Source organism: Myotis yumanensis, unplaced genomic scaffold (genome assembly GCF_028538775.1).
Source record: "Myotis yumanensis isolate MYYU_CA2020_CCGP unplaced genomic scaffold, mMyoYum1.0.hap1 SCAF_23, whole genome shotgun sequence".
Lineage (NCBI taxonomy): Eukaryota > Metazoa > Chordata > Mammalia > Chiroptera > Vespertilionidae > Myotis > Myotis yumanensis.
The window spans coordinates 1,259,781-1,322,309 of record NW_027223774.1 but is presented as its reverse complement, the minus strand read 5'-3'; the positions used below and the strand labels follow the sequence as shown (position 1 = coordinate 1,322,309).

The 62,529-nt window shown below is 46.3% G+C and overlaps 4 protein-coding genes across 4 annotated transcripts in view; all 4 read left to right on the top strand.

Moving 5' to 3' along the window:
* Positions 1-4,532: 4,532 nt before the first annotated feature.
* LOC139000089 (zinc finger protein 665-like) lies at positions 4,533-10,849 on the top strand. Its single transcript, XM_070402367.1, has 3 exons — positions 4,533-4,610; positions 7,593-7,716; positions 8,605-10,849. Exons 2-3 carry the CDS (start codon positions 7,596-7,598, stop codon positions 10,758-10,760), a joined length of 2,277 nt encoding a protein of 758 aa, XP_070258468.1. The 5' UTR covers positions 4,533-4,610; positions 7,593-7,595; the 3' UTR covers positions 10,761-10,849.
* Positions 10,850-20,676: 9,827 nt separating this feature from the next.
* On the top strand, positions 20,677-36,282 carry LOC139000229 (zinc finger protein 551-like). The gene is made up of 4 exons (XM_070402489.1): positions 20,677-20,797; positions 21,081-21,124; positions 22,261-23,532; positions 35,836-36,282. Exons 1-4 carry the CDS (start codon positions 20,677-20,679, stop codon positions 36,280-36,282), a joined length of 1,884 nt encoding a protein of 627 aa, XP_070258590.1.
* An 11,501-nt stretch (positions 36,283-47,783) lies between these two features.
* Positions 47,784-50,917, top strand: LOC138999815 (zinc finger protein 551-like). Its single transcript, XM_070402047.1, has 2 exons — positions 47,784-47,904; positions 49,182-50,917. The coding sequence occupies exons 1-2, from the start codon at positions 47,784-47,786 to the stop codon at positions 50,915-50,917; spliced, it is 1,857 nt and encodes a 618-aa protein (XP_070258148.1).
* A 10,990-nt stretch (positions 50,918-61,907) lies between these two features.
* LOC139000228 (zinc finger protein 551-like) overlaps positions 61,908-62,529 on the top strand; it is a 2,880-nt gene continuing 2,258 nt past the window's right edge. Inside the window, exon 1 of the mRNA XM_070402488.1 lies at positions 61,908-62,028. Within this exon, the coding sequence (XP_070258589.1) occupies positions 61,908-62,028 (121 nt within the window). The remainder of the gene's footprint in view (positions 62,029-62,529) is intronic.

The following is a 62,529-nucleotide window of genomic DNA, read 5'->3' as shown; positions in this document are numbered from 1 at the left end:
AAAAAACAAGCTTTCTGGAATGAATTAAGTCGACAACTGAGATTCCACTGGGTATTGGGTAGAAGGCATTACAGTAAATTAGATGGAAGGTGCCACTTCTGAACGTTCATCCGCAAATGTTCTAGGGCCTGTGGCTTCTGTAATCTGGGGGTACCCCATTCTCAGGACCTCCACAACTGTTTCCTGTAGCCGAGGTCATTGGCAGATTTTGTTATTTCCCCCTGCCTCTCTGGCATGTTCACCTCAAGGCTATTGCTCTACAGGCAAGAAAACAAAGCTAGAAAGAAGGATGATCCTGTAGACAGTCAGCATTCCTGTTGATTTTGATGGCAATAGTCTTCATTGCTTGTCAATATTTGCTGCCACTGAGGCCAGGCTGCCCCTCTCAGGTCTTGAGGAGAGAGATGGCAGAGTCCATATAAGCTTGCCAACCTAATTTTCTAAGAAAAGAGGAATAGCTAGGTCTTTAGTGGGAATCACTATTTTCTAAAATATATTTTTACTAGAGGCCTGGTGCACAACATTCGTGCACTGGCGGGGGGTGGGGGGGCGTGGTCCCTCAGCCTGGCCTGTGCCCTTTCAGTCCCAGAGCCCTTAAGGGATGTCCCACTGCCGGCTACGGGGAGCGGCCTAAGCTGCAGTCGGACATCCTTAGCACTGCCGCGGAGGCAGGCCACTGCACTAGTCAGTCATCAGCCTGGCTTGTGAGAGCACACTGACCACCAGGGGGCAGCTCCTGCGTTGAGCATCTGCCCCCTGGTGGTTAGTGTGCGTCATAGCAACCAGTCCTTACTCTGGTCGATTTGCATATACCCTTTTATTGTATAGGGTAAGATTGATTTAAAAGAGGAAGGGAGAGATAGAAACATCAATGATGGGGCATGTAGGAGGCAGCCAATCAATGATTCTCTCTCATCATTGATGTTTCAATCTCTCCCTCTCCCTTCCTTGCTGAAATCAACAAAAATATATTTAAAAGAAAAAGAAAAGTGCCTCTTCTGAATGTTTTCCACAAATGATCAAAGGTCTTGTGTGATCTTCGTGTATGGATGTTCTCAGGACCTCCATCACTATTTCCTGCGACTGAAATAATTTGGCAGAGGAAATTACATAATGGCTTTTCGGATCCCCCTGGCCTCTCTCGGGTGTTCACCTCAAGGTTTGCTCAACAGGCAGGACCTCACAGCTAGAGGAAGGATAATGCTGTAATCAGCCCCAGGATGTGTCTTTTCTAACCAGTCAGCTTTCCTGTTGATTCCAATGGCAATAGTCTTCACTGCTTCACAACATTTTGCTGCCACTGGGGCAAGGCTGGTCCTCCCAGGAAATGAGAACTGACATGCAACAAAGTGCAGTTATTTTTTTAATCCTCACCCGAAGATATTCCTCCATTGATTTTTAGAGATAGGGTGAGGGACAGTGAGAGTTGGAGAGAAACATCAATGTGAGAGAAACACATCGATTGGTTGCCTCCTGCATGCACCTCGACTAGGGCTGGGGATCGAATCTGCAACTGAGGTACATGCCTGTGACCTGGAATGGAACCCATGACCTTTCTGTCCATGGGCCAACACTAACCACTGAGCCAAGCTGGCCAGTGCGAAGGTGTGTATTCAAACAAATACTGGTTTCCTTCATGCTACACAGTTATTTTGAGATTCAACACAAATGCTTATGTGAATAGTTTTTAAAAATTTTTTTATTGCTGAGTAGTAGTATGTTCTATGGATAACCACTGTATCTATTGATCTGTCTGAGATTTCGGTTGTTTCCAGGTTTGGGGTATTATAAATAAATCTGGGAATATTTGTGTTCAGTTCTTTATATAGATACATGTTGTGTAGGTGCATGTTTTACATCTTTTTTTTAAAAATATATTTTATTGATTTTTTACAGAGAGGAAGGGAGAAAGATAGAGAGTCAGAAACATCGATGAGAGAGAAACATCGATCAGCTGCCTCCTGCACATCTCCCACTGGGGATGTGCCCGCAACCCAGGCACATGCCCCTGACCGGAATCGAACCTGGGACCTTTCAGTCCGCAGGCCGACGCTCTATCCACTGAGCCAAACCGGTTTCGGCATGTTTTACATCTTAAGATATGTGGAAATGTGACCCAAAATGGTCATTGCTTTTGCCTTCACACCCACTGAAAGCATATAAAAATTCCAGGTTTTGGGCTGGCCGGTTTGGCTCAGTGGATAGAGTGTTGGCCTGTGGACTGAGAGGTCTCAGGTTCGATTCCGGTCAAGGGCACATGCACTGGTTGTGGGCTCGGTCCCCAGTGGGGGGCGTGCAGGAGGCAGCCGATCCACGATTCTCTCTCATCATTGATGTTTCTATCTCTCTCTCCCTCTCCATTCCTCTCTGAAATCAATAAAAATATATTTTAAAAAAAATTCCAGTTTTTCTATAATGCTGCCAACACATGCAGTGGTTGACTTTTTAAAATACTAGCCCCATAAGTGAGTATAGTGTGAATTCGCTTTCGTTCTAATTCCATGAACCTAAGAATTGTTGATGGTGAGCATTTCTTCATACATTGATTTACACTGTCTTTATCTCCTTCGGTAAAATGTCTGCTCAGAATGTTGCACCAATTTTTGAATGAATTTATTTTAACTGGTAGGACTGCACAGTCTAAGGCACATGTTGGAATTTCCACTCATTTTTCATTGATTCAAGTGATTTATTTGCCATATGGGCCCTAGGTTTTGAATACTGGAAGGAAAATTGTTTTCTCAGTTTTTATCCTATGTACAATTTAAACCAACTTGTACCATATACTTATATATTTTTATTTTAAAATAAAATATTTTTAATATTTTATTTTATTGATTTCAGAGAGGAAGGGGAAGAAACATCAGTGATGACAGAGAATCATTGATTGGCTGCCTTCTGCATGCCCCTTACTGGGGATTGAGCCTGAAACCTGGGCATGTGCCCTTGACCCTAATCCAGTGGTTGGCAAACTCATTAGTCAACAGAGCCAAAATATCAACAGTACAACGATTGAAATTTCTTTTGAGAGCCACATTTTTAAAACTTAAACTATATAGGTAGGTACATTGTTATTAACTTAATTAGGGTACTCCTAAGGCTTAGGAAGAGCCACACTCAAGGGGCCAAAGAGCCGCATGTGGCTCGAGAGCCGCAGTTTGCCGACCACGGCCCTAATCGAACCTGGGACCCTTTAGTCCACTGGCTGATGCTCTATCCATCGAGTCAAACCGATTAGGGCTAAATTATTATTTAAAAAAAAATATTTTTATTGATTTCAGAGAGGAAGAGACAGAAACATTAATGATGAGAGAGGACCACTGACCAGCTGCCTCCTACACAGTCCCCACTGGCAACCGAGCCTGCAACCCAGGTATGTGCCCTTGACCGGAATCGAACCCAGGACCCTTCAGTCCGCAGGCCGACACTCTATCCACTGAGCCAAACCAGCCAGGGCAAAATATATGTATTTTATTTTATTTTTTTAAATGTACTTTTTTATTGATTTCAGAGAGGAAGGAAGAGAGAGAGAGAGAGAGAGACATCAATGATGAGATTCACTGATCAGCTGTCTCCTGCACACCCCCTACTGGGGATTGAGGTGGAAACTCGGGCATGCGCCCTTGACCAGAATCGAACCCAGGACCCTTCAGTCCACAAGCCGACACTCTATCCCAGGGGTGGGCACTTTTTGACTCGAGGGCCACAGTGGGTTCTTAAACTGGACCGGAGGGCCGGAACAAAAGCATGGATGGAGTGTTTGTGTGAACTAATATAAATTCAAAGTAAACATCATTACATAAAAGGGTATGGTCTTTTTTTTTTTAGTTTTATTCATTTTTAAACGGGCCGGATCTGGCCCGTGGGCCGTAGTTTGCCCACGGCTGCTCCACTGAGCCAAACCGGCCAGGGCAAAATATATGTATTTAAAAAAAAACGTTCCCACATTTGTTAGACTCATACTGCACTTCTCCAGAACAGACACCCTGACGTTGAACAACTTTCTGGCTGTTGCAGCTTTTTCACCTTCACCCCAAAGGTGGTGAGGACTTTTTCCACTGAGAACTTCCTGTGAAACCTCACTGCCCCAGTGCGGCTCCTCAGCGTTGAGAGGGGCCTGGAGCTGGAGAAGCCCTGAGGCGCCTGGGAAGACTTTCCTACCCTCCCCGTTGGTGGAAGGCACCCAAGATGAGAAGAAGCTGCACCTGGTCACAAACGAGGCCCAGGGCGGCCGAAAGACTACATTACCCAGAAAGCAATGCGCCCAAGTCAGCGGAGGTGAAGCGCATTTTGGTGGCGGCTCATACCATTAGGGCGGGACTTCCGGCGTCCTCCTCCCCGCGGACGTTTGGATTTTTTTTTTTGTTCCGTTCTGGGACTCGGGCTTCGGCCCATGGGTCTGGAGTAGCAGAAGGCAGCGCCCCCCGCTGTGCAGGGTGGGTCTGGGGCTTTTGGAACCGCAGCCCCTGGGACTGGGGTCCCCCAGGCTCCCCGAGGCTCCCCGACTCCTCTCCGCGGACAGAGGCCCCTCGGCCTCACCCCATCGGACCCTCCAGCCTCGGGGCCGGCGCCGCTCGGGTCCCGCCGCCCAGGGCGCAGCGTCCAGCGCAGTGAGTCCTCGTGGGGCCCCGGGGTGTGAGGGGAGGGAGGGCGCCGGGCTGCGGGGCCGCCGGGGGAGGCCGTGGGGGGCTGAGCCGGGACGGGGGCACCCAGGCCTGGTTTGTGTCTAAAGGCGGCGGAGAGGACGAGCGGCGGGTCCGGGGGGAGGTTCACTTCCTGCTCCGGGCGCCGGGGCCGGGGGTGGTTGTGAGCAAAGAGGGGCCTTGAGCCCCGAGGGCGGCGGGCGTCACCCCCCGGGGCGGGGCCGGGGCCCTGAGCAGCCGGAGCCCCTGGGTCCTGGGGTGGGTGCCCGGCCCTCAGCCCTTTAGTTCCCGCCGGTTCCTGCGGGCGCAGAGCCGCAGGGGGGACGGGGCTGTGGGGCTCCTGTCAGGGCCTCACACTATCCTGGCCTCTGAGGTCGTGGGGTCCTGGGCCGTCGGCCCCTCCTCCCGCCCTGGGACCTGGGGACACTCAGCCCAGAGTCCTGAGGCCACGGCTGGGGCTTTATGACGTGGACCCTGGTTTTGGCAACGAGTGGAATGAGAGGTGGGGGTTCCTCCCAGACACAGGGACCAGGATGTGCAACGGCTCAGAGTGAGGAGTGAGCTGGTTCAGGAACGGGCAGGTGTCCTTTAAAACACACACACACACACAGCTGGTGTTGCCCAGTGGATAGAGCGTTGGCCTGTGGACTGAAGGATCCCAGGTTTGATTCTGCTCAAGGCACATGGCTGGGTTGGGTGCTCAATCCACAGTAGGGGGCGTGCTGGAGACAGTTGATCAATGATTCTCATCATTGATGTTTCTAACTCTCCCTCTACTTTCCTCTCTGAAAGCAATAAAATATATCTTTAAAATGATAAAATTAAAATATATATATATATATATAATTTGGTTAATTTTAGATGGAGAAAGGAAGCAAGAGGCATATGCCTATGGGGGCTGGGGCTGTGGGAGTGCAGTAATTCTTCCATGAGAAAGAAACCAGGTTCAGTTCCCTCCTGCATGACCCCTATGTATATCCGGTCCCAAACCCAGGCAGGGGACTTGACTGGGACTGGTATGTATCTTCGACCTCTTAGTGGTGGGTTGATGCTTAGTCAAGTGACACAATCAGCCAGGACTGTAGATCACTTTACTACAGGGATCCATGGTCAGGATGGTAATGGCAGTGGTAGCTCAGAGGATCAATGTGACCCTGAGGACGGGTTTCCTGCCGGGGCCCCTGTTTGTGGGAGGTGGGTGTCATAACACAACAGAGGGACAGGGTGGTCATGTAGAGTGTTGAGGAGAGATGATGGCTTTGCAGTGGTCAAGGCCTTTAAAAGATGAGTGGACATGAGATGAATTGGAGGCTGAAGAGTAATTCACACAGGATGAGGCTAAGACTGGTACATAGTTACTTCCCTAAACACTCAGCATGATTTTTGCTGGGACCCTTGGTGTGGCCTGGGCTGTTGCAGTCACACTGGTGGATTAGCTTAGAGCAGGGGTGGGCAAACTTTTTGACTCGAGGGCCACAGTGGGTTCTTAAACTGGACCGGAGGGCCGGAACAAAAGCATGGATGGAGTGTTTGTGTGAACTAATATAAATTCAAAGTAAACATCATTACATAAAAGGGTACGGTCTTTTTTTTTTTTTTCTTTAGTTTTATTCATTTCAAACGGGCCGGATCCGGCCCGCGGGCCGTAGTTTGCCCACGGCTGGCTTAGAGGCTTGAGTGGTCATCTGTGAGACTCAACTGGGCTTGGTGCAGAGGGCCATCGGGGCTGGGACTTGAGTGACGGGTAAGGGGAGAGATGTTGGCTGTGACTGCTGCAGGGACATCAAGTGCAGCACCAGGGGAGGTGGGCTCTGGGAATCTGAGATCTGATTGTGTTTCTCAATAATTGAGGTTGAAGGAAAATAGAGTCATGAGACAGGCCTTCAGAGCAGAACTCCAGGCTGCCTCTGAGTATCTGGGCAGGACTTGATCCTGTTTGAATTTGGCAGGCATTCTCTGGACCACACCTGCTGAGTAATGAGTAAGAGGCCAAGGAGATGCCTGTGGGGGCTGGAGCTGTGGGAGTGCAGGTGTGAGAGAGGTGTGGGAGAAGGAGTCATGTGCCCTTGGTGAGGGGGAGAGAATTCATGGCCACAGGGCCCTGATATTGACATAAGAGTGAATGAAGGTGAGTCCATTTCTGCTGGGGTCTGGCTGATACAATAAGGGGGATTTTAGGGAAATTGCCTGAAAAGAGTGGTGTTGTGGTGCTGCGTGCCAGTTCCATACGTTTGCCATTTATCTACCCTCCTGTCTTTTGTTGTTGAGGGCTGACCCACTGATCTATTGGAATGAGAGCATAAATCAGTGTTACCCGCGCTTGCAAATCTCCACTGGCATGGGTGAGAGAGAACGGCAAGAGAAAAATAGATTATGAAGGTGGTGAACTACAATGTTGGAAAAGAAGATGATTAGGAAATAAACTGTGCGCATCACGGAATATTTGTGTTACGTTTGACATTGTACCTGTGGGAAGGAAGCTGTGTGAGAGACGTGTGGTTCAAAGAATATGAGCCGCAGGTAGTGCAAAGTGTTGGCCTCAGCACCCAGGACTGGGTTGTAAAAGTGAAGTGTGATGTCATGTTTTTAGTGTCTTTGAGGACAATCTTGGGAACTACAAGGGTATTGCCTGACAAGACCAGTATCAAATCACTCACACTCTCTTTATGTTCCTGACACCCACTCTATTGACAAGGGGCAGTGTGGCCTACATGGGAGGCCCAGAGCTCAGGTATCTTCTCTCTGCTCAACTACCTTTATTGTTGTGGGAAGACAAAATAAATATCAGTAGGAATTTAAGAAGACAGTGACTTTGATGGTTCAAAGGCCTGCTATCTTCTCTGATGTGTGGAATAGAGAAAGCAATGGATGTGGAGGGTGGGGAGTATGACAGACTTGGAATCTTAGGAGAAGATTTGATCATGGGCTGTGCTGTCTCCATTACAACAGGATATGAACTTTGAGGACGTGGCCATTGCCTTCTCCGAGGGCGAGTGGGGGTTCCTTGATGAGCCTCAGAGACTTCTCTTCTGCGATGTGATGCTGGAAGTGTTTGCACTGGTGTCATCCGTAGGTAAGACCTTCACATTCCCCCAGTGTCCTGAGGTGATGTCCCATAGCCAGACCATACGCCCTGCTAATTCCCCCCACTGTCCTGTCAAATGCGCTGTGGCTGCCAGGGGTGAGCTCTGTGGAGAGCCCAGGAATATCCCTCACACCCGTTGCCTCAAAAAGTACAGGAAGTGTCCGGGAGTCAGGAGTCTCACAGTGACCTTACTGGGTCCCACCTTACACATTCTCTTCCTGGGAGGGTGACTGTCCACATATAGGGCTTCCACTTCTTCCCCCTTCCTCTAGTTCAAGGTTCTGTGTGACGGCCTGTGCCAGGTTATGGTCTTTCCTGACATGAGCCAGGCCTGTTACTGTAAAACCTCCTTAGTTGTTTGTAAAATTCTCTTTCCTGAACACTATTGCAAGAACTGCTACTGCTCGCCTCTTCTTCACCTGTCCCTCTGCTCTGCTGCCTCTGCAGTACTCCTCAGCAGGGACCTGCACATGTGTTAGGAGGTGCACATACATGCTAATGCAGTCCTTGAAACCACCTACTCCTTTATTGAATTTTACTTGGAAAAAGACCTACCCAACCTCCTGCACAGCTTGCCCCTGTCACCAGCAAACAAGCCCTGCTGAGCGCTGTTAGCAGAAGACTGAGCTGGAGATCCTGCTTCTCTTCCACGTGGTCCTTGCCATGTGTTGTGTCATATTTCTGGTGAGGCCTTCCCTGTTTTGTGATCATCAGTGGCCCAGACTTCACAGCGGCCTCTTATTAATCCTTCCTGCTCCTCTCTTATTTTCAGACAATTGCACGGAACCCATGTATTCTGTGCAAAACACTTTTCCATTTGGACTTCCCCTGTCACCACAACCAACATTCATTTACTCAGCATTTCTCTGTTTGCAGGTTGTTGGCATAAAACAGATGATGCGGAGGCCTGTTCTGAGCAGAGTGTATCTGTACAAGGACAGTCACAGGTCACGGTGTCTAAGACAGAGCCAGCAACCCAGAGGACCCCTCTCTGTGGGAGGTGTGTCTCTGTGTTAAAAGACATTCTGCACCTGACTGAGTCACAAGCAGCATACTTTGAGCAGAAAGCCTTCTTCAGTGACGCATGTGTGAGAGACTTCTGTTTCAGTGCAAACCCTCACCAGCAACAGAGGGAAGCCAGTGGAGAGAAGCCCTGGAAAGAAGCTGTGGACAGGGCCTCGTTTGTGACCAGGTGCAGCTTCTACTTATCTTGGGTGCTTTCACCCAATAAGGAGGGTGGGGAAGACTTGCCAGCCATCTCAGAGCTTCCCCAGCCCCAGGCCCCTCTCAACACTGAGGAGCCACACAGTGGCAGTGAGATTTCCCAGAAACGTCTCAGTGGAAAAGGTCATAACCCGTGGGGTCAATGTGAAAATGCTGCCAGCCACAACCAGAAAGTTGTTCAACAGAGCGTCTGCTCTGGAGAAGTGAATTATGAATGTAACAAATATGGAAAAATTTTTAGAGGAATCTCTAGCCTCACTCGACATAGGAAAGTTCACACTGGAGAAAAGCCATATGAGTGTAGTGATTGTGGGAAGGCCTTCAGATGTAAGACTAACCTCAATCAACACCACAGACTTCACATTAGAGAAAAGCCCTATGTGTGTACTGATTGTGGCAAGACTTTCAGTCGTAGGTACAACCTCACTGTACACCAAAGAGTTCACACTGAGGAAAAGCCATATGAGCGTATTGATTGTGGCAAGACTTTAAGTCATAGGTACAACCTCACTGAACACCAGAGAACTCACACTGGAGAAAAACCTTATGAGTGCAGTGAATGTGGGCAGTCCTTCAGACTAAGGTCTGCCCTCACTAAACACCGGAGAGTTCACACTGAAGAAAAACCTTATGAGTGTAGTGAATGTGGGCAGTCCTTCAGACGAAGTTATGCCCTCACTGTACACCAGAGAGTTCACACTGGAGAAAAACCTTATGAGTGTACTGATTGTGGCAAGACTTTCAGTCATAGGTCCAACCTCACTGTACACCAGAGAGTTCACACTGGAGAAAAACCTTATGAGTGTAGTGAATGTGGGCAGTCCTTCAGACGAGGGTATGCCCTCACTAAACACCACAGAGTTCACACAGGAGAAAAACCTTATGAGTGCAGTGAATGTGGGAAATCTTTTAGATGCCATGGTCACCTTTTTACCCACAGGAGAATTCACACTGGAGAAAAACCTTATGAGTGTATTGAATGTGGGCAGTCCTTCAGAGAAAGGAGTATGCTTACTAAGCACCAGAGAGTTCACAATGAGGAAAAACCTTATGAGTGTGCTGATTGTGGCAAGATTTTCAGTCATAGGTCCAACCTCACTGTACACCAGAGAGTTCACACTGGAGAAAAACCTTATGAGTGCAGTGAATGTGGGAAATCTTTTAGATGCTATGGTCACCTTTTTAAGCACAGAAGAATTCACACTGGAGAAAAACCTTATGAGTGTAGTGAATGTGGGCAGTCCTTCAGAGCCAGGAGTACGCTTACTAAGCACCAGAGAGTTCACACTGGAAAAAAACCGTATGAGTGTAGTGAATGTGGGCAGTCCTTCAGAGAAAGGAGTAAGCTTACTAAGCACCAGAGAGTTCACACTGGAGAAAAACCTTATGAGTGCAGTGAATGTGGGCAGTCCTTCAAAGGAAAGTCTGCCCTCACTAAACACCAGAGAGTTCACACTGGAGAAAAACCTTATGAGTGTACTGATTGTGGTAAGACTTTCAGTCGTAGGTACAGCCTCACTGAACACCAGGGAGTTCACACTGGAGAAAAACCTTATGAGTGCAGTGAATGTGGGCAGTCCTTCAGACTAAGGTCTGCCCTCACTAAACACTGGAGAGTTCACACTGGAGAAAAACCTTATGAGTGTACTGATTGTGGCAAGACTTTCAGTCATAGGTGCAACCTCACTCAACACCAGAGAGTTCACACTGGAGAAAAACCATATGAGTGCAGTGAATGTGGGAAATCTTTTAGATGCCATGGTCACCTTTTTAAGCACAGGAGAATTCACACTGGAGAAAAACCTTGAGTGTAGTGAATGTGGGAAATGTTTTAGCCAAAAATCTCACCACCTTAGACACCTGATTGTTCACAATGGAGAAAAGCTTTAAATGGGCACCGAATACTTTCTTTTTCTCATTGACAATAACAACACTGAAGGGGTCTCTTTGATACACAATTAACAGAACATAAACCCCTTTTATCACAACACGCACTCCGCTTAATTCCTCATTAAATTTCAAGTACAAGCGATGCTTTAAATAAGTGCATGGCACTTGCTAATATACTAGGGCTTACTACCTGATTGAAAACAGTGGGACTATTCCTGGCTGAGGCGATTTCACCTCCACCACCTGGCTCACCTGAACAGGGTGCCTCAGTCACAGCCCCTGCGTGGTCAGGGAAAAGGAATTCTGTGTTCTCACCTCCGCCTGAGCAAACTGATTCCTCCAAGCTCCTGGCAGGATCTTCAATCCTTTCTGACTAGGAAATGGAGTTGATTGAGGGTTCATCCAGCGCACCCATCCTCAGCTAAGAAGAGCTACCTCTCTCAGAGACATAGTGGCTCTCACCTTATGCTGTGATGAATTGCTTCAGGTTCCAATCCACCAACCTGCAAACCCATGGAATTTTCTAACACGTCTCTGGTTTATGATCTTTTTGTCCAGGTGTTTTTACTCATGTACCAGTACCTTTCATTTTGTTGGTCCTATTCATTGCCTGGATTGATTTGAAAGCACACTTGGGATCTGTCAGCATGTCCAGGGGAACAGATATTGTGGGAATCCCCAACCTGCTGTGCTCCCGAAGGCAAAGCCTGGAGTCAGAAAATCACTGTCCAGTATTCACTTGTAGTGCAGTGCTGCCCAAGACCTGGAAAGAAAGCCGGCATGACTTGGTGGTTCTCATTTGCAGCCTGGTGCCTCCTATGATTCGGTCTGAGGTCATCCTGAAGGTGGGGGTGGGGGGCTTTGTTGTGCTTCTGTGAACAATGTGAATTATATTCTCCGTTCACAGTGTGTATTACATGCTGTCAAGGTGCCCTGTGCTGTTATGAATGACATTTCATAAGGATGGTGTCGCTTGTATTGAGACTCTGAGGGTTAGGTGGAACTCCAACTGGGTCAGAAACCCTGTGTTCATAATGAATGGGAAAGAGTGCAGTGAATTATGTGAATCTCGCCTCTTCTGAACGTGACCCACAAAGGACCAAGGACGTGTGACTTGTGTGGTCATTGTGGACAGGCGTCCTCAGTTCCTCCATCTCTGTTTCCTGTGGCTAAAGTCATTGTTAGAGAAAATAATCTAAAGGGTCTGTTTCCTCTTCTGGCCTCCCTACGGTGTTCACCTCAAGGTTTGCTCAACAGGCAAGACCTCAAAGCTAGAGGAAGTGTAATCCTGTAGTCAGTGCCAGGATGTGGCATTTGTAACCCAATCAGCATTCCTGTTTATTCTGGTGGCCATAGTCTTCACTGCTTGCCAGTATTTGCTCCACTGAGGCAAGGCTGGTGCTCCCAGGGAATTAGGAGAGAGATGGTAGAGCCCATATAGGGTTGTCATTTTAATGTTCTAACAAGACGGGGATATCTAGGCCTTTATTTGGAAGCACATTTTAAGGTTTTATTTAGGTTTATTTGTACTATTTCGTGAGCTTGGACATAGGGATCAAGCTCTAAAATGGTCACATGTGTCATAAACTTATCTCTCACCCATTTAGAGGTTAAGGCAAATGAAGGCATATAGATGTGAATATGCAAAACACAGAGTTGACTCTCTATTTGTCTAAATAAGTATTTTACATATTTCAAAATATTTTAATGACTTTTCACTAAGAGAGGAAGGGAGAGAGAGAGAGAGAGAGAGAGAGAGAGAGAGAGAGAGAGAGAGAGAGAGAGAGAAAGAGAAATGATATTATTAGAAAGAAACATCAAACAGCTGCCTCCTGCAGGTCACCTACAGGGCATCCAGGCAGGCACGTGCCTTGAGCTGGAATGGAACCAGTGACCTTTTAGGGCAACGGATGGAGCTCAAACACCTGAGGCTCACTGGCAGGGTGGAAATTATTCTTGATTTTTATTATTTTTAAATCATTGTAGTAATTTCCATTCCAACAGCTCTACACCTACTTGTGCCCCAACCTGTAGTTACCTCCTGCCCTTTTGTAATCTCTCCTTCTGCCTTCCCCAGGCCTAAATGCAGTCATTGATTTTCCTTCTTTTATGAGATTAGTTAATATTTTTCTAAGATTAGTTAATATTTTTCATGATATCAGAAGCACTATAAGGGGTATACAAATACTGCTTTCCTTCATGCTACACAGTTATTTTGAGATTCAACACGAATGCTTATGTGAATAGTTAATTGTTAATTATTTTTTATGGCTGAGTCATACTGTGTTCTGTGACACACCAGTTTACCTATTATTGATCTGTCTGTGGTTTTAGTTATTTCTTAGGTATGGGATATTAAAAATAAATCCGCTGGGAATATTGCCTTCAGTTCTTTATATAGAGGTATGTTTTACTTATCAAAGTGATGCAGTGTAGGCGAATGTTTTACCTGTTAGTATATGCAGAACTGTGTTCTAAAATGATCATTCACTTTGGCTTTCCAACCACTTACAGTAATGAAATTTCTAGTTTTTCTACAACCCTGCCAGCACATGTGATGTTTAATCCCTTTAATAATAGTACGAGAAATGAGTATAGTATCAACTTGCTTTTTTAAATTCCATTTTGCTAATAAATTTTTTACAATTTTTTCCCTAATAAATTTTTCATGGTGAACCTTTTCTCAAGCAATTATTTACACTGTCTTTGTCTCCTTGTTGAAATGTCTGGTCAGAATCTTTTGCCAATTTTTAAAATGAAATTATTATTTTAACTATAGGTTAGTGCAGCATCTAAGATATATTTATTTATTTCACTCGATCCTCAATGACTCAACTGAATTCTTTGCAATGTGAAACTATAAATATTTTTTAAGAATATTTTTTATTGATTTTAGATAGGAAGCAAGAGGCATAGAGAGATAGAAACATCAATGATGAGAAAGAATCATTGATTGCTTGCCTCATGCACGCCCCCTTCTGTGGATCAAACCCGCAACCCAGGCATGTGCCCTTGTTTGGAATCGAACCCAGGACTCTTCAGTCTCCAGGCTGATGCTCTATCCACTGAGCTAAACTGGCTAGGTCTCAACCCCTTAATTCTTTTTTTAAAAAAATATTTTTCTTGATTTCAGAGAGGAAGGGAGAGGAAGGGAGAGAGAGAGAGAGTAACATAAACGATGAGAGAGAAACATCTATCAGCTGTCTCTTGCACATCCTCTACTGGGAATCGGGCTCACAACCTGGGCATATGGCCTTGTCCAGAATCGAACCTGCGACTCTTCTGTCCACAGGCTGATGCTCTATCCACTGAGCCAAACAGGCTAGGGCCCCTTAATTCTTTTTAAAATTGTAATCCTCATCTAAGGATATGTTTAGTGCTTTGAAAGAGAGAGGAAGGGAGGGGCACAGAGAAAAAAAGGAACATCCATGTGAGAGGAAACATAGACCGGTTGCCTCCATAATTGCTGGACAGCAGATCAAACCCCCAACCTGGTCTGCGCCCTCACCAGGAGCCGAACATGCCGTTTGATTGAAGTGGGCGAATGAAATGAAGCTGCAAGAGATTGAGCCGCCTGTCCAGGGCAGCACCTGAAATCTTCATGTTTCCTTCAAGACCGTGAGTTAGTATGACTCAGCATTTGGGGGAATGTTTGTTTTGCATGTTTCCTGTTGGTTGTATGTGTGAATTGGCTGTCCCTTCGGGTGTTCCTGATGTGTGTATTGTGTTCTCTTTGTGTCTGTGTTCTATGTCCTTGTATGTCTGCTCTGGTTGTGTGCGCGTGTGTTCATTGTGTGTGTGTGTGCATGTGTGTGTGTGTGTCCTGTGATACTGTCTGTATGACACCGATTTTTTCTATGTGTGTGTCCAGTGTGTCTGTGTCCAGTGTGTGTGTGTGTGTGTGTGTGTGTGTGTGCGTGTCTGTGTGTGTGTGTTCTCATCAAGGTGTTCCCCTAAAGGTGTCCCTGTGTCTGCAGTGTGTGTCTATGTGAGCCTGGCCATAAGCCCTGCACCTGAGTGCCCAGCTGTGGCTGGGGGTGTCCTGTACCTGCGTGTTTCTGTGCTTGTGGTGTCGGTATGTTTCCCTGTGAGTCTGTGCACTCCAGACACAGGCAGCTGCCTAGGCAGTCTCTGGAGGGGTCAGGAAGGGGACCCTTCTGCCCTTGCTCACCCAGCCTCTGCTTTCCCGTCGGGGCTCCCCTCTCAGGCCTCAGGGATGGAGGAAGTGAAAGGTCAGTTCATAGAACCCCAGGCTGTGGGAAGGGGAGGAATTAGGGAAGATTCTGATGGCAGACTGGAGTTAGAGAGTGTGCATGGGGAGTGTTTGTGAAGGACACTAGGCTTCCTGGATGAGCTGGGGATCTAGGTACCTTGGGGAGGAATGAGTGGGTGGGTGCATGTGGGGGGACCTGAGGGGAAAGACTTTGAGGCTCCTAACCCCCACTAGGAATGAGGAAGTGGACATCCCTGGAGTGGGGTGTCCCTTGCCCACATGAGAGCCAGGGTGACCCCAACGGGAGTAAGGTTCCCGGGGCTCCATGGAGCATCATTCCGGGACTTCTGGGCTCTGGTCATCTACTGGGTGTGCATGGCCACCCGGGTCACGGGGGCCCAGAGGGAGAATTGGGCCCAGCAATCTATTCACCGTGGATTGGGAGAACTGTGGAGGGACTGCATTTAGCACAGGTTTCTGCACAGAAACCACAGGGTCACCACTGATGTTATCGGCACCATTTTCACCATCAGCCCCACCTGCTGGGGCCCTCACCTGGGCAACGCAAATGATTCAGAGCCTTGGAGGCAGGGAGGGCCTGATGTTCATGGAAAAGCTCGTGGATGCTGGAGGCTTCCAGCCTGTGCCCGTCCCAGTCAACACCCTTAACTTGTGAGTCTTCACCTCCACCTGAGTGTGGGACCCGAGGCACCCAGGGGTTTACCCAGGTCACACTCAGAAGTGGGTTCTGAGTTTGCTGCCAATGCCATCTGCCCAAACTCCTTTTCTGAGGTTCACTGCTTTGGAACTTCGCAGTGATGGTTTAGGGCAGCGGTTCTCAACGTGTGGGTCGCGACCCCTTCGGCGGTCGAAAGATCCCTTTCACAGGGGTCGCCTAACACCATCCTGCACATCAGATATTTACATTACGATTCATAACAGTAGCGACATTACAGTTATGACGTAGCAACAAAAATAATGTTATGGTTGGGTCACAACATGAGGAACTGTATTTAAAGGGCCAGAAGGTTGAGAACCAGTGGTTTAGGGCAACCAGGGGACAAAGTCAACATGGATGTGGAGATGGGGACCCATCCTGATGGACTTCCACTGTCATTTACTCGCCATCCTCACTCCTCTCCTTGGCCCTGCACAGTCCCCGACAGGAGGCGGGCAACACGTGGGCATGTTAATGGGGCCCATCGAATAAGTATGTCAGGTTCTCCTCCTGACCACCTGAGTGTGACTTCAGCCTGTGATGTGCCTTGAGCAATAAAATGTGCTGTGTGTGAAGCCTGTCACCTCTAACAGAAGAGTCTGGAAACACGGAAACTGGCCGCTCCCTATGTCCATCTCCAATAACACCCAGCAGCACCTACATGGATGGCCTCTCCTTTATCCAGGTCTCAGGAGAACAAGGGTGCACATGGGGTATGAACAAGAAAGACACCTTCTTTAATAAAAGCCACTAAGACTTTGGGACTGTTTATTACCCATAACACCCAGCTTGTCCTAATAGGAATGCATCTCCTATTCTGCCCTCTAGGAGGCAGCAGAGCTTATAATTAGAAGCCAGAGCTCTGTTATTACAAACACATGGGATTGACTGCCAGCCCTGACTTTATTAACTCTACAATCAGGCAATTTACCTTGTGTCTGAGTGTGGATTTCATTTCGATAAAATAGATCCTGAAATGATCTCAAGTTGTGGAGAGAATTGAGTGAAATAATAATAATGCAGGTAAAGCATTGAATCCAGGGCCTGGCACATGTAGTGAACATTCAGTAACTGTTAGCTCCATAGCTGCACAATGTGTGCTGCCTGCAGACATGCAGACAATGTAGGAAATGCTGACTTGTTGGCCTCTGTGTCCATTCAAATATTGCTTTTAAGCGAATAGGATAGAATTATGTATATATTCTCACAGCCTTATTTTTCTCTTAATAATGTGCTATTTCTGTGTTAAAAACAAAAACTCTGGCCCTAACCAGTTTGGCTCAGTGGATAGAGCATCGGCCTGCGGACTGAAGGGTCCCAGGTTTGATTCCGGTCAAGGGCATGCACCTTGGTTTCGGGCATATCCCCAATAGTGGGTGTGCAGGTGCCAGTTGATAGATGTTTCACTCTCATCGATGTTTATAACTCTCTATCCTTCTCTCTTCCTCCCTGTAAAAAATCTATAAAATATATTTTATAAAATGATAATGAAAAAAAAATCTGAGGGCTAGAGTGGTTCCATTGTTTGAGAGTCCTCCCATGTACACAAAGGTTGCAATTCCTGGTGAAGCCACAAGACAGGTTCCTGGCTGGATGCCCAGAAGGTGCGTAAGGGAGGGGAGGAGGCACCCCACCTGTGTTTTTCTCTCTCCCTCTCATTTTCTCTCTCAAAATAAAATTTTTTAAAAAAGTAACTATCTACATATCCATTTAGATTTCTGGTCTTCAGGAATAATTGACATAATTTTTATCTCAGGAAGCATTCTGAGCTTCATGGAGTCTGAAATAATATCTCCAATGAGGGCTCAGTTGCAGACAACACTCCCCATAACCCTGCCACCAGCCACCAAAACCTAAGGTTGTCATTCCCACCGCCATTCGGGCGCCCAACACCAATATTCTCAATGGCCAGTGACTGGGATCCTAACGCCACCTGTGCGGCCTGGAAAGTACCTTACCCAAAGGGCAATGCGCCTAATGATGGCTGCGTTTAGCCAATGAAAGCCCAGGAGAGGCGCCTGAGCCTGGCGCTCATTGGTTTGGGCGTGACTCTCAGATTAGTCCTCCAGGTGGTCATTTTCACCTCCTCGTTCTATCGACTTAGAGGGCCCAGCGGGCAGCATCAGGACTAGGACAAGCCGTCAGAGGCAGCGTCCCCGCTGTGCAGGGGGTGTCTGAGGCTTGTTGACCTGCATCAGGCGGGATTGCGGTCTCCTGGTTTCCCAGACTCCTCTCTGCTCATTGAGGTCAACTCAGCCTCACCCCATTTACCTCCACCTACCACGCTGTCAGGCCCTGCAGCTCGCGTCCCAGCACCCAGAACAGTGAGTCGCTTGTAGGTGACACAGCACGTGATGGGGTGAAAGAGGGTGACGGGCTGCAATGCCGCTCAGTCAGGCTGTGGGGCTGGGGATGAGCTGTGAGGACTTTGGAAATCCAGGTCTGTTTTGTGTTTAAAGGCAACAAAGAAGATGAGGCAAAGTTTTGTGTGAGGAGTTTTACTTTCATCCTCAGGACGCTTGGGCCATGGGTGGTTGTGAACAGCAGAAGGACATTGTCTGAAGTAGGGTTCTACACATTTCCACAAACAGCTGATGAGAACACATTAGAGGGAGAGGATAGTTGTGAGGGACCGGATGAAGAAGTCGTTTGAAATTTAAGGAACTTGGCAAGACTGTGCACTGAGGACTGAGCCCTGAGGGATGCGGGCATCACCCCACCCAGGGGCTGGGCCAGCGCCGAGAGCGGCATGAGCCCATGGATCCTGGCAGTGGGTGCCAGGCCCTCAACAGACCTTTAGTTCCCTCTGGTTCCTGCAAATGCAGAGCCACTTAGGGGAACTGGTTTGTGGAGCTGATTTCAGGGCCTCACACTCTTGTGGCCTCTGAGTTAGTGGGGTCCTGGGTCTTTCCAGCCTCTCTTCCTGCCCTGTGACCTGCAGACACTCAGCCCAGAATCCTAAGTCCATGACTAGGGTTGTGTGAAGTGGTCCATGTTTTTCTGACAAACAGTGGAATGAGATGTGGGAGGTCCTTCCAGGCACAGGTTCCCGATGTGGCAGAGGCTCGGAGTGAAGACAGCGGGTTCAGGAGCCTGTACGAATGCTTCTCTCTTTAATGGGAACCGGTGAGAATGGGAGCGGAGTCAGGTGTAGAGGAGCTTTGTGATGACATGGTTGTCTGTTCTGCAGGTGATGGTGGGAAAGGGAGATTTGGAGCAGCAGAGGCAGGTGATCTGACTCAGGTCTCATCAGAAGCCCTGTGGCTGCAGCATGGAGAGCAATATGGGTGAGAGGGAGGTGGTGTGATCATCTGGCAGAATGTGATGATACCTGGCCCCTGATGGTGGCCCTGGAGATAAAAGACACAGTTGGATCAGGGATTGGTATTTTAGATGTGGCTACCTGGATTTTCTTATTTTGAAGTTGAGAGAAGGAAAGAGAGATGTAAGAGTCAGAGATGAGATGAAAGTTTGTATTTACACAAATATGTTAATTGGAAGCACCATTATCTGGCATGAAGACATTCATAGTGGGAAGGTTCATGTTCATTGCAGATAAACACAAACACTTATTTTGGCCTGTTAGGGTATGCGAAATTTCAGAGAGCAGTTAAAGAGTATCTGGAACTTGGAGTTGTTCAAGATGAAGACTACTCAAAAGGAGTGAAGACCGCTTGGACCGGAGAGCGGTTGAAGATCATCATTTTATTTTAATTGGAGGCCCTAGGACAGTGATGGTGAACCTTTTGAGCTGGGTGTGTCAGCATTTTGAAAAACCCTCATTTAACTCTGGTGCCGTGTCACATATAGAAATTTTTTGATATTTGCAACCATAGTAAGACAAAGATTTATATTTTTGATATTTATTTTATATATTTAAACGCCATCTAACAAAGAAAAATCAACCAAAAAAATGAGTTTACGTATCACCCCTGACACGCCTGTCATAGGTTCGCCATCACTGCCCTAGGTCAATGGAAACAAGGTGAGATTGGGGCTGGTGCATATTTACTTATTAAACACTCACCAGGAATATTCTGTAAGCCTATTTTTGGTGCTTACTGGATGATATGATATGACATGATATGAGGAATTTTAGTGTAATTGTCAGAAAATAGGGGTGTTATGGTGAGACCTGCCAGGTGCAAAGCTGAGGTGAGACATAGATGCACACCTTCCTATGGTTGTCGAGGGCTGACACATTGATCTATGGGAACGAGATAGCATATATTGGTGTCAGCTGGGCTTGCACCTTTGCAATGGAATGGGGAAGGGAGATAGAAAGAGAGAGAAACACATTACAGAGGATGTGAATTAGACATTTGGAGGAGAAGGTGAGTAGGAAATATAGTGTTCTCGCCACGTCAAATTTGTGTTGCCTTTGAAGATGTGCCCGTGGAAATGAAGCTGTGTGAGAGAAGTGTGGTTCAAAGAATTATGTTGAGCAGGTAGTGCAAGGTGATGGCCTCAACACCATGGTATCAGAGTCAGAAGGGTGAAGCATGAGGCCATGTTTTTTCATGTCTGTGAGGGAGAATCCGGGCAATAACAAGAGTATTGCCTGACAAAAGCAGTGATAAGTCATTCACATTTTCTTTATGGCCAACATCTCTCTCTTCCCTACGTGGGTGACACCCTCTGTATTGACAAGAGGCAGTGTGGCTTACACGTGATGCCCAGAACTCAGGTACCTGCTCTCTGCTAAACTGCCTTTATCATTGTGGGAAGACACAGTATCGGTAGGAATAAAAGGAGAAAGTGACTTTGACGGGCCCAAGGCCTGGTGTCCTGTCTGATGAAGGGTAGAGGAAGCAGCTGGATATGGAGGGTGGGAAGTATGAAGAACTTGAAATCCTAAGAGAGAAGCTAATTATGGCTTGAACTGTCCCCATTTTGACAGAATATGAACTTTGAGGACGTGGCCGTTGTCTTCTCTGAGGAGGAGTGGGGGCTCCTTGATGAGGCTCAGAGACTTCTCTACTGCAATGTGATGCTGGAAGTGTTTGCACTTGTCTCATCTGCAGGTAAGTCCTTCACGTTTGTCCCAATGTCCTGAGGTGATGTCCACTCTTCCTTTATTCTTCAAACATAGCTCTCACAGCCACACCATGGGCTCTACTAATATCCCCCATTATCCTTTCAAATGGGCTGTGGCTGCCAGGGGCGTGCTGTGTGGCGAGTCCTGAGCTCTGGACTCACCGATCATCCATACACCCACTGCCTCAGAAAATGTAAAAAGTGTCTGGCAGTCAGGAGTCCTGCAATGAGCTTAAGGCGACCCACTTTGAACTTTTTCTTTCTGGGAAGGTGACTATGTCCTCATGGCTTCCACTACTGCACCATTCATCCAGGTAAGGCTCTTTGTGACGGCCTGTGCCAGATGATGGTATTTACTTACATGAACCCTGGCTGTACTTTTAACATCCTACCTCAATTGTTGTTTGTAATATTTCCTTCCCTGAATACTATTGCATTCCGAATTCCTCTGGGTTAGTGCTGGCTGCTCACCTCCCTTGTATTCCATTCATTCTCTGAATATTTCGTTTGTATGTATTTATAGAGTAGAAGGTGCATTGAGAACCCTGTGTTCTCTCTCAGGGTGAACTGGCAAGATGGTCTCTGATGAGGCCTGATCCTACTGAGTGGAAACTGGGGGAAGGTATCACATGAGGGCTTCTTTCAGATCACACCAGGAACCAGATTGTGTTTGACCATATTTAGGTGCAGATGCGTTTCTCCACACCTTATTTCTACATTTTCTTTACCATTATTGACATTTTGATGGCTGATCATTTCATATGTAACTTCATCGCTTTTGGCTACCTTCACCTTTGTCACCTTTTTGCATCACATGTCCCTGGGCACTGCTCCCTGTGCAGTATTCTCCTACATGGACCTGCACATGTGTTATGAGGTGCACATACATGCTTAAGTAGTCCTAGAACCTCTGCTCTTGAGTTTACTTGGAATAAGACACAAGCAACCTCTGCACAGCTTGCCCATCTGACTAGCAGACAAGCCCTGCTAAGCACTGATAGTAGAAGAAGGAGCTGATGATCCTGTTTCGATTCCATGTGGTGCTTGCCATCTTTGTGTCATATTTCTGGTGAAGCTTTCCTTGTTTTGTGATATTCAGAGTTCCAGAACTTCACAGGAGCCTTTTACCAATCCTGCCAGCACATCTCTTATTTTCAGACAATTGCATGGAACACATGTATGATGTGCAACCTATTTTTGTAATGGAACTTCCCTCATCACTGTAGTCAACATCCAATTCCTCCTCATTTCTCTGTTTTCAGGTTGTTGTCATAAAACGGATGATGAGGAGACCTGTTCTGAGCAGAGTGTATCTGTACAAGGAGAGTCACAGGGCAGGGCGTCTAAGACAGAGCCAGCAACCCAGAGGACTCATCTGTGTAAGCGGTGTTTCTCTCTATTAAAAGACATTCTGCACCTGACTGAGTCACAGGCAGCATACCTTGAGCAGAAAGCCTTCTTCAATGACACACGTGTGAGAGACTTCTGTTTCAGTGCAAACCCTCGCCAGCAACAGAGGGAAGCCAGTGGAGAGAAGCCCTGGAAAGAAGCTGTGGACAGGGCCTCGTTTGTGACCAGGTGCAGCTTCTACTTATCAGGGCTGCCTTCATCCAGTGGGGAGGTTGGGGAAGACCTGCCGGCCATCTCAGAGCTTCTCCAGCACCAGGCCCCTCTCGACACTGAGGAGCCACACAGTGGCAGTGAGAGTTCCCAGAAAATTCTCAGTGGAAAACGTCATAACCAGTGGGGTCAATGTGAAAATGCTGCCAGCCACAACCAGAAAGTTGTTCAACAGAGCGTCTGCAAGGAAGATGTGAATTATGCATGGAAGAAATCTGGAAATATTTTTAGAGGCATCTCTAGTCTCATTCGACATAGGAAAGTTCACACTGGAGAAAAGCCATATGAGTGTAGTGATTGTGGGAAGGCCTTTGGATATAAGACTAACCTCAATCAACACCACAGACTTCACATTGGAGAAAAGCCCTATGTGTGTAGTGACTGTGGGAAGTCATTTGAGTATATCTCAGTTTTTAATCGGCACCAGAGAGTTCACACTGGGGAAAAGCCATATGAGTGTACCGATTGTGGCAAGACTTTCAGTCTTAGGTCCAACCTCACTGTACACCAGAGAGTTCACACTGGAGAAAAACCTTATGAGTGCAGTGAATGTGGGCAGTCCTTTAAACGAAGGTGTACCCTCACTGAACACCAGAGATTTCACAATGGAGAAAAACCTTATAAGTGCAGTTATTGTGGGAAATCTTTTAGACGCCGTGGTCACCTGTTTAAGCACAGGAGAATTCACACTGGAGAAAAACCTTATGAGTGTACTGAATGTGGGCAGTCCTTCAGACAACGGTGTACCCTTACTAAGCACCAGAGAGTTCACACTGGAGAGAAACCTTATGAGTGCAGTGAATGTGGAAAGTTCTTTAGAGGAAGGAGTAACCTCACTGAACACCAGAGAGTTCACACTGAAGAAAAACCGTATGAGTGTAGTGAATGTGGGAAGTCCTTCGGACGAAGGCATGCCCTCAGTGAACACCAGAGAATTCACACTGGAGAAAAACCTTATGAATGCAGTGAATGTGGGAAATCTTTTAGATGCTATAGTAACCTTTTTAAGCACAAGAGAGTTCACACAGGAGAAAAACCTTATGAGTGTAGCGAATGTGGGAAAGCTTTTAGCCGAAAATCTCACCTCCTTAGACACCTGATTGTTCACAATGGAGAACAGCTTTAAATGTGCATCCAATACTTTCTTTTTCTCATTGACAATTACAACATTGAAGGGGTCTCTTTGATACACATTTAACGGAACATAAACCCTTTTATCACAACATACACTCTGCTAGAGTCCTCATAAATTTCAAGTACAAGTGATGCTTTAAATAACTGAATGGCACTTGCTAAGCTGCTCGGGCCTACTACCCGATTGAAATCAGTGGAAGTATTCCTGGCTGAGGCGATTTCACCTCCACCACCTGGCTCACCTGAACAGGGTGCCTCAGTCACAGCCCCTGCGTGGTCAGGGAAAAGGAATTCTGTGTTCTCACCTCAGCCTGAGCAAACTGTGATTACTCCAAGCTCCTGGCAGGATCTTCATTCCTTTCTGACTAGGAAATGGAGTTGATTGAGGGTTCATCCAGCGCACCCACCTCAGCTAAGAAGAGCTCCCTCTCTCAGAGACATAGTGGCTCTCAACTTATGCTGTGATGAATTGCTTCAGGTTCCAATTCACCAACCTGCAACCCCATGGAATTTTCTAACACGTGTCTGGTTTATGATCTTTTTGTCCAGGTGCTTTTACTCACGTACTAGTACCTTTCATTTTGTTGGTCCGATTCATTGCCTGGTTTGATCTGAAAGCACACTTGGGATCTGTCCGCATGTCCAGGGGAACAGATATTGTGGGAATCCTCAACCTGCTGTGCTTCCGAAGGCAAAGCGTGGAGTCAGAAAATCACTGTCCAGTATTCACTTGTAATGCAGTGCTGCCCAAGACCTGGAAAGAAAGCCGGCATGACTTGGTGGTTCTCATTTTCAACCTGGTGCCTCCTATGATTGCGGACTGAGGTCATCCTGAAGATGGGGTGGGGGGGGGGGGAGCTTTGTTGTGCTTCTGTGAACAATGGGAAATATATTTTCTCTTCACAGTGTGTATTACTGTCAAGTTGCCCTGTGCGTTATGAATGACATTTCGTAGGCTGGTGTCGCTTGTTTTGAGACTCTGAGGGTTAGGTTGAACTACAACTGAGTCAGAAACCCTGTATTCATAGTGAATGGGAAAGAGTGCAGTGAATTAAGTGAATAGCACCTCTTCTGAACATTTTTTATTATCTTTAAATTATTGTAGTAATTTCCAGCCAACAGCTCAACACCTACTTGTGCCACACCCTGTGGTTACCTCCTGCCCTTTTGTAATCTCTCCTTCTGCCTTCCCCAGCCCTAAATGCAGTCATTGATTTTCCTTCCTTTACAAGATTAGTTAATATTTTTTTAAGATTCGTTAATATTTTTCATAATTTCATAAGCACTATAAGGGGTATACAAATATTGCTTTCCTTCTTGCTACAGAGTTATTTTGAGATTCAACACAAATGCTTATGTGAATAGTTAATTATTTTTTATGACTGAGTCATACTGTGTTCTGTGAATAACCATTTTTCCTATTGGTCTGTCTATGGTTTTAGTTATTTTCAGGTTTGTGATATTAAAAATAAATCTGCTGGGAATATTGCCTGCAATTCTTTATATAGATATATGTACTGCTTATCAAACTGATGCAGTGTAGGTGAATATTTTACCTGTTAGTATATGCAGAACTGTGGTCAAAAATGGTCATTCCCTCTGCCTTGCCACCCACCCACAGTAATGAAAATTCTAGTTTTTCCACAAACCTGCCAGCACATGGGATGTTTAATCTTTTTACTAATAGGCCGAATAATGAGTATAGTTTTAACTTGCTCCGTTTTAATTCCATTTCTCTAATAAATTTTTATGTTGAATGTTTTTTCAAGCAAATCTTTACACTGTCTTTGTCTCCTTTGTTGAAATGTCTGGTCAGAATCTTTTGCCAATTTTTAAAATGATTTTATTATTTAACTAGTAGGTTAGTGCAGCATCAAAGATATATTTATTCATTTCACTCAATCCTCAATGACTCAACTGACTTCTTTGCAATGTGAAACTATATTTATATATATTTATAAAATATTGTATTATTGATTTTAGAGAGGAAGGGAAAGGGATATAGAGATAGAAACATCAATGATGAGAGAGAATCTTTGATCAGCTGCCTCTTGCACGTCCCATACTGGGTATTGAGCCCACAACCTGTGCATGTGCCCTTGACCGGAATCGAACCTGGGACCCCTCAGTCCACATGCTGATGCTCTATCCACTGAGCCAAACTAGCTAGGGCCCCTTAATTCTTCTTTAAAAGTGTAATCCTCACCAGAGGGTATTGCTTTGAGAGAGAGAAGAAGGGTGGGCACAGACAAAAAAAAAAGGAACATCCATGTGAGAGGAAACATGGACCTGTTGCCTTCAATAAATGCTGGAGAGTAGATCAACCCACAACCTAGGTCTTCACCCTCACCAGGAACCCAACATGCCCTTTGACTGAAGTGGGGGAATGAAATGAAGCTGCAAGAGATTGAGCCGCCTGTCCAGGGCAGCACCTGAAATCTTCACGTTTCCTTCAAGACCATGAGTTAGTATGACTCAAAATTTGGGGGCATGTTTTGCATGTTGCCTGTTGGTTGTATGTGTGAATTGGCTGTCCCTTTGGGTGTTCCTGATGTGTGTATTGTGTTCTCTTTGTGTCTGTGTTCTATGTCCGTGTATGTCTGCTCTGGTGTGTGCGCGGGTGTTTGCATTGTGTGTGTGAGTCTGTGTGTGTGTGTGTGTGTGTGTGTGTGTGTGTGTTCTCTTCAAGGTGTTCCCTGTGTCTGCAGTGTGTGTCTGTGTGAGCCTGGCCAGAAGCCCTGCACCTGAGTGCCTAGGTGTGGCTGGGGGTGTCCACTACCTGCATGTTTCTGTGCTTGTGGTGTCGGTATGTTTCCCTGTGAGTCTGTGCACTCCAGACACAGGCAGATGCCTAGGCAGTCTCTGGAGGGGTCAGGAAGGGGCCCCTTCGATCTTTGCTCTTACAGCCTCTTCTGTCCTTCAAGGGGGCCCCTCACAGGCCTCAGGGATCGATGGAGTGAAAGGTCAGTTCATAGAATCCCAGGCTTTGGGAAGGGGAGGAATTAGGGAATATTCTGATGGCAGACTGGAGTTAGAGGGTGTGCATGGTGAATGTTTGTGAAGGACACTAGGCATCGTGGAGGAGCTGGGGATCCAGGTCCCTTGGGAAGGAATGAGTGGGTGGGTGCATGTGGGGAGACCTGAGGGGAAAGACTTCCAGGCTCCTAACCCTCCACTAGGAGTGAGGAAGTGAACATCCCTGGTGAGGGGTGTCCCTCGCCCATGTGAAAGCTAGGCTGACCCCTCAGGGAGGAAGGTGCCTGGGTCTACCAGAGCATCACTCCTAGACCACTGGGACCTGGTCAACTGGGAGTTCCTGGCCACATAGGACACTGGGGCCAGAAGGGAGAATTAGGCCCATAGATCTCTTCACTGTGGATGGGGAGAACTATGGAGGAACCGCATTCAGCACAGGTTCCTGCACAGAACGAGTGGAAACCACAGGGTCACCATTGATGTTACCGGCAGCATTTTCACTATCAGCCCCACCTAATGGAGCCCTTCCCTGGGCGATGCAAATGATACTGAGCATTGGAGGCAGGGTAGCAACTGATGTTAATATAAAAGAACGTGGATGCTGGTTGCTTGCAGCCTGAACTCTTCCCAATCAATACTATTAACTTGTGAGTCTTAACTTCCTCCACAGTGTGGGAAACCAGGCAGCGAGGGATTAACCCGGGGTCACACTCAGAAGTGGGTTCTGAGTTTGCTGCCAATGTCATCTGCCCGAACTCCTTTTCTGAAGTTCACTGCTTTGGAACTTGCCAGTGATGGTTTAGGGCTGCGGTTCTCAACCTGTGTGTCGAGACCCCTATGACGGTCAAACGACCCTTTCACAGGGGTCGCCTAAGACCATCCTGCATATCAGATATTTACATGACGATTCATAACAGTAGCAACATTACAGTTATGACGTAGCAATGAAAATAATGTTGTGGTTGGGTCACAACATGAGGAACTGTATTTAAAGGGCCAGAAGGTTGAGAACCAGTGGTTTAGGGCAACCAGGGGACAAAGTCCACCTGGATAAGGAGGCAGGGACCCATCCTGACGGACTTCCACTGTCATTTCCTACCCATCCCCACCCCTCTCCTTGGCCCTGCACAGTCCCCGACAAGACGCGGGCACCACGTGGGCATGTTAATGGGGCCCATCGAGGAAGTATGTCAGGTTCTCCTCCTGACCACCTGAGTGTGACTTCAGCCTGTGATGTGCTCTGACCAATGAAATGTGCTGGAAGTGAAGCCTGTCACCTCTAACAGAAGAGTCTGGACATACGGAGACTGGCCACTCCCTATGTCCATCTCTAATAACACCCAGCAGCACCTACATGGGTGGTCTCTCCTTTATCCTGGTCTCTGGAGAACAAGGGTGCACATGGTGTATGAACAAGAAAGATACCTTCTTTAATGAAAGCCACTAAAACTTTGGGACTGTTTATTACCCATAACACCCAGCTTGTCCTAATAGGAATGCATCTCCTATTCTGCCCTCTAGGAGGCAGCAGAGCTTATAATTAGAAGCCAGAGCTCTGTTATTACAAACACATGGGATTGACTGCCAGCCCTGACTTTATTAACTCTACAATCAGGCAATTTACCTTGTGTCTCTAAGTCTGGATTTCATTTCAATAAAATAGATCCTGAAATGATCTCAAGTTGTGGAGAGAATTGAGTGAAATAATAATAATGCAGGGAAAGCATTGAATCCACGGCCTGGCACATGTAGTGAACATTCAGTAACTGTTAGCTCCATAGTTGCACAATGTGTGCTGACTCCAGAAATACAGACAAAATAGGAAATGTTGACTTGTGGGCCTCTGTGTCTTTTCAAATATTGCTTTTAAGTAAATAGGATAGAATTATGTATATATTCTCATAGCTTAATTTTTCTCTCAATAATGTGCTATTTCTATGTTAAAAATAAAAACTCTGTCCCTATCCAGTTTTGCTCAGTGGGTAGAGCATTGGCCTGCAGACTGAAAGTTCCCGAGTTTGATTTCGGTCAAGGGCATGCACCTTGGTTGCGGGCACATCGCCAGTAGGGGTTTGCAGGTGGCATCTGTTAGAGGTTTCTCTCTCATCGATGTTTCGAACTCTCTATCTCTCTCCCTTCCTCTCTGTAAAAAATCAATGAAATATATTTTATAAAATGGTAATAATAAAAAAAACTCTGAGGCCTTGAGTGGTTCCGTTGTTTGAGAGTCCTCCCACGTACACAAAGGTTGCAATTCCTGGTGAAGCCACAAGACGGTAGGTAAGGGAGTGGAAGAGGCACCCTACCTGTGTTTTTCTCTCTCCCTCTCATTTTCTCTTTTAAATAAAATTTTTAAAAAGTAACTATCTACATATCCATTTTGATTTGTGGTCAGCAGGAATAATTGACATAATTTTTACCTCAGGGAGCATTCTGAGCTTCATGGAATCTGAAATAATATCTCCAAATAAGGGCTCCGTTGCAGACAACACTCCCCATAACCCTGCCACCAACCAAGAGGCGGGCACCACCTAAGGATGTCATTTCCCACCGCCATTCGGGCGCCACAACACCAATATTCTCAATGGCCAGCCAGTGACTGGGATCCTAATGCCATGCGCGGCCTGGAAAGTTCCTTACCCAAAGGGCAATGCGCCTAAAGATGGCTGCGTTTAGCCAATGAAAGCCCAGCAGAGGCGCCTGAGCCTGGCGCTCATTGGTTTGGGCGTGACTCCCAGATTAGTCCTCCAGGTGGTCATTTTCACCTCATCGTTCTATCGACTTAGAGTGCCCAGCGGGCAGCATCAGGACTAGGACAAGCCGACAGAGGCAGCGTCCCCGCTGTGCAGGGGGTGTCTGAGGCTTGTTGACCTGCAGCAGGCGGGATTGAGGTCTCCATGCTTCCCAGACTCCTCTCTGCTTACTGAGGTCAACTCAGCCTCACCCCATTTACCCTCCATCCTACCACGCCGTCAGGCCCTGCAGCTCGCCTCCCAGCACCCGGAAGAGTGAGTAGCTTGTAGGTGACACAGCATGTGATGGGGTGAAAGAGGGTGACGGGCTGCAATACCGCTCAGTCAGGCCGTGGGGCTGTGGCTGAGCTGTGAGGACTCAGGAAACCCAGGTCTTTTTTGTGTTTAAAGGCAACAAAGAAGATGAGGCAAAGTTTTGTGTGAGGAGTTTTACTTTCATCCTCAGGACGCTGGGGCCATGGGTGGTTGTGAACAGCAGAGGGACGCCGTCTGAGGTAGGGTTCTACACATTTCCCCAAACTGCTGATAAGAATCACACCTTAAAAGGGAGAGGAGAGCAGTTAGGGGTGGGAAGGAGGAGTCCTTTGAAAGATAAGGAACTTGACAAGAGTGTGCACTGAGGACCGAGCCCTGGAGAAATGTAGGCATCACCCAGCACCAGGGCTGGGCCAGGGCCCTGAGCAGCCTGAGCCCCTGGGTCCTGGGTTGGGTGCCAGGCCGTCAACAGACTAGTTCTCACAGGCTTATGCAGGTACTGAACCACTAAGGGGTCTGGGTTATGGAGCTGTTTTCAGGGCCTCACACTCTCGTGGCCTCTGAGGTTGTGGTGTCCTGGGGCTGTCCGCCCCTCCTCCTGTCCTGGGACCTGCAGATACTCAGTCCAGAATCCTAAGTCCATGACTAAGGTTGTATGAACTGGTCCATGTTTTTCTGGCAAACAGTGGAATGAGATGTGCAAGGTCCTTCCAGGCACAGGTTTCACATGTGGCAGAGGCTCAGAGTGAAGACAGCTGGTTCAGGAACCTGCAGGAATGCTTTTCTCTTTGACGGGAACAGGTAAGAATGGGAGAGGAGTCAGGTCTAGAGGAGCTTTGTGACAATTCGGTTGTCTGTTCTGCAGGTGATGGGGGCAATGGGAGATTTGGAGCAGCGGAGGCAGGTGATCTGACTCAGGTCTCATTAGACGCCCTGTGGCTGCTGCATGGAGAGCAATATGTGTGAGAGGGAGGTGGTGTGATCATCTGGGACAGTGGTTGGCAAACTCATTAGTCAACAGAGCCAAATATCAAGAGTACAACGATTGAAATTTCTTTTGAAAGCCAAATATTTTAAACTTAAACTATATAGGTAGGTACATTGTTATTAACTTAATGAGGGTACTCCTAAACTGGCCTATGCTAAACACGTCCTCAATCTGACTGAGGTACATTCACTGAGGTCAACCCCTTCCAACTCTCCCATCCTCACCTCGTTCATGAACCATGCGCCTCCCCCGTGCTGCATATCCCTTGGCCCCCGTGCCTGCACTGTGTCTCCCATCACCCATCCATCTGACACCCTCCACTTTTTCTAACACCACTTCTTCAAAATAGACTCACCCAGGCCATAAACCATCTTCTGTGCATGGGCCACGAAGTTTCAATCACACTGTACGTGCGTGCAGGCATGTGGTATTTTGTGGAAGAGCCACACTCAATGGGCCAAAGAGCTGCATGTGTCCCTCGAGTGGCAGTTTGCTGACCACTGGTCTGGGAGAATGTGATGGTACCTGTCCCTGATGGTGGCAATGGAGATGAAAGACACAGTTGGATCCGGGATTGGTATTTTAGGTGTGGCCACCTGGATTTTCTAATTTTGAAGTTGAGAGAGAGAGAGAGAGACAGAGAGAGGTAAGAGTCAGAGATGAGATGAAGGTTTGTATTTAGCATCTGGGGTATGGAAGCACCATCATCTGGCATAAAGACATTCATAGTGGGAAGGTTTATGTTCATTGCAGATAAAAACAAACAAACACTTATTTTGGCCTTTAGGGTATGAGATATTTCAGAGACCAGTTAAAGAGCATCTGAAACTTGGAGGAGTTGTGCAAGACGAAGACTACTCAAAAGGAGTGAAGACTGCCTCGAACTGAGAGGAGTTATAGATCATCATTTTATTTTAATTTGAGGCCCTAGGTCCATGGAAACAAGGCGAGATTGGGGCTGGTGCATATTTACTTACTCAACACTCACCAGGAAAACTCTCTGAATCTTGGTGTGGTCTGGGCTGTTGCACTCAGTCTGGCTGATTTGCTTAGGGGCATGAATGGCCATCCGTGAGACTCACTGTGTATGGGATGAAGCATTGTAATCCCTCATTTGGAAAACTGCTGTTTGAACTACTCTGTGATGCTTAGACAATCTCTTATTCTGTAGGTCAACTCTGTTATTTTTAGACTGTAAAATAAGTTTGCTTGTTGCTTGAATAGAAAAGATAAACTTAATTGCCTGACCTTGCAAGCTAGCCATCTAACTGATATGCTGATATTGATGGCAGGTGCCTGAATAGATATGATACTCAAGGTTACAGGTGTCTGTATAAATATGACAGGTGTTTGATAGATATGATATGTACTCAAGGTTACAAGCGGTCTACAAAAATAACTGACACAAGGGCCTAAGAAAGATATAAAAAGAGAATTATTCCTCCTTTGGGTGTTCAGAAATTGACAGAGGTAATCTGCTCTGAACCTGCACCAAATAGATATAACTCCTAACAGGCTCATTAAGGCATCTTGTCCAGCTCGCTGATTATTGATATAACAGGGGTAGAGGGCCATTGGCCATGTGACCTGAGTGGTGAGGGCTGTGACTGGGGATGGGAGATCATGTGCAGCACTGGTGGAGGAGGGCTCTGGATATCTAAGACATGATGTGGTTCTCAGTAGGTGAGGTTGAAGGAAAACACAGTCAGGGAGTGAGGCCTTTATAGCAGGGCTCAAGGCTGCCTCCATGAGTGTGGACTCTCAGAGTTGGTGTAGAACTTATTCCTGTTTGAATTTGCCAAGCAGTCACTACACCACAGCTGCTGAGTAATGAGTAGGAAGTCAAGGAGATGACTATGGGGGCTGTGGATGTGGGAGTGCAGGTGAGAGAGATGTATGGGAGAAGGAGTTTTGTACCCTTGGAGAGGGAGTGTGAATTCATGGCCACAGGACACTGGATGTTGCAATAAGGGTACTGAATTCTACTGAAGATAGTCTATGATGAGGCCCAATTCTAAGGAGTGAGTCCATTTTTGGTTGTTACTGGCTGATATGATATATGATATATGATAGGATATGGTGAATTTTAGTGTAATTGTTTGAAAATAGGGGTGTTTTGGTGAGACCTGACAGGTGCAGAGCTGAAGTGTCACATAGATGCACACCTCCTATGGTTGTTGAGGGCTGACATTGACCAATGAGAAGGAGATAGCATATATTGGTGTCACCTGCGCTTGCATGTTTGCAGTGGAAAGGGGATTGGTGATAGAGAGAGAAACACATTACACAGGCTGTGAATTAGACCTTTGGAAGAGAAGATGAGGAGGAAATAAAGTGTTCTCGAGACAGCAAATTTGTGTTGCTCTGAGGATGTGCCCCTGGAAATGAAGCTGTGTGAGAGAAGTGTGTTTCAAAGAATTATGTTGAGCAAGTAGTACAAGGTGCTGGCCTCAACACCATGGTATCAGAGTTAGAAGGATGAAGCACAATGCCATATTTTTTCATGTTTCTGAGGGAGATTACAAGAGTATTGCCTGACAAATGCAGTGATGAATCATTCACATTTTCTTTATAGCCAACATCTCTCTGTTCCCTCTGTGGGTCACACCCACTGTATCGACAAGAGGCAGTGTGGGCTACATGTGAGGCCCAGAACTCAGGTATCTTCTATCTGCTCAACTGCCTTTATTGTTGTGGGAAGACACAGTAACAGTAGGAATATAAGGAGAGAGTGACTTTGATGGGCCCAAGGTGTGGTGTCTTGTCAGATGAATTGTAGAGAGAGGAAATGGATGTGGAGGGTGGGAATTATGAAGAACTTGCAATCCTAGGAGAGAAGCTAATCATGGCTTGAACTGTCCCCATTATGACAGAATATGAACTTTGAGGACGTGGCCATTGACTTCTCTGAGGAGGAGTGGGGGCTCCTTGATGAGGCTCAGAGACTTCTGTACTGCAATGTGATGCTGGAAGTGTTTGCACTTGTCTCATCTGCAGGTAAGACCTTCACGTTCCTCCCAATATCCTGAGGTGATGTCTACTCTTCCTTTATTCTCCAAACATAGGTCTCACAGCCACACCATGGGCTCTACTAATATCCCCCACTGTCCTTTCAAATGGGCTCTGGCTGCCAGGGACGAGCTGTGTGGGGAGTCCTGATCTCTGGGCTCCCCAAGCATCCCTTACACCCACTGCTTCAGAAAATGTAAAAAGTGTCTGGCAGTCAGGAGTCTTGCAATGAGCTTTATGGGACCCACTTTGAACTTTGTCTTCCTGGGAAGGTAACTCTGTCCTCATGGCTGCCACTTCTACACCATTCATCCAGGTAAGGCTCTGTGACAGCCTGTGCCAGGTTATGGTCTTTACTTACATGAACCGTAGCTGCACTTATAACATCCTCTCTCAATTTTTGTTTGTAATATTTTCTTCCCTGAATACTATTGCAATCCGAATTGCTCTGACTTTGTGCTGGCTGCTCACCTCCCTTGTGTTTCATTAATACTCTGAATATTTAGGTTGTATGTTTTTATAGAGTAGAAGGTGCATGGAGAAGCCTGTGTTCTCTCTCAGGGTGAACTGGGAAGATAGTCTATGATTCTACTGAGTGGAAACTGGGGGTAGGTGTCACATGAGGGCGTTTCTCAGATAATACCAGGATCCCGCTTGTGTCCAACCATATTTAGGTGCGGATGGGTTTGTCCATACCTTATATATACATTTTCTTTACCATTATTGACATTTTGATGACTGATCATTTCATCTGTTACATCATGGCTTTTGGTTAACTTCACGTTTTTCACCTTTTTGCATCACCTGATCCTCGGCACTCCTCCCTGTGCAGTATTCTCCTACTTGGACCTGCACATGTGTTATGAGGTGCACATACATGCTTAAGTAGCCCTCAAACCCCTGCTACTGAATTTTACTTGTAATAAGACATAACCACCCTTCTGCACAGCTTGCCCATGTCACCAGGAGATGAGCCCTGCTGAACACTGTTAGCAGAAGAGGAGCTGATGATCCTGTTTCAATTCCATGCTGTGCTTGCCATCTTTGTGTCATATATCTGGTGAGGCTTTCCTTGTTTTGTGATATTCAGAGTTCCAGAACTTCACAGGAGCCTTTTCCAAATCCTTCCAGCACATCTCATATTTTCAGGCAATTGCGTGGAATGCATGTATGATGTGCAACATATTTTTGTAATGGAACTTCCCTCATCACAGTAGTCAACATCCAGTTCCTCCTCATTTCTCTGTTTTCAGGTTGTTTGCATAAAATGGATGATGAGGAGGCCTATTCTGAGCAGAGTGTATCTGTACAAGGAGCGTCACAGGTCACGGTGTCTAAGACAGAGCCAGCAACCCAGAGGACCCATGTGTGTAAGCGGTGTTTCTCTGTGTTCAAAGACAGTCTGCACCTGACTGAGTCACAGGCAGCATACCTTGAGCAGAAAGCCTTCTTCAAGGACACACGTGTGAGAGACTTCTGTTTCAGTGCAAACCCTCGCCAGCAAAAAAGGGAAGCCACTGGAGAGAAGCCCTGGAAAGAATCTGTGGACAGGGCCTCGTTTGTGACCAGGTGCAGCTTCTACTTATCAGGGCTGCCTTCATCCAGTAGGGAGGGTGGGGAAGACTTGCCAGCCATCTCAGAGCTTCCCCAGCCCCAGGCCCCTCTCTACACTGAGGAGCCACACAGTGGCAGTGAGATTTCCCAGAAATTTCTCAGTGGAAAAGGTCATAACCAGTGCGGTCAATGTGAAAATGCTGCCAGCCACAACCAGAAAGTTGTTCAACAGAGCCTCTGCAAGGGAGCTGTGAATGATGCTTGGAAGAAATCTGGAGAAAATTTTAGAGGAATCTCTAGCCTCATTCAATATAGGAAAGCTCACAGTGTAGAAAAGCCATATGAGTGTAGTGATAGTGGGAAGGCCTTTGGATATAAGAGTAACCTCAATCAACACCACAGACTTCACACTCGAGAAAAGCCCTATGTGTGTAGTGAGTGTGGAAAGTCATTCAGGTATAACTCTGTTCTTAATCAGCACCAGAGAGTTCACACTGGGGAAAAACCTTATAAGTGCAGTGAATGTGGGAAGTCCTTTAGACAGAGGTATAACCTCACCGACCACCAGAGTGTACACAGTGGAGAAAAACCTTATGAGTGTAGTGAATGTGGGCAGTCCTTCAGACAAAGAAGTACCCTTACTAATCACCAGAGAATTCACAGTGGAGATAAACCTTATGAGTGCAGTGAATGTGGGAAATCTTTTAGAAGTCATAGTAAACTTTTTACCCACAAGAGAATTCACACTGGAGAAAAACCTTATGAGTGCAGTGAATGTGCGAAGTCCTTTAGACAAAGGTATGTTCTCAGGGAACACCAGAGAATTCACACTGGAGAAAAACCTTATGAGTGTAGTGAATGTGGGAAGTCCTTTAGACAAAGGTATGCCCTCAGGGAACACCAGAGAATTCACACTGGAGAAAAACCTTATGAGTGTAGTGAATGTGGGCAGTCCTTCACAAAAAGTTGTAACCTTACTAATCACCAGAGAGTTCACTCTGGCGAAAAACCTTATGAATGCAGTGAATGTGGGAAATCATTTAGATGCCTTGGTCACCTTCTTATGCACAAGAGAGTTCACACAGGAGAAAGGCCTCATGAGTGTAGTGAATGTGGGAAATCTTTTAGCAGAAAATCTCACCTCATTAGACACCTGATTGTTCACAATGGAGAAAAGCTTTAAATGTGCACCCAATACTTAATTTTTCTCATTGACAATAACAACTTTGATACACATTTAATGGACTATAATCACCTTTTATCACAACATGCACTCCCCTAGATTCCTCATAAAATTTCAAGTACAAGTGATGCTTTAAATAACTGCATGGCACTTGCTAAGCTGCTGGGGCCTACCACCCGATTGAAATCCCTGGGAGTGTTTCTGGCTGAGGCGATTTCACCTGCACCACCTGGCTCACCTGATCAGGGTGCATCAGTCACAGCCCCTGCGTCGTCAGGAAAAAGAAGTCTGTGTTCTCAGCTCGGCCTGAGCAAACTGTGATTACTCCAAGCTCATGGCAGGATCTTCATTCCTTTCTGACTAGGAAATGGAGTTATTGAGGGTTCATCAAGCGCACCCATCCTCATCTAAGTGCTACATCTCTCTGGGACATCACCTTATGCTGTGATGAATTGTTTCCTTTTCCAGTTCACCAACTAGCAAACCCATTGAATTTTCTAACACATCTCTGTTTTCTGATATTTTTGTCCAAGTGCTTTTGCTCACGTACTAGTACCTTTCATTTTGTTGGTCCTATTCATTGCCTGGATTGATCTGAAAGCACACTTGGGATCTGTAAGCATGAACAGGAGAACAGATATTGTGGGAATCCCCAACCAGCTGTGCTTCCGAAGGCAAACGTGGAGTCAGAAAGTCACTGTGTCCAGTATTCACTTGTAGTGCAGTGCTGCCCAAGACCTGGAAGGAAAGGCAGCATGACTTGGTGGTTCTCATTTTCAGCCTGGTGCCTCCTATGATTGAGATCTGAGGTCATCCTGAAGATGGGGGTGAGAGGGCTTTGTTGTGCTTCTGTGAACAATGTGAATTATATTCTCCGTTCACAGTGTGTATTACATACTGTCAAGGTGCCCTGTGCCGTTATGAATGACATTTTGTAGGCTGGTGTCGCTTGTATTGAGACTCTGAGGGTTAGGTTGAACTACAATTGGGTCAGAAACTCTGTGTTCATAGTGAGTGGGAAAGAGTGCAGTGAATTATGTGAATCGCACCTCTTCTGAACGTTACCCACAAAGGACTAAGGACGTGTGACTTGTGTGGTCATTGTGGACAGTTGTCCTCAGTTCCTCCATCACTGTTTCCTGTGGCTAAAGTCATTTTTAGAGAAAATAATCTAAAGGGCCTGTTTCCTCTTCTGGCCTCTCTAAGGTGTTCACCTCAAGGTTTGCTCAACAGGCAAGACCTCAGAGCTAGAGGAAGGATAATCCTGTAGTGAGTCCCAGGATGTGGCATTTGTGACCCAGTCAGCATTCCTGTTGATTCTGATGGCCATAGTCTTCTCTGCTTGCCAGTATTTGCTCCCACTGAGGCAAGGCTTTTGCTCCCAGGAAATTAGGAGAGAGATGGTAGAGCCCATATAGGGTTGTCATTTTAATTTTTTAACAAGACACGGATATCTGGGCCTTTATTTGAAAGCACATTTTAAGGTTTTATTTAGGTATATTAGTACTATTTGGTGAGTTTGGACATAGGGATCAAGCTCTGATACGGTCACATGTGACAGAAACTTACCTCTCACGCGTATACAGGTTCGGGCAAAACCTGTATCTTCAGGCATAGAGACGTGAATATGCAAAACACAGAGTTGACTCTCTATTTTTCTAAATAAGTATTTTACATATCTAACAATATTTTTAACGACTTTTTACAAAGAAAGGAAGGTAGACAAAGTGAGAGCGAGAGAGAGAGTAATTGTGATATTAGAAAGAAACATCAAACAGCTCCCTCCTGCACGTCACCTACAGGGCATCCAGGCAGGCGTGTGCCTTGAGCTGGAATGGAACCAGTGACCTTTTAGGGCAATGGATGGTGCTCAAACACCTGAGGCTCACTGGCCAGGGAAGAGTTTATTCTTGTTTTTTATTATTTTTAAATTATTGTAGTAATTTCCAGCCAACAGCTCTACACCTACCTGTGCCACACCCTGTAGTTACCTCCTGCCCGTTTGTAATCTCTCCTTCTGCCTTCCCCAGCCCTAAATGCAGTCATTGATTTTCCTTGTTTTACAAGACTAGTTAATATTTTTTAAGATTAGTTAATATTTTTCATAATTTCAAGCACACTATAAGGGATATACAAATATTGCTTTCCTTCATGCTAAACAGTATTTTGAGATTCAACGTGAATGCTTATGTGAACAGTTAATTATTTTTTATGGCTGAGTCATACTGTTTTCTCTGAATAGCCAGTTTACCTATTGATCTGTCTATGGTTTTAGTTATTTCCAGGTTTGGGATATTAAAAATAAATCTGCTGGGAATATTGCCTTCAGTTCTTTATATAGAGGTATGTTTTACTTATCAAAGGGATGCAGTGTAGGCGAATGTTTTACCTGTTAGTATATGCAGAACTGTGTTCTAAAATGGTCATTCCTTTGGCTTTCTCATCACCCATAGTAATGAAATTTCTAATTTTTCCACAACCCTGCCAACACATGTGATGTTTAATCTTTTTAATAATAGGCTGAGAAATGAGTATAGTGTTAACTTGCTTTGTTTTAATTCCATTTCCCTAATAAATTTTTATGGTGTACGTTTTCTCAAGCAATTCTTCACCCTGTTTTTGTCTTCTTTCTTGAAATTCTGGTCAGAATCTTTTGCCAAATTTTAAAATGAATTTATTATTTTAACTGGTAGGTTAGTGCAGCATCTAAGATGTATTTATTCATTTCACTCAATCCTCAGTGACAAAACAGACTTCTTTGCAATGTGAAACTATATATACATATTTTTAAAAATATTGTTTTTATTGATTTGAGAGAGGAAAGGAAAGGGATAGAGAGATAGAAACATCAACGATGAGAGAGAATCATTGATCAGCTACCTCTGCACGCCCCCTACCGGGGATCAAACCCGCAAGCAAGGCATGTGGCCTTGCTTGGAATGGAACCCAGGACCCTTCAGTCCCCAGGCCAACACTCTATCCACTGAGCCAAACCAGCTAGGGCTCAACCCCTTAATTCTTTAAAAAAACCATATATATATATATATATATATATATGTATATATAATTGATTTTTACAGAGTGGAAGGGAGTGGGATAGAGAGATAGATACATCGATGAGAGAGAAACATCAATTAGCTGCCTCCTGCACACCTCCTAATGGGGATGTGTCCACAACGAAGGTGCATGCCTTTGACCAGAATTGAACCTGGGACATTTCAGTCCTCAGGCCGACGCTCTATCCACTGAGCCATACCGGTTAGGGCTAAATATATTTTTATTGATTTCAGAGAGGAATGGAGAGGGACAGAGAGAGAGACAGAAACATCAATGATGATAGATAATCATTGATCAGCTGCCTCTTGCACCTCCCCTACTGGGTATTGAGCCCACAACCTGTGCATGTGCCCTTGACTGGAATCAAACGGGGAACCATTCAGTCCACAGGCTGATGCTCTATCCAGTGAGCCAAATCAGCTAGGACCCCTTAATTCTTTTTGAAAATTGTAATCCTCATCTGAGGATATGTTTATTGCTTTGAGAGAGAGGAAGGGAGGGGCACAGAGAAAAAAAAGGAACATCCATGTGAGAGGAAACATGGACTGGTTGCCTCCATAAATGCCGGACAGCGGATCAAACCCACAACCTGGTCTGCACCCTCACCAGGAACCGAACATGCCCTTTGATTGAAATGGAAGAATGAAATGAAGCTGCAAGAGATTGAGCCGCCTGGCCAGGGCAGCACCTGAAATCTTCATGTTTCCTTCAGGACCATGAGTTGGTATGACTCAGCATTTGGGGGAGTGTTTGTTTTGCATGTTGCCTGTTGGTTGTATGTGTGAATTGGCTGTCCCTTTGGGTGTTCCTGATGTGTGTATTTTGTTCTCTTTGTGTCTGTGTTCTATGTCCGTGTATGTCTGCTCTGGTGTGGCATGTGTCCATCGTGTGTGTGTGTGTGTGTGTGTGTTCCCCTCAAGGTGTTCCCTGTGTCTGCAGTGTGTGTCTGTGTGAGCCTGGCCAGAAGCCCTGCACCTGAGTGCCCAGCTGAGCCTGGGGGTGTCCTGTACCTTCATGTTTCTGTACTTGTGGTGTCGGTATGTTTCCCTGTGAGTCTGTGCACCCCAGACACAGGCAGCTGCCTAGGCAGTCTCTGGAGGGATAAGGAAGGGGCCCCTTCTGTTCCTGCTCTTCCAGCCTCTGCTGTCCACCCGGGGGTCCCCTCTCTGGCCTCAGGGATGGATGAAGTTTAAAGAACCCCAGGCTGTGGGAAGGGGAGGAATTAGGGAAGATTCTGATGGCAGACTGGAGTTAGAGTGTGTGCATGGGGAATGTTTGTGAAGGACACTAGGCTTCGTGGAGGGGCTGGGGATCCAGGTGCCTTGGGAAGGAATGAGTGGGTGGGTGCATGTGGGGGGACCATAGTGGAAAGACTTTAGGCTCCTAACCCCCAACTAGGAATGAGGAAGTGGCCATCCCTGGAGATGGTGTCCCTTACCCGTGTGAAAGCAAGCTGATCCCTCAAGGAAGAAGGTGGCCGGGTCTACTCAGAGCATCACTCCTAGACCGCTGGGTCCCGGTCCATTGGGAGTGCGTGTCCACACAGGACACTGGGACCAGGAGGGAGAATTAGGCCCAGAGATCTCTTCACTGAATGGGGAGAACTGTGGCGGAACTGCATTTAGCACAGGTTCCTGCACAGAAACCACAGGGTTACCAATGATGTTACTGGCAGCATTTTCTCCATCAGCCCCACCTGCTGGGGCCCTCACCTGGGCAACGCAAATGATCCTGAGACTTGGAGGCAGGGAGGGCCTGATGTCCATGTAAAAGCTCGTGGATGCTGGAGGCTTCCAGCCTGTGCCCTTCCCAGTCAACACCCTTAACTTGTGAGTCTTCACCTCCACCCGAGTGTGGGACCCGAGGCAGCCAGGGGTTTACCCAGGTCACACTCAGAAGTGGGTTCTGAGTTCGCGGCCAATGCCATCTGCCCAAACTCCTTTTCTGAGTTTCACTGCTTTGGAACTTCCCAGTGATGCTTTGCTGGGGTTCAGACCCAGCGGGCCAGGCTTCTCCAAGGTGTGGACGTAGTTGGCAAAGAATAATTTACACGGAGACAGCGTTCATAGCTCTCTAGCTCTCTTTAGTGTCCATGGATCTTCCTGTGCCTGGCTGAGGCCATAGACAAAGATCCCGACGCAAAGTGAGCCTTGATTTTATAGTCAGAGGTAAACAAGGTAGTGGTGACCAAAGTTACAGTGTTCTTGTGAGTTTCACTTGTTTTGGTTCTTGTTCCTGCTACACTTCCCTCAGCCCATTAGCTTCCCGGGTAAGATCTAGGGAGCATTATAAGGTCAAGCCTAATTATGCTAAGAGGCCTGTGCCCTCTAAGCTGGGACTAGTTTGTGACTTTGCCAACAGGTCAATCCGCCCTATATTGGCTCCCTACAATGGTTTTGGGCAGCGGTTCTCAACCTGTGGGTCACGACCCCTCTGGCGGTTGAATGACCCTTTCACAGGGGTCGACTAAGACCATCCTGCACATCAGATATTTACATTAGGATTCATAAGAGTAGCAACATGACAGTTATGAAGTAGCAACGAAAGTAATGCTATGGTTGGGTCACAACATAAGGAACTGTATTAAAAAGATCAAAGTTTGAGAAGCAGTGGTTTAGGGCAACCAGGGGACAAAGTCCACCTGGATGAGGAGACAGGGACCCATCCTGACGGACTTCCACTGTCATTTCCTACCCATCCCCACCCCTCTTTTTGGCCCTGCACTGTCCCCACAAGAGGCTGCCACCACCTGGGCATGTTCATGGGGCCCATCGAGTATGTCAGGTTCTCCTCCTGACCACCTGAGTTTGACTTCAGCCTGTGATGTGCTCTGACCAATGAAATGTGCTGGTGTGAAGCCTGTCACCTCTAACAAAAGAGTCTGGAAACACAGAGACTGGACACTCCCTATGTCCATCTCTGATAACACCCAGCAGTACCTACAAGGGTGGATTCCCCTTTATCCTGGTCTCAGGATAACAAGGGTGCACATGGGGTATGAACAAGAAAGATACTTTTTAAAAATAAAAGCCACTAAAACTTTGTGGCTATTTATTACCCATAATAGCATCTAGCTGGTCCTAATGGATATGCATCTCCTATTCTACCCTCTAGGCGGCAGCAGAGCTTACCATTAGAAGGTAGAGCTCTGTTATTAGAAACACATGGTTTTGACTGCAAGCCCTGCCTTTATTCACTCTACAATCAGGCAATTTACCTTGAGTCTCTGAGTCTCCATGAAATAGATGCTAAAATGATCTCAAGTTGTGGAGAGAATTGAGTGAAATAATAATAATGCAGGTAAAGCATTGAATCCAGGGCCTGGCACATGTAGTGAACATTCAGTAACTGTTATCTCCATAGCTGCACAATGTGTGCTGACTGCAGACATGCAGACAACGTAGGAAATGCCAACTTGTTGGCCTCTGTGTCCATTCAAATATGGCTTTTAAGCGAATAAGGCAGAATTATTTATATATTCTCATAGCCTTATTTTTCTCTTAATAATGTGCTATTTCTGTGATAAAAATAAAAACTCTGGCCTTATCCAGTTTGGCTCAGTGGATAGAGCATTGACCTGTGGACTGAAAGGTCCAGAGTTCGTTTCCTGTCAAGGGCATGCACCTTGGTTGCAGGCACATCCCCAGTAGGGAGTGTGCAGGTGCCAGCTGATAGATGTCACTCTCTCATCAATGTTTCTAACTCTCAATCCATCTCCCTTCCTCTCTGTAAAAAATCGATAAAATATATTTTATAAGATTATAGTAAAAAAATAAAAACTCTGAGGGCTGGAGTGGTTCCGTTGTTTGAGTGTCCTCCCACGGACACAAAGGTTGCAATTCCTGGTGAAGCCACAAGACAGGTTCCTGGCTGGATGCCCAGACCTTGGGTAAGGGAGGGGAGGAGGCACCCCACCTGTGTTTTTCTCTCTCCCTCTCATTTTCTCTCTCAAAATAAAATTACAAAATGTAACTATCTACATATAGTAGATAGTTGTATAGTAGTAGGAATAATTGACAGAATTATCACCTCAGAAAGCATTCACAGCTTCATGGAGTCTGAAATAATATCTCCAAATAAGGGCTCAGTTGCAGACAACACTCCCCATAACCCTGCGACCAGCCACCAAAACCTAAGGTTGTCATTTCCCACCGCCATTCGGGCGCCCCAACACCAATATTCTCAATGGCCAGCCAGTGACTGGGATCCTAATGCCACCTGGGCGGCCTGGAAAGTACCTTACCCAAAGGGCAATGCGCCTAATGATGGCTGCGTTTAGCCAATGAAAGCACAGGAGAGGCGCATGAGCCTGGCGCTCATTGGTTTGGGCGTGACTCCCAGATTAGTCCTCCAGGTGGTCATTTTCACCTCCTCGTTCTATCGACTTAGAGGCCCCAGCGGGCAGCATCAGAACTAGGACAAGCCGGCAGAGGCAGCGTCCCCGCTGTGCAGGGAGTGTCTGAGGCTTGTTGACCTGCAGCAGGCGGGATTGAGGTCTCCATGCTTCCCGGACTCCTCTCTGCTCACTGAGGTCAACTCAGCGTTACCCCCATTTACCCTCCATCCTAGGTGCTGGCGTCCCTCAGGCCCTAGAGCTCACGTTCCAACACCCAGAACAGTGAGTAGCTTGTAGGTGACACAACATGTGACCGGGTGAAAGAGGGTGACGGGCTGCAATGCCGCTCAGTCAGGCCGTGGGGCTGTGGCTGAGCTGTGAGGACTCGGGAAACCCAGGTCTGTTTTGTGTTTAAAGGCAACAAAGAAGATGAGGCAAAGTTTTGTGTGAGGAGTTTTACTTTCGTCCTCAGGACGCTGGGGCCACGGGTGGTTGTGAACAGCAGAGGGATGTTGTCTGAGGTCGGGTTCTAAACATTTCTCCAAACTGCTGATAACAATCTCACCTTAAAAGGGAGAGGAGAGCAGTTAGGGGTGGGAAGGAGGAGTCCTTTGAAAGATAAGGAACTTGACAAGAGTGTGCACTGAGGACCGAGCCCTGGAGGAATGCAGGCATCACCCAGCACCAGGGCTGGGCGAGGGCCCTGAGCAGCCTGAGCCCCTGGGTCCTGGGGTGGGTGCCATGCCGTCAACAGACTATTTCTCATAGGTTTATGCAGGTGCCGAGCCACTTAGGGGTCCGGGTTGTGGAGCTGTTTTCAGGGCCTCAAACTCTCGTGGCCTCCGATGTCTTGGTGTCCTGTGTCTATCTGACCCTCCTCCTGCCCTGGGACCTGCAGATACTCAGTCCAGAATCCTAAGTCCATGACTAAGGTTGTATGAACTGGTCCATGTTTTTCTGGCAAACAGTGGAATGAGATGTGCGAGGTCCTTTCAGGCACAGGTTTCACATGTGGCAGAGGCTCAGAGTGAAGATAGCTGGTTCAGGAACCTGCAGGAATGCTTTTCTCTTTGATGGGAACAGGTAAGAATGGGAGAGGAGTCAGGTGTAGAGGAGCTTTGTGATGACATGGTTGTCTGTTCTGCAGGTGATGGGGGCAATGGGAGATTTGGAGCAGCGGAGGCAGGTGATCTGACTCAGGTTTCATTAGACGCCCTGTGGCTGCAGCATGGAGAGCGATATGGGTGATAGGGAGGTGGTGTGATCATCTGGGACAGTGGTTGGCAAACTGATCAGTCAACAGAGCCAAATGTCAACGGTACAATGACTGAAATTTATTTTGAAAGCCAAATTTTTTAAACTTAAACTATATAGGTAGGTACATTGTTATTAACTTAATGAGGGTACTCCTAAACTGGCCTTTGCTAAAAATGTCCTCAGTCTCACTGAGTTACATTGGCTGAGGTCAACCCCTTCCAACTCTCCCATCCTCAACTCGTGCATGAATCATGCGCCTCTCCTGTGCTGCATTTCCCTTGGCCCCATGCCTGCACTGTGTCTCCAATCACCCATCTGACTGACATCCCCCACTTTTTCTAACACCACTTCTTCAAAATAGACTCACCCTGGCCGAAAACTATATACTGTTCATGGGCCGTGAAGTTTCAATCACACTGTACCTGCACGCCGGCATGTGGTATTTTGTAGAAGAGCCACACTCAATGGGCCAAAGAGCCGCATGTGTCTCGCAAGCTGCGGTTTTCTGACCACTGGTTTTGGGAGTGCGTGATGGTAACTGTCCTCTGATGGTGGCGATTGACATGGAAGACACAGTTGGATCCGGGATTGGTACTTTAGGTGTGACCACTTGGATCTTCTAATTTTGAAATTGAGAGAGAGAGAGAGAGAGAGAGAGAGATGTAAGAGTCAGAGATGAGATGAAGGTTTGTATTTAGCATCTGGAGATATGGAAGCACCATCATCTGGCATAAAGACATTCATAGTGCAAAGGTTCATGTTCATTGCAGATAAAAACAAACAAACACTTATTTTGGCCTTTTCGGGTATGAGATATTTCAGAGAGCAGTTAAAGAGCATCTGGAACTCAGAACAGTTGTTCAAGACAAGACTACTCAAAAGGAGTGAAGACTGCCTGGACAAGAGAGGAGATGTAGATCATCATTTCATATTAATTTGAGGCCCTAGGTCCATGGAAACAAGGTGAGATTGTGACTGGTGCATATTTACTTTGTAAGCACTCACCAGGAATATTCTGTGAGCCTTGGTGGGGTGTTGCACTCAGTCTGGTTGATTTGCTTGGGGCATGAGTGCCCACCTGTGAGACTGACTGGGCATGAGGTGAAGCATAGTAATCCCTCCTTTGGAAAACTGCTGTTTGAACTAGTCTGTGATGCTTAGACAATCTCTTATTCTGTAGGTCAACTCTTTTATTTTTAGACTGTAAAATAACTTTGCTTTTAACTTGAATAGAAAAGGTAAACTTTATTGCCTGACCTTGCCTGCTAGCCATCTCAGTGATACTCTGATATTGATGCCAGGTGCCTGTATAGATATGATACTCAAGGTTACAGGTGTCTTTATAGATATGACAGGTGTTTGCTAGATATGACATGTACTCCAGGTTACAAGCTGTCTAGAAAAATAACTGACACAAGGGCCTAAGAAAGATATAAAAAGAGAATTATTCCTCCTTTTGGTGTCCCGATTTTGACAGAGGTAATCTGCTCTGAACCTGCACTCAATAGAGATGACTCTTAACAGGCTCATTAAGGCATCTTGTCCAACTCGCTGATTTTTGATACAACAGGGATAGAGGGCCATCGGCCATGAGACTTGAGTGGTGTGGGCAATGACTGGGGATGGAGATCATGTGCAGCACTGGTGGAGGTGGGCTCTGGATATCTAAGATGTGATGTAGTTCTCAAAAGGTGAGGTTGAAGGAATACACCATCAGGGAGTGAAGCCTTTATACCAGGGCTCAAGGCTGCCTCCATGAGTGTGGACTCTCAGAGTTGGTGTAGAACTTATTCCTGTTTGAATTTGCCAAGCAGTCACTACACCACACCTGCTGAGTAATGAGTAGGAAGTCAATGAGATGACTGTGGGGGCTGTGGGTGTGGGAGTGCAGATGAGAGAGAGGTGTGGGAGAAGGAGTGATGTACCCTTGGAGAGGGAGTGTGAATTCATGGCCACAGGACACTGGAATTTGCAACAAGGGTGTATAAGGAGTGAGTACATTTTTGGTGCCTACTGGCTGATATGATATGTGATATGATATGAGGAATTTTAGTGTAATTGTCTGAAAATACGGGTGTTGTGGTGAGACCTGTCAGGTGCAGAGCTGAGGTGTCACATAGATGCACACCTTCCTAGGGTTGTCGAGGGCTGACACATTGATTAATGGGAAGGAGATAGCATATATTGGTGTCACCTGGGCTTGCATATTTGCAGTGGAATGGGCAAGGGAGATAGAAAGAGAAACATATTACAGAAGCTGTGAATTAGACATTTGGAAGGGAAGGTGAGTAGGAAATAAAGTGTCCTCGCCACGACAAATTTGTGTTGGCTTTGAAAATGTGCCCTGGGAAATGAAGCTGTGTGAGAGAACTGTGGTTCAAAGAATTTTGTTGAGCAGATAGTGCAAGGTGATGGCCTCAACACCATGGTATCAGAGCGAGAAGGATGAAGCATGAGGCCATGTTTTTTCATGTCTCTGAGGGAGATTACGGGCAATAACAAGAGTATTGCCTGAGAAAATAAGTGATAAATCATTCACATTTTCTTTATGGCCAACATCTATCGCTTCATTATGTGGGTGACACCCACTGTATTAACAAGGGCCCTGTGGCCTATGTGGGAGGCCCAGAGCTCAGGTATCTTCTATCTGCTCAACTGCTTCTATTGTTGTGGGAAGACGCAGTATCAGTAGGAATAAAAGGAGAGAGTGATTTAATGGGCCCAAGGTCTGGTGTCTTGGCAGATGAATTGTAGAGGGAGCACATGGATATAAAGGGTGGGAAGTATGAAGAAATTGAAATCCTAAGAGAGAAGCTAATCATAGCTTGAACTGTCCCTCTTAGGACAGAATATGAACTTTGAGGATGTGGCCATTGTCTTCTCTGAGGAGGAGTGGGGGCTCCTTGATGAGGCTCAGAGACTTCTCTACTGCAATGTGATGCTGGAAGTGTTTGCACTTGTCTCATCTACAGGTAAGACCTTCATGTTTGTCCCAGTGTCCTGAGGTGATGTCTACCCTTCCTTTTTTCTCCAAACGTAGCTCTCACAGCCACACCATGGGCTCTACTTATTACCCCCACGTTTCTTTCAAATGGGCTGTGGCTGCCAGGGGTGAACAGTGTGGGGAGTCCTGAGCTCTGGACTCCCCAAGCATCCCTTACACCCACTGCATCAGAAAATGCAAGAAGTGTCTGGCAGTCAGGAGTCTTGCAATGAGCTTAATGGGACCCACTTTGAACTTTCTCTTCCTGGGAAGGTGACTATGTCCTTATGGCTTCCACTTCTGCACCATTTATCCGGGTAAGACTCTTTGTGACGCCTGTACGGGGTTATGGTCTTTACTTACAGGAACTGTAGCTGTCCTTGTAACATCCTACCTCAATTGTTGTTTGTAATATTTCCTTCCCTGAATACTATTGCATTCCGAATTGCTCTGGGTTGGTACTGGCTGCTCACCTCGCATGTATTTCATTCATTCTCTGAGTATATATCTTGTATGTATTTATAGAGTAGAAGGTGCATTGAGAACCCTGTATTTTTTCTCAGGGTGAACTGGGAAGATGGTCTCTGATGAGGCCTGAACCTACTGATTGGAAACTGGGGGAAGGTATCACATGAGGGCTTCTTTCAGATCACACTAGGAACCAGATTGTGTTTGATCATATTTAGGTGCAGATGCGTTTGTCCACACCTTATTTCTACATTTTCTTTACCTTTATTGACATTTTGATGACAGATCATTTCATCTGTTACTTCATGGCTTTTGTTTAACTTCACCTTTGTCACCTTTTTGCATCCCCTGTCCCTCTGCACTGCTCCCTGTGCAGTATTCTCCTACATGGACCTGCACATGTGTTATGAGGTGTACATACATGGTTAAGTAGTCCTAGAACCACTGCTCTTGAATTTAACTTGGAATAAGACATAAGCAACCTTCTGCACACCTTGCCCATGTCACCAGCAGACAAGCCCTGCTGAACACTGATAGCAGAAGAAGGAGCTGATGATCATGCTTCGAATCTATGTGGTGCTTGCCATCTTTGTGTTATATTTCTGGTGAGGCTTTCCTTGTTTTGTGATATTCAGAGTTCCAGAACTTCACAGGAGCCTTTTACCAATCCTGCCAGAACATCTCTTAGTTTCAGACAATTGCATGGAACACATGTATGATGTGCAACCTATTTTTGTAATGGAACTTCCCTCATCACTGTAGTCAACATCCAGTTCCTCCTCATTTCTCTGTTTTCAGGTTGTTGGCATAAAACGGATGATGAGGAAGCCTGTTCTGAGCAGAGTGTATCTGTACAAGGACAGTCACAGATCAGGGCGTCTAAGACAGAGCCAGCAACCCAGAGGACCCATGTGTGTAAGCGGTGTTTCTCTGTTTTCAAAGACATTGTGCACCTGACTGAGTCACAGGCAGCGTACCTTGAGCAGAAAGCCTTCATCAATGACACAAGTTTGAGAGACTTCTGTTTCAGTGCAAACCTTCACCAGCAACAGAGGGAATCCAGTGGAGAGAAGCCCTGGAAAGAAGCTGTGGACAGGGCCTCGTTTGTGCCCAGGTGCATCTTCTACTTATCAGGGCTGCCCTTATACAGTAGGGATGTTGTAGAAGACTTGCCAGCCATCTCAGAGCTTCTCCAGCCCCAGGCCCCTCTGGACACTGAGGAGCCACACAGTGGCAGTGAGATTTCCCAGAAATTTCTCAGTGGAAAAGGTCATAACCAGTGGGGTCAATGTGAAAATGCTGCCAGCCACAACCAGAAAGTTGTTCAACAGAGCGTCTGCTCTGGAGAAGTGAATTATGCATGTAACAAATCTGGAAAAATTTTTAGAGGAATCTCTAGCCTCATTCGACATAGGAAAGTTAACACTGGAGAAAAGCCATATGAGTGTAGGGACTATGGAAAGGCCTTCAGATATAAGACTAACCTCAATCAACACCACAGAGTTCACACTGGAGAAAAGCCCTATGTGTTTAGTGACTGTGGGAAGTCATTCAGGTATATCTCTGTTCTTAATCAGCACCAGAGAGTTCACACTGAGGAAAATCCATATGAGTGTACTGATTGTGGCAAGGCTTTCAGTCATAGGTACAAGCTCACTGAACACCAGAGAGTTCACACTGGAGAAAAACCTTATGAGTGTAGTGAATGTGGGAAATCTTTTAGATGTCATGGTCACCTTTTTACCCACAGGAGAATTCACACTGGAGTAAAACCTTATGAGTGTAGTGAATGTGGGCAGTCCTTCAGAGAAAGGAGTACGCTTACTAAGCACCAGCGAGTTCACACTGGAGAAAAACCTTATGAGTGTAGTGAATGTGGGCAGTCCTTCCGAGAAAGCAGTACGCTTACTAAGCACCAGAGAGTTCACACTGGAGAAAAACCTTATGAGTGTAGTGAATGTGGGAAGTCCTTCCGAGAAAGGTCTACACTTACTAAGCACCAGAGAGTTCACACTGGAGAAAAACCTTATGAATGCAGTGAATGTGGGAAATCTTTTAGATGCCATGGTCACCTTATTACCCATAGGAGAATTCACACTGGAGAAAAACCTTATGAGTGTAATGAATGTGGGCAGTCCTTCAGAGAAAGGTGTACGCTTACTAAGCACCAGAGAGTTCACACTGGAGAAAAACCTTATGAGTGCTGTGAATGTGGGAAATCTTTTAGATGCCATGGTCACCTTATTACCCATAGGAGAATTCACACTGGAGAAAAACCTTATGAGTGTAGTGAATGTGGAAAGTCCTTCAGAGAAAGGGGTACCCTGACTAATCACCAGAGAGTTCACACAGGAGAAAAACCTTATGAATGCAGTGAATGTGGGAAATCTTTTAGATGCTATAGTAACCTTTTTAAGCACAAGAGAGTTCACACAGGAGAAAGGCCTCATGAGTGTAGTGAATGTGGGAAAGCTTTTAGCCGAAAATCTCACCTCCTTAGACACCTGATTGTTCACAATGGAGAACAGCTTTAAATGTGCACCGAATACTTTCTTTTTCTCATTGACAATTACAACATTGAAGGGGTCTCTTTGATACACATTTAACGGAACATAAACCCTTTTGTCACAACATACACTCTGCTAGAGTCCTCATAAATTTCAAGTACAAGTGATGCTTTAAATAACTGAATGGCACTTGCTAAGCTGCTCGGGCCTACTACCCGATTGAAATCACTGGGAGTATTTCTGGCTGAGGCGATTTCACCTCCACCACCTGGCTCACCTGAACAGGGTGCCTCAGTCACAGCCCCTGCGTGGTCAGGGAAAAGGAATTCTGTGTTCTCACCTCTGCCTGAGCAAACTGTGATTACTCCAAGCTCCTGGCAGGATCTTCATTCCTTTCTGACTAGGAAATGGAGTTGATTGAGGGTTCATCCAGTGCACCCATCCTCAGCTAAGAAGAGATACCTCTCTCAGGACATCACCTTATGCTGTGATGAATTGTTTCAGGTTCCAGTTCACCAACCTGCAAAGCGATTGAATTTTCTAACACGTCTCTGGTTTATAACCTTTTTTCCAGGTGCTTTTGCTCATGTACTAGTACCTTTCAGTTTGTTGGTCCTATGCATTGCCTGGCTTGATCTGAAAGCACACTTGGGATCAGTCCGCATGTCCAGGGGAACAGATATTGTGGGAATCCCCAACCTGCTGTGCTCCCGAAGGCAAAGCGTGGAGTCAGAAAATCACTGTGTCCAGTATTCACTTGTAATGCAGTGCTGCCCAAGACCTCGAAAGAAAGCCGGCATGACTTTGGTTCTCATTTGCAGCCTGGTGCCTCCTATGATTGAGGTCTGAGGTCATCCTGAAGATGGGGGTGAGAGGGCTTTGTTGTGCTTCTGTGAACAATGGGAATTATATTCTCTGTTCACAGTGTGTATTACATGCTGTCTAGGTGCCCTGTGCCGTTATGAATGACATTTCATAGGCTGGTGTCGCTTGTATTGAGACTCTGAGGGTTAGGTTGAACCACAACTGGGTCAGAAACCCTGTATTCATAGTGAGTGGGAAAGAGTGCAGAGAATTAGGTGAATCGCGCCTCTTCTGAACGTTACCCACAAAGGACCAAGGTCGTGTGACTTGTGTGGTCATTGCGGACAGGCGTCCTCAGTTCCTCCATCACTGTTTCCTGTGGCTAAAGTCATTTTTAGGGAATATAAACTAAAACGGTCTGTTTCCTCTTCTGGCCTCTCTAAGGTGTTCACCTCAAGGTTTGCTCAACAGGCAAGACCTCAAAGCTAGAGGAATTGTAATCCTGTAGTCAGTCCCAGGATGTGGCTTTTGTTACCCAGTCAGCATTCCTGTTGATTCTGATGGCCTTAGTCTTCTCTGCTTGCCAGTATTTGCTCCCACTGAGTCAAGGCTGGTGCTCCCAGGGAATTAGGAGAGATATGGTTGAGCCCATATAGCGTTGTCATTTTAATTTTCTAACAAGACAGAGATATCTGGGCCTTTATTTGGAAGCACATTTTAAGGTTTTATTTATGTATATTTGTACTATTTGGTGAACTTGGACATAGGGATCAAACTCTAAAAAGGTCACATGTGACATAAACTTATCTCTCACCCATATACAGGTTCGGGCAAAACTAGGCATATAGATGTGAATATGCAAAACACAGAGTTGACTCTCTATTTTTCTAAATAAGTATTTTACATATTTAAAAATCTTTTTAACATCTTTTCACAAAGAGAGGACGAGAGAGAGAGAGAGAGAAAGAAAGAGAGAGAGAGAGAGAGAGAGAGAGAGAGAGAGAGAAATTCTGAGATTAGAAAGAAACATCAAACAGCTGCCTCCTGCACGTCACCTACAGGGCATCCAGGCAGGCATGTGCCTTGAGCTGGAATGGAACTAGTGACCTTTTAGGGCAACGGATGGTGCTCAAACACCTGACGCTCACTGTCCAGGGAAGAGTTTATTCTTGTATTTTATTATTTTTAAATTATTGTAGTAATTTCCAGCCAAAAGCTCTACACCTACTTGTGCCACACCCTGTAGTTACCTCCTGCCTGTTTGTAATCTCTCCTTCTGCCTTCCCCTGGCCTAAATGCAGTCATTGATTTTCCTTCCTTTACAAGACTAGTTAATTTTTTTAAGATTACTTCATATTTTTCATAATTTCATAAGCACTATGAGGGGTATAAAAATATTGCTTTCCTTCATGCTACACAGTTATTTTGAGATTTGACACGAATGCTTCTGTGAATAGTTATTTTATATGGCTGAGTCATACTGTGTTCTGTGAATAACTAGTTTACCTATTATTGATCTGTCTATGGTTTTAGTTATTTCCAGGTTTGGGATATTAAAAATTAATCTGCTGGGAATATTGCCTTCAATTCTATCTATAGATGTATGTACTACTTATCAAAGTGATGCAGTATAGGCGAATGTTTTACCTGTTAGTATATGCAGAACTGTGTTCTAAAATGGTCATTCCCTTTGGCTTTCCACCCACCCAAAGAAATGAAAATTCTAGTTTTTCCATAACCCTGCCAGCACATGTGATGTTTAATCTTTTTAATAATAGGCCAAGAAATGAGTATAGTGTTAACTTGCATTGTTTTAATTCCATTTCCCTAATAAATTAAAAAAAATTTTTTCCCTAATAAATTTTTATGGTGAACGTTTTTTTAAGCAATTATTTATACTGTCTTTGTCTCTTTCGTTGCAATGTCTGGTCAGAATCTTTTGCCAATTTTTAAAATGAAATTATTATTTTAACTATAGGTTATTGCAGATATGTTTATTTATTTCACTCAATCCTCAATGACTCAACTGAATTCTTTGCAATGTGAAACTATAAATTTTTTAAAAAATATTTTTTCATTGATTTTAGAGAGAAGGGAGACGGATAGAGAGATAGAAACATCAATGATGAGAGAGAATCATTGATTGCCTGCCTCATGCATGCCCCCTTCTGGGGATCAAACCCACAACCCATGCATGTGCCCTTGCTTAGAATCAAACCCAGGATCCTTCAGTCCCCTGGCCGTCGCTCTATCCACTGATCCAAACAGGCTAGGAATAAATCCCTTAATTCTTTTTTTTAAAAAAATATTTTCATTGATTTGAGAGAGGAAGGGAAAGGGAGAGAGAGAGAGATAGAAACATACATGATGAGAGAGAAACATCTATCAGCTGCCTCTTGCACATCCCCTACTGGGAATCGCGCCGACAACCTGGGTTATTCCCTTGTACAGAATCGAACCTGGGACCCTTCAATCCACAGGCTGATACTCCAATCAGTGAGCCAAACCAGCTAGGGCACCTTAATTGTTTTTTAAAATTGTAATCCTCATCTGAGGATATGTTTATTGCTTTGAGAGAGAGAGGAAGGGAGGGGCACAGAGAAAAAAAAAAGGAACATCCATGTGAGAGGAAACATGGACCGGTTGCCTCCATAAATGCCGGGCAGCAGATCAACCCACAACCTGGTCTGTGCCCTCACCAGGAGCCGAACATGCCCTTTGATTGAAGTGAGCGAATGAAATGAAGCTGCAAGAGATTTAGCGCCTGGCCAGGGCAGCACCTGAAATCTTCATGTTTCCTTCAAGACCGTGAGTTAGTATGACTCAGCATTTGGGGGAGTGTTTGTTTTGCATGTTGCCTGTTGGTTGTATGTGTGAATTGGCTGTCCCTTTGGATGTTCCTGATGTGGGTATTGTGTTCTCTTTGTGTCTGTGTTCTATGCTTGTGTATGTCTGCTCTAGTGTGCGGGTGTGTGTGTCCATCATGTGTGTGTGTGTGTGTCCTGTGATACTGTGTGTATGACACCGATTGTTTCTATGTGTGTGTCCAGTGTGTGTGTGTGTGTGTGTGTGTGTGTTCGTTACCCTCAAGGTGTTCCCTGTGTCTGCAGTCTGTATCTGTGTGAGCCTGACCATGAGCCCTGCAGTTGAGTGCCCAGCTGTGGCAGGGGGCGTCCTGTACCTGCATGTTTCTGTGCTTGTGTCGGTATGTTTCTCTGTGAGTCTGTGCACCCCAATCACAGGCAACTGCATAGGCAGTCTCTGGAGGGGTCAGGAAGGGGCCCCTTATGCCCTGCTCACCCAGGTTCTGCTGCCCCCCAGGGGGTCCCCTCTCTGGCCTCAGGGACGGATGAAGGGAAAGGTCAGTTCATAGAATCCCAGGCTGTGGTAAGGGGAGGAATTAGGGAAGATTCTGATGTCAGACTGGAGTTAGAGAGTGTGCATGGGGAATGTGTGTGAAGGACACTAGGCTTCGTGGAGGAGCTGGGGATCCAGGTGCCTTGGGAAGGAATGAGTGGGGGGGTGCATGTGGGGGGACCTGAGGGGAAAGACTTTGAGGCTCCTAACCCCCACTAGGAATAAGAAAGTGGACATCCCTTGAGTGGGGTGTCCCTTGCCCACATGAGAGCCAGGGTGACCCCAACGGGAGTAAGGTTCCCCGGGCTCCATGGAGCATCATTCCGGGACTTCTGGGCTCTGGTCATCTCCTGGGAGTGTGTGGCCAACCAGGACCCTGGGGCCAGGAGGGAGAATTGGGCCCTGAAATTTCTTCACTGTGGACGGGTGAACTGTGGAGGGAGTGCATTTAGCACAGTTTCCTGCACAGAAACTGCAGGGTCATCACTGATGTTACCGGCAGCATTTTACCATCAGCCCCACCTGCTGGGGCCCTCACCTGGGCAACGCAAATTATACAGAGCCTTGGAGGCAGGGAGGGACTGATGTTCATGTAAAAGCACATGGATGCTGGAGGCTTCCAGCCTGTGCCCTTCCCAGTCAACACTCTTAACTTGTGAGTCTTCACCTCCACCCGAGTGTGGGACCCGAGGCAGCCAGGGGTTTACCCAGGTCACACTCAGAAGTGGGTTCTGAGTTCGCTGCCAATGCCATCTGCCCGAACTGCTTTTCTGAGGTTCACTGCTTTGGAACTTGCCAGTGATGGTTTAGGGCAGCGGTTCTCAACCTGTGGGTCTCGACCCCTTTGGTGGTCTAACGACACTTTCACGAGGGTCGCCTAAGACCATCCTGCATATCAGATATTTACATGACGATTCGTAACAGTAGCAACATTCCAGTTATGAAGTAGCAACAAAAATAATGTTATGGTTGGGTCACAACAGGAGGAACTGTATTTAAAGGGCCAGAAGGCTGAGAACCAGTGGTTTAGGGCAACCAGGAGACAAAGTCCACCTGGATGAGAGACAGGGACCCATCCTGACGGACTTCTGCTGTCATTTCCAGCCCATCCCCACCCCTCTCCTTGGCCCTGCACAGTCCCCAAGAAGAGGCGGACACCACGTGGTCATGTTAATGGGGCCCATCGAGTAAGTATGTCAGGTTCTCCTCCTGACCACCTGAGTTTGACTTCAGCCTGTGACGTGCTCTGACCAATGAAATGTGCTGGGAGTGAAGCCTGTCACCTCTAATAGAAGAGTCTGGAAACATGGAAACTGGCCACCGCCTGTGTCCATCTCTAATAACATCCAGCAGTACCTACATCGGTGTCTCTCCTTTATCCTGGTCTCAGGATAACAAGGGTGCACATGGGGTATGAGCAAGAAAGATACCTTCTTTAATAAAAGTCACTAAAGCTTTGGGACTGTTTATTACCCATAAGATCTAGCTGGTCCTAATGGGAATGCATCTCCCATTCTACCCTCTAGGCGGCAGCAGAGCTTAACTATAGAAAGCAGAGCTCTGTTATTAGAAACACATGGTTTTGACTGCAAGCCTTGCCTTTATTAACTCTATAATCAGGCAATTTACCTTGAGTCTCTGAGTCTCCATTAAAATAGATGCTAAAACGATCTCAAGTTGTGGAGAGGATTGAGTGAAATAATAATAATGCAGGTAAAGCATTGAATCCAGGGCCTGGCACCTGTAGTGAACATTCAGTAACTGTTATCTCCATAGCTGCACAATGTGTGCTGCCTGCAGACATGCAGACAACGTAGGAAATGCCAACTTGTTGGCCTCTGTGTCCATTCAAATATGGCTTTTAAGCGAATAAGGTAGAATTATGTATATATTCTCATAGCCTTATTTTTCTCTTCATAATGTGCTATTTCTGTGATAAAAATAAAAACTCTGGCCTTATCCAGTTTGGCCCAGTGGGTAGAGCATCGGCCTGCAGACGGAAAGGGCCAGAGTTCGTTTCCGGTCAAGGGCATGTATCTTGGTTGCAGGCACATCCCCAGTAGGGAGTGTGCAGGTGCCAGCTGATAGATGTTACTCTCTCATCAATGTTTCTAACTCTCAATCCATCTCCCTTCCTTTCTGTAAAAAATCGTTAAAATACATTTTATAAAATGATAATAAAAAAATAAAAACTCTGAGACATGGAGTGGTTCCGTTGTTTGAGTGTCCTCCCACGGACACAAAGGTTGCAGTTCCTGGTGAAGCCACAAGACAGGTTCCTGGCTGGATGCCCCAGACGGTGGGTAAGTGAGGGGAGGAGGCACCCCACCTGTGTTTTTCTCTCTCCCTCTCATTTTCTCTCTCAAAATAAAATTACAAAATGTAACTATCTACATATCCATTTAGATTTGTGGTCTTCAGAATAATTGACAGAATTATCACCTCAGGGAGCGTTCTGAGCTTCATGGAATCTGAAATAATATCTCCAAATAAGGCCCTACTAGCAGACAACACTCCCCATAACCCTGCCACCAGCCACCAAAACCTAAGGTTGTCATTTCCCACCGCCATTCGGGCGCCCCAACACCAATATTCTCAGTGGCCAGTGACTACGATCCTAATGCCACCTGCGCGGCCTGGAAAGTTCCTTACCCAAAGGGCAATGCGCCTAATGATGGCTGCGTTTAGCCAATGAAAGCCCAGGAGAGGCGCCTGAGCCTGGCGATCATTGGTTTGGGCGTGGCTTCCAGATTAGTCCTCCTGGTGGTCATTTTCACCTCTTTGTTCTATCAACTCAGTTAGAACTCCCAGTGGGAGGTATCAGGACTACAACAAGCCGTCAGAGGCAACGTCCCCGCTGTGCAGGGGGTGTCTGAGGCTTGTTGACCTGCAGCAGGCGGGATTGCGGATTCCATGCTTCCCGGACTCCTCTCTGCTTACTGAGGTCAACTCAGCCTCACCCCATTTACCCTCCACCTACCACGCTGTCAGGCCCTGCAGCTCGCGTCCCAGCATCCAGAACAGTGAGTAGCTTGTAGGTGACACAGCATGTGATGGGGTGAAAGAGGGTGACGGGCTGCAATGCCGCTCAGTCAGGCCGTGGGGCTGTGTCTGAGCTGTGAGGACTCGGGAAACCCAGGTCTGTTTTGTGTTTAAAGGCAACAAAGAAGCTGAGGCAAAGTTTTGTGTGAGGAGTTTTACTTTCATCCTCAGGACGCTGGGGCCATGGGTGGTTGTGAACAGCGGAGGGACGCTGTCTGAGGTAGGGTTCTAAACATTTCCCCAAACTGCTGATAAGAATCTCACCTTAAAAGGGAGAGGAGAGCAGTTAGGGGTGGGAAGGAGGAGTCCTTTGAAATATAAGAAACTTGACAAGAGTGTGCACTGAGGACCGAGCCCTGGAGGAATGCAGGCATCACCCAGCACCATGCCTGGGCGAGGGCCCTGAGCAGCCTGAGCCCCTGGGTCCTGGGTTGGGTGCCAAGCCCTCAGCAGACCTTTAGTTCCCACAGGTTCCTGCAGGTGCAGAGCCACTTAGGGGTCTGGGCTGTGGGGCTGATTTCAGGGCCTCAAACTCTCATGTCCTCTGAGTTAGTGGGGTCCTGTGTCTGTCAGCAACTCTTCCTGCCCTGGGACTTGCAGACACTCAGTCAAGCACCCTAAGTCCATGACTAAGGTTGTATGAAGGGGTCCATGTTTTTCTGGAAAACAGTGGAATGAGATGTAGGAGGTCCTTCAAGGCACAGGTTTCACATGTGGTAGAGGTTCAGAGTGAAGACAGCTGGTTCAGGAACCTGCAGGAATGCTTTTCTCTTTGATGGGAACAGGTAAGAATGGGAGCAGAATCAGGTGTAGAGGAGCTTTGTGACAACACGGTTGTCTGTTCTGCAGGTGATGGGGGCAATGGGAGATTTGGAGCAGCGGAGGCAGGTGATCTGACTCAGGTCTCATTAGATACCCCATGGCTGCAGCATGGAGAGCAATATGGGTGAGAGGGAGGTGGTGTGATCATCTGGGACAGTGGTTGACAAACTCATTAGTCAACAGAGCCAAATATCAACAGTACAACGATTGAAATTTTTTCTGAGAGCCACATTTTTTAAACTTAAACTATATAGGTAGGTACATTGTTATTAACTTAATGAGGGTACTTCTAAGCTGGCCTTTGCTAAAAACGTCCTCAATATGACTGAGGTACATTCGCTGAGTTCAACCCCTTCCAACTCTCCCATCCTCACCTCGAGCATGAACCATGCGCCTCCCCTGTGCTGCATATCCTTTGGCCCCTCTGCCTGCGCTGTGTCTCCCATCACCCATCCGACACCCTCCACTTTTTCTAACACCACTTCTTCAAAATAGACTCACCCAGGTCATAAACCATCTTCTGTGCATGGGCCACGAAGTTTCAATCACACTGTATGTGGGCGCCCACATGTGGTATTTTGTGGAAGAGCCACACTCAATGGGCCAAAGAGCTGCATGTGTCCCTTGAGCGGCAGTTTGCCAACCACTGGTCTGGGAGAATGTGATGGTACCTGTCCCTGATGGTGGCAATGGAGATGAAAGACACAGTTGGATCCGGGATTGGTATTTTAGGTGTGGCCACCTGGATTTTCTAATTTTGAAGTTGAGAGAGAGAGAGAGACAGAGAGAGGTAAGAGTCAGAGATGAGATGAAGGTTTGTATTTAGCATCTGGGGTATGGAAGCACCATCATCTGGCATAAAGACATTCATAGTGCAAAGGTTCATGTTCATTGCAGATAAAAACAAACAAACACTTATTTTGGCTTGTTCGGGTGTGAGATATTACAGAGACCAGTTAAAGAGCATTTGGAACTCGGAGAAGTTGGTCAAGACGAAGACTATTCAAAAGGAGTGAAGACCGCCTGGACCAGAGAGGAGTTGTAGATCATCATTTTATTTTAATTTGAGGCCCTAGGTCCACGGAAACAAGGTGAGATTGGGGCTGGTGCATATTTACTTATTCAACACTCACCAGGAATATTCTGTGAGCTTTGGTGTGGCCTGGGCTATTGCACTCAGTCTGGTTGATTTGCTTAGGGACATGAGTGGCCATCTGTGAGAATCACTGGGCATGGGTTGAAGCATGGTAATCCCTCCTTTGGAAAACTGCTGTTTGAACTACTCTGTGATGCTTAGACAATCTCTTATTCTGTAGGTCAACTCTGTTATGTTTAGACTGTAAAATAAGTTTGCTTGTTGCTTGAATAGAAAAGATAAACTTAATTGTCTGACCTTGCAAGCTAGCCATCTAATTGATACGCTAATATTGATGCCAGGTGCCTGTATAGATATGCTACTCAAGTTTACAGGTGTCTGTATAGATATGACAGGTGTTTGCTAGGTATGATATATACTCCAGGTTACAAGCTGTCTACAAAAATAACTGACACAAGGGCCTAAGAAAGATATAAAAAGAGAATTATTCCTCCTTTGGGTGTTCACAATTTGACAGAGGTAATATGCTCTGAACCAGCACGCAATAGAGATTATTCCTCACAGGCTCATTAAGGCATCTTGTCCAGCTCGCTGATTTTTGATACAACTGGGGTAGAGGGCCATCGGCCATGACACTTGAGTGGTGAGGGCTGTGACTGGGGATGGGAGATCATGTGCAGCACTGGTGGAGGTGGGCTCTGGATATCTAAGACCTGACGTGGTTCTCAATAGGTGAGGTTGAAGGAAAACACAGTCTGGGAGTGAGGCCTTTATAGCAGGGCTCAAGGCTGCCTCCATGAGTGTGGACTCTCAGAGTTGGTGTAGAACTTATTCCTGTTTGAATTTGCCAAGCAGTCACTACACCACACATGCTGAGTAATGAGTAGGAAGTCAAGGAGATGACTGTGGGGTCTGTGGGTGTGGGAGTGCAGGTAAGAGAGAGGTGTGGGAGAAGGAGTGACGTGCCCTTGGAGAGTGAATGTGAATTCATGGCCACAGGACACTGGATGTTGCAGTAAGGGTGAATAAGGAGTGAGTCCATTTTTGGTGCTTCCTGGCTGATATGATATATGATATGATATGAGGAATTTTAGTGTAATTGTGTGAAAATAAGGGTGTTATGGTCAGACCTGCCAGGTGCAGAGATGAGGGGTCACATAGATGCACACCTTCCTAAGGTTGTCCAGGGCTGACATTGATCAATGAGAAGGAGATAGCATATATTGGTGTCAGCTGGGCTTGCATGTTTGCAGTGAATTGCGAAGGCAGATAGAAAGAGAGAGAAACACATTACAGAGGCTGTCAATTAGACATCTGGAGGAGAAGATGAGTAGGAAATAAAGTGTTCTCACCATGGCAAATTTGTGTTGCCCTTGAAGATGTGCCCCTGTAAATGAAGCTGTGTAAGAGAAGTGTGGTTCAAAGAATTATGTGGGCAGGTAGTGCAGGGTGATGGCCTCAACACCATGGTATCAGAGTCAGTAGGGTGAAACAGGAGGTCATGTTTTTTCATGTCTCTGAGGGAGAATCCGGGCAATAACAAGAGTATTGCCTGACAAAATAACTGATAAGTCATTCACAATTTCTTTATGGACAACATCTCTCTCTTCCCTACAGTCGGGTGACACCCACTGTATCGACAAGAGGCAGTGTGGCCTACATGTGAGGCCCAGAGCTCAGGTATCTTCTCTCTGCTCAACTGCTTTTATTGTTGTGGGAAGACACAGTAACAGTAGGAATGTAAGGAGAGAGTGATTTTGATGGGCCGAACGCCTGGTATCTTGTCTGATGAAGTGTGGAGGGAGCATACGAATGTGGAGGGTTGGAAGTATGAAGAAATTGAAAACCTAGGAGAAAAGCTAATCATGGCTTGAACTGTCCCCATTATGACAGAATATGAACTTTGAGGACGTGGCTATTGTCTTCTCTGAGGAGGAGTGGGGGCTCCTTGATGAGGCTCAGAGACTTCTCTACTGCAATGTGATGCTGGAAGTGTTTGCACTTGTCGCATCTGCTGGTAAGACCTTCATGTTTGTCCCTGTGTCCTGAAGTGATGTCTACTCTTCCGTTTTTCTCCAAATGTAGCTCTCACAGCCTCACCATGCGCTCTAATAATTTCCCCCACTGTCCTTTCAAATGGGCTGTGGCTTCCAGGGGCGTGCTGTGTGGGGAGTCCTGAGCTCTGGACTCCCCAGGCATCCCTTACACCCACTGCCTCAAAAATCCATGAAGTGTCTGGCAGTCAGGAGTCCTGCAATGAGCTTAATGTGCACCACTTTGAACTTTTTTCTTCCTGGGAAGGTGACTATGTCCTCATGGCTTCAACTACTGCACCATTCATCCAGGTAAGGCTCTTTGTGATGCCTGTGCCAGGTTATGGTCTTTACTTACACGAACCATAGCAGTACTTGTAACATTCTACCTCAATTGTTGTTTGTAATATTTCCTTTCCTGAATACTATTGCATTCCGAATTGCTCTGGTTTAGTGCTGGCTGCTCACCTCCCTTGTATTTCATT

What these genes read in the sequence shown, in the direction of transcription:
- LOC139000089 (XM_070402367.1), top strand. Translation starts at nt 7,596, where the DNA reads ATGAACTTTGAGGACGTGGCCATTGCCTTCTCCGAGGGCGAGTGGGGG. An exon ending in TGCACTGGTGTCATCCGTAG is followed by an intron (nt 7,717 to 8,604) that starts GTAAGACCTTCA and finishes CTCTGTTTGCAG; the next exon opens with GTTGTTGGCATAAAACAGAT.
- LOC139000229 (XM_070402489.1), top strand. Translation starts at nt 20,677, where the DNA reads ATGAACTTTGAGGACGTGGCCGTTGTCTTCTCTGAGGAGGAGTGGGGG. An exon ending in TGCACTTGTCTCATCTGCAG is followed by an intron (nt 20,798 to 21,080) that starts GTAAGTCCTTCA and finishes CTTTCTGGGAAG; the next exon opens with GTGACTATGTCCTCATGGCT. An exon ending in CTACTGCACCATTCATCCAG is followed by an intron (nt 21,125 to 22,260) that starts GTAAGGCTCTTT and finishes TACCTTGAGCAG; the next exon opens with AAAGCCTTCTTCAATGACAC.
- LOC138999815 (XM_070402047.1), top strand. Translation starts at nt 47,784, where the DNA reads ATGAACTTTGAGGATGTGGCCATTGTCTTCTCTGAGGAGGAGTGGGGG. An exon ending in TGCACTTGTCTCATCTACAG is followed by an intron (nt 47,905 to 49,181) that starts GTAAGACCTTCA and finishes CTCTGTTTTCAG; the next exon opens with GTTGTTGGCATAAAACGGAT.